General features: G+C 38.2%; 1 protein-coding gene and 3 long non-coding RNA genes across 4 annotated transcripts in view; all 4 read right to left on the bottom strand.

Moving 5' to 3' along the window:
• Positions 1-1018, bottom strand: part of LOC139733812 (uncharacterized) — a 5963-nt gene extending 4945 nt beyond the window's left edge. Inside the window, exon 1 of the long non-coding RNA XR_011711122.1 lies at positions 989-1018. This is a non-coding gene — a long non-coding RNA (uncharacterized lncRNA). The remainder of the gene's footprint in view (positions 1-988) is intronic.
• A 20-nt stretch (positions 1019-1038) lies between these two features.
• LOC139733811 (uncharacterized) lies at positions 1039-9725 on the bottom strand. The gene is made up of 3 exons (XR_011711121.1): positions 9657-9725; positions 4120-4317; positions 1039-1172 (listed from the first exon to the last, which is right to left on the bottom strand). It is a non-coding gene; the product is annotated as an uncharacterized lncRNA (long non-coding RNA).
• Positions 9726-24303: 14578 nt separating this feature from the next.
• LOC139733810 (uncharacterized) lies at positions 24304-31303 on the bottom strand. Its single transcript, XR_011711120.1, has 3 exons — positions 31189-31303; positions 26698-26910; positions 24304-24527 (listed from the first exon to the last, which is right to left on the bottom strand). It is a non-coding gene; the product is annotated as an uncharacterized lncRNA (long non-coding RNA).
• Positions 31304-41730: 10427 nt separating this feature from the next.
• Positions 41731-60566, bottom strand: LOC139733813 (complement factor H-related protein 2-like). Its single transcript, XM_071644617.1, has 6 exons — positions 60359-60566; positions 51336-51539; positions 46666-46872; positions 43418-43636; positions 42447-42665; positions 41731-41978 (listed from the first exon to the last, which is right to left on the bottom strand). The coding sequence occupies exons 1-6, from the start codon at positions 60426-60428 to the stop codon at positions 41731-41733; spliced, it is 1167 nt and encodes a 388-aa protein (XP_071500718.1). The 5' UTR covers positions 60429-60566.
• Between the last annotated feature and the right edge of the window lie 11523 nt (positions 60567-72089).

Below are 72089 nucleotides of genomic sequence, written 5' to 3'. Positions count from 1 at the left end.
CCTTCATTTAGGGTCAATCATCAGGCAATGATTGAATGAATCATTGCCTGATGATTGCCCCTAAATGAAGGTGGCATGAAACTCCGAGTAGCAATAAAATACGGATGAACCTGATGTCAACCGAGTGAACTTGTTGCAATACTTCTGTCTATATATATATATATATATATATATTAGTCAATGGGAGGATTGTGAAATGATAACGTCACAATATACAACGAACGACGAGGGGGGGGGGGGGGGTTTACTGCGGGGGCTCGCCCGCCCCCCCCCCCCACTTCTTTGTACCATACAAAGGAATATATAAGGTGTCCTGAAGAAACCTGTAAGTGGCAGCAGAAGTTGCGCTGAAGGCCATATGTATGTGATATATATATATATATATATATATATATATATATATATATGACAGCAAATCTTGCACATATAGACGTGGCTGGTGTTGGGTAGCACCCCTTTAATCATCAAGCTTTCGGGCGAAATGCCCTTCTTCAGGATCTACACAGTCAATGACATCAACGTATAAATAAAATCAACCTAGGCATAAAATCATACTAAACTTAACTAATCTTATATATCATACAATTCAAAATATACTCAACATAAAACATACCTCAATAGATTTACTGTCCGTGCACCGCCCCGCCATGTTGCGGTTAAGTCCTTTGATGTCAGTATATATATATATATATATATATATATATATATATATATATATATTATTTTTTGCTAGTTCATGAAATCCGGAAGTGGCCCCCCTTCCTTTTTGAAAACGCTCCGTCGACCCTGCAACGTGCATGGTAAATAGTGGAGCTACTGTGTTTAAAGTCCGATTTAAATCCGAAATAACAAGCTCTTCGGGCCATAGATTTTGTTGAGCAGGGTTATACGACAATTACAATTTACGTGAAATTGGCAGATTTCTCATGATATTCATGCAGCGATATCCTCTTTACTATTTTGATTTTGATTTTGATTTTGCACATACCTTCACAAATTGGAAAATCGTCCGACCACTGAGCGTTACTTTCATGCTCGCTCGTTGCTTAGGCCGACCAGATAGTAGCCCGAGTTGCAAAAGAATTCCAGTCGTGCGCCAATTAATCGTCTGCTGCTCGTCACCACGTGTATTCGTCCATTAGAGGGTACCACCGGCTCGGGACACATATAGGCTGTGATATGGAAAACGGAAACCAGCAATGCAGAATTCGTGCTTAATGATGGCAGAAAACATGTAACTACAACACTGCAAAAAGTCCGGTGTTGAATATGAAACACCGAGCTGGTGTTAAATTCCCGGTGCTCATTCATGGTGTTAGATTAACACCTCCGGGTGTCATTTCAAAATATAAAATTTTTGAATAGTTTCTTAGTTACTGCACTTATTTTTAATTTTGAACTTCAACAAGACGATAAAGAATTTTCCGATAAAGTACTTGATTTTTGAAAAAAAAAATGTGTAAACACATTTACACCACAGTAACACCAGTTGGTGTGGTCTCCTATTGAAGCTGGACGGGTTTTATACCATTGAAATTAACACCACCAATATCAAATCAACACCATGCGGTGTCATTATTGAATGAAATATAGCGCAGTGTCAAAAATATCACCAGCCAGTGTCAAATTAACACCACGAAGTGCCAGGTGAACGCTTTTTAACACCGTCACAATATATTTTCTACACCTGTGAGTGTGGTCCTCTATTGAAGCTTGATCGGTGTTAGATTTAACACCTACAAGTATGGTGTTAAATCTAACACCGATGTTTTTACAGTGAAGAAAGTGTCATTAAATGATAAAGAACGTATCCAACAAGGTTAATGTGTGCGCTTTTGAGTGGAGACATTAATATACAAATGGACAGCTTTCAAATTTCGAAGTCAGTTAAATCTTCTTCATTTACTGCCGGAGACATGAAATGGGAACAAATTTTTTCACTTCGTTTTGCATGTGTCAGATATATCATTTTATTATCTGTAAGTTTGGCTTTAATTGTTGAATTAAAGTAATGGACTGAGATGATGACATTGAGAGATTATTAGGCATTAGGTAAAACTGTCACTTTACAGTGCAGTGGTGTAGACCTAATTGACATTCAGAGAAACTGATACAAGAAATTTCTTCCAATAAGGAAGGGAACGAATGTCGCGATAAACTAAAGCAAGCTAAGGTACCGTGTTTTTTTTTTAACTTTCTTTTGTTCCGTTTTGTTTTTTTCTTAGAAAAGTAGGACGAGATGAAATTGATGTAGAAATTGCGTTCCTTTACGTCAATTGTAATACATTGATTGATTTTTTTTTTCTCTTCTGTCCTCTATCTGTGGTTTGATGAGGGCGGGGTTTATCACTCCAGGGGGGTGTTTCATCAACGCTTGTCAGCGCCGACAACTGTCGCCGCTGACCAATTTCAGCAAAATCCTTGGTTTTGATTGGCTGAGATGCTCTGGTCACTGACTGTTACTATGGTGATTCAAGTTGTCAGCACCGACAAAAGTTGATGAAACACTCCCCCTCCCCCCCCCCCGATTTGGGGTAAGGTGGTTACAATCTCATTTATCATGTATGCAATTTCCTGTAATTCCAATTCAAGGTCGTGTATTGGCTTTAGACTATGTCATCTCGGGCTACATGTTCCATCTTTACACCTGTTTATCTTGCATGACAGACTGTTCTCAATTCACCAATGCAAGAAGGCCTGCATCGCTCTTCATTACATTGTACAACTCTTAAAACAGCCGAGTCAGAACTGATCCGGAACTGGGTCCGTTGGGGTCACACACCGTTCCGGGTCAAAAATGACTTGGAATTTGGTCATGAAGACTCCGAATGGGGTCACCCTGACCCAATTCATTACTCTGAATGGGTCATATCTGACCCCATTCCTTGTCATTTCTGACCCGGAACGATGTGTGACCCCAACGGTCCCAGTTCCAGGTCAGTTCTGACTCGGATGTTTTAAGAGTGTATACTGATGTAACAATGAATGTGGCCAGACTTCTCTATCACCTTGCCTGAGTACATTGTTTTGGCTCCCTGAGATTTTCGGGATTAGTAGATAGGATATCGGCCACTCGACCCACATGACTTGTCTCGCTCTTCTCCCATCCCTGTGTCTCATCTCGCTTGTTTTCCTGTGTACATTCTCTTTAGATAAGGCCATTTAATATTAAACAGATGTCCAGTCATGTAAAGTCCTGAAGAATCAAACTTATTTTGTACGTGTTGACTGCCAGTCCTCAATAACACACATAAGTCGATGTATACTCCGTACACTATTCGTCTGCAGTTCTATTCACGTTATTATAAGATCCCTTATTTTGTCGTATATATTGCACTGAAGAATGGGTCATCCACCACATGCAACAACCATAATAATGTCTTATTGTTTTATTCAGCAACGCAGGTTTTCTCGGTTTATATTGAAAAATTGAGAAAACTTTATATACCTGTAATTTTTTTTCTGAAAGCGAATCAATTGACATAAATGATATCATATGATCTTAAATGACATCAGTGATATCAAATGAAATAAATAATATCAAATATCAAATGATTTTATGATATAAATGATATCAAATGATATGAACGTTATGAAATGATATCAAATGATATGAACGTTATGAAATGATATCAATTATATCAAATGGTATCAAATGATTTAAATATCAATATTGCAAGAAATCATTTCCCTTGATCTTATCTCTATAAAGCAGGACATACATGTATTCCTACTCTCCCTGTCCGCTTCTGGCGGAGAGAGGCGTGGTTAAAATCGTGGCAGGGTTAATAGGGACAAGACGGTTCGTTACACTATGCGTAAGATAACAAGAATTATACTATGTGCTAGTATTTGAATAGGTTTTGACTATTTGTTTGAATGTGCGTAAACATATGTTTATCTTTATAATATGTGTGCTGAATTACTTAGTAAAATACTCGCATGAGTGTGTGTGTGTGTGTCCCACTCCACCAACTTTGCCTTCATGGAGTACAGGGTTCACATCTCACCTAACCATAAACATGTGATAAAGACACCATGGAAATAAAAATGATGCTCCTAATGTAGTGAGTTAACAGATATCTCCCTACCACCCCAAATCAGGAACCAGATGCTCACGTTCGCATTGAGGTATCTCATCCGACCACCGGCCCAGGACACATGTATGATAAGGCGTGTAGACTCGAGATAGTGGTAAGCGGTATTCGTCGTCACACTCGAATGTGATTCGCTGTATGATAGGGTAGCGACCAGGAATCCACTCGAATGATTTCACTACACGGCCATGATTGATAACTGGTTCCGGACAGTACAGCTCTGTAGGAAGAAATGGAAGGAAAATAAGGAAATGTATTAACGTCTAGCAAAATGATAGTCAAGTTTCTCGTCATGACATTGTTTCCACTCAAATCATTACTCATACGTTTTAGATCAAAGTTGTTGATAACTTGCTATATATTTTATTATAAGGAGTGTTCACAAATGATTAAGATGACCCTGAGGTTAAAGGAAATCCGAACGAAAAGAGAAATGTGGATTGAGTGAAAGCAGCACTGAGCAACACTATAGTAGAACACATCCCTGAAAGTTTGAGGAAAATCGGACAATCGATGCAAACGTTATGAATTTTAAAGTTTTGACTAACCGCTTTCAGGAAGCAAGGGGGATATTGCTTTACCCTTAATATATTATGCCAATATCAAGTTGATGTAATGTGCAATTTTCATGAAAAAGGATTTTCTTGCGTGTGTGGAATTCCCTGTATCTTCTTTATATTGTTGTCCACACATGACGCCATAACCTCTAGTAGTCTCCTCATCAAGCAGTTCAAACACCAAAACTTCAAACATGTGTAAATCTGTAACTTTTGCATCGATTGTTCTATTTTCCTCAAACTTTCACTCATGTGTTATAGTGATGTTGCTGCTTTCATTAAATCCACATTTTTCTTTGGGTTTGGGTTTTCTTTAAAGTCATGATTTACCATTTACCATACAGATGAAACAAAAACCAAGCATTAGTGATTCAAAATAGTTCTGAAATGTGACTTAAGGATACAAACAACCAATGGTAAAATTTGAACCACACTGTAATCGACGTAAGTATTGTTGATTATACAAAATGTGAACAATAATTATAATTAAACTGTTTCCAGACTAAACCATCACATTTACGGTTTGATGAGAAAATAGAGATATTTCCTTACATCTTAGGCTTTATTGCAAAAAAAATGTATATAGGAGGATGTTTTGTGATATAATTGACCTACACATATGTATCAAAAGGGATATCTTGAATTTTTTTTTTTAATTACTGCTCCCAAATGTAAAGAGAACCTTTAAAGGTAGGGGATACCTTTTACAGACCTCCCAAAATGCAACAAAACATTCAATATGAACCTCAGGGGACTTGTTTAGGCCACTGCTGAGAAATTTGGAAGTCAACAGTTATCTACAATTTGAATAATGCACAAAACTCAACTACTCAGTAGTTCTGCGTGTCAGCCATACTTAAGCCTTTTTGTTGCAGTCTTCTGTATTTCTTTTAATCTATAAACACAAATCTAAAAGTATAAGAGCTGATGTAATAACATATAGAGTGTGTGGCAAGAATGTATATAGAAATGCTTGTAAGTTTTGATGAACTTTCTTCACAAAATATACATATGGACACACATGCAGTGGATGGGTCTGCAAAGCTAGCCTAGTAATGTACTGGAATTTACGGTGAGCCCCGAAAAAAATTCAATTCAAAATCTAACGGTCAATAAAAATGTACTAAATGTTACCTTCTACTTTCAATACTTTATGGGAGTTTCTAAAATGATACTCTCTTCAACATACCACTGTATTTATACAACTCTTCATTTAAGGCATGCAAATGGGATTCCCTACCTTTAAGGTTAACTTGTAAACTATAGTATGCCATATTTCATATCCCTGTTCCGTTTTTATAGATATTTTATGTAAAATATTCCCTTGTCCCTTTTTTCTTTGTATATTATAGGCTGCATATAAAAGTATACAAAATGTTCGTTCTCATTTTGAAGTTAAAACGTAACATTATCATTTTAGGTTGATCTTTCGTAAAATCATAATGAAACCCTTTGTGAACCTCGTCCCTCTTGGTTTGGTGGTCTTTTCAATGAAGTTATATGAGACAAAAAACATGCAGAATATGTCATGCAATAGATGTAATATCAGAATATCACATAAAAGCTGCACATCTCGTAAAACGTGCGAAACTCTTCCAGTCCTCACCAGGTACATACGAAAAGAGCATGTTCTTCCCCCTCTTAAATCTAAAGAAACGAACGAGCGAAATCATCTTGTTCACCCTCAGAAATATACTTCCGCCGAGACACCATTCGTTGATATCAGAAATGCCTTCGAATCCCAATAACTTAACTGATTGTCCAGGCGAACAGTTCTCTAAAGCATCCCTCTTGAAGAGAAATATGTCATTTTTGCGTTATCAATTCGGAAACAACATCATGGCGTATAGCAGATGCATTCTTTTTTAATTGTTATAATCAATACTTCCCGTAAAAGTACCCCAACATAAGACGTTACTTGCAAGTAGAGGGACTTCTCTTCATAATGTTCTTTACGTGTTTTGGTTTTATCATGACACCAAGCATTGCTATAATATGTTTTTCATCCAGCGACGACGTCCTATTCATGAAATTCACCTACACAAAGTATTAAAAATCCCCAACTTTTGCAAAGATTGTCCAAATTACGTCAAATTTCACTGTTTCCTAATACATATATATATATATATATATATATATATATATATATATTGCGCTTACCTATTCCATATTTACGCTAAGGGGGGGGGGGGGAGGGGGATAGTAATTTTATTGGAGATATTTCCTAATACACACTATCATCACAGTTTGTCTGCTACTACGATGTATATTTAAGCTCCTTGCACTCATCTTTCTGTTCTGCACTTTCTAGTGTGGCTACACATCCTGATTTCACTGTCTCATTGTTTTTACGACGGACAGCATTTTATTACGTGTTGAAACATCCACATGTGTTTTGACATGCATTTACAGTGGTACAAATGTATTGCTAACTTTCGTACACTTCACGGAAATAAAGCCCAGTCTTTCAGATGATTTTTCTTTTCTCACACTGGACATCAAGAAAGCACATATACGTTGAACTACATTACATTATTGCGGAGATTAAGAGGTACAAGTGAGAGAGTGATCTGATTTGGTAAGAAGGTGAATAAGTGAGTTTATGAGGCTGTACCAGTTAAGATTGAGAATGAAAATCAACCCCAAAAATTGAAGTCAGGAGTTAAAGGACAAGTCCACCTTCATATACATAAGGATTGAGAGAATGCAGCAATATTAGTAGAACACATCAGTGAAAGTTTGAGGAAAATTGGACAATCCGTTCAAAAGTTACGAATATTTTAAGTATCTGCGCAGTCACTGCTGGAAGAGGAGACTACTACAGTGTATGATGTCACATGCGTACAACTATACAAGGAAAATAAAAAGAGAATTTCACAAAACTTTACTTTTTGAATAAAGTGCACATTTCTTCGACTTGCTATTGACGTATGTTAAGGGTAATATTATTCCCCCTACCTTCTTAAAGAGAGAAGTCGAGTGTTCTTTTGTTATGCGAGAAAAATGGAAATATGTTGAATTTTCTTTATTCTTTCTTTATACCGTTGTACTCATGTGACATCACAAGCTATAGTAGTCTTTTCATCCAGCCGTGACTGAGCAGAAACTTCAAAAATTCATAACTTTTTAACGGATTGTCTGATTTTGCTCAAACTCTCACTGATGTGTTCTACTAATATTGCTGCATTCACTCAACCCACATGTCTATGAAGGTGAACTTGTCCTTTAATGAAGAAATATTGGTCAACCGCGTCAGTGCGCTTTGAGGGAAATTAGACGATAGGTTACTTTACTATTATTATTATTATTGTTATTATTATTACTATCACTATTATTATCATTATTATTATTATTATAACTATAATTATGATTATTATTATTATCAATATCATCATTATTGTTATTCTTTATTCTTTATTTCTCTCTTCTTCTTTTTTTAGGGAAGAGGTCTTAATAACCTCCTTCTGAAGGCAGGGGGAACAATAGCACTCTGAACATGATGCCACTACCAAGTCGAGGGAATGTGATGTTTTTATTTCAAAGTAATGAAACCTCAACATTTTGCGAGTACAAACAAGTTAATGGAATGTATTTCTTTTTATTCATATAGACTGAAATTCAATAAAGTTGTTGTAAAATGTTCCTTATATTGTGTGATTATCACGTCGCCATGTAGCAGCCTTCATATGCAGTGATTAATATACAACGCATGTATTTAACCTAAAGTTACCTTTAGGAGGGATACTCCAATATCCTCAACTTTACTGAGTATTTGTTCTACCATTATATTCGCATTTATCGAATACACACAAACACACACAAACATATAGTTCACACAGATACATGCATACAGTGTTTATTATATTAAATACAACTCAAGATAAGTCAAGCAATTAAAGTTGGATATATTTTTTCTATAAAGGCATTGTCTTCATTAAATATGACATCATCGGAAAGATTGGTTAATTATCTTTAAAATGCCACCGGACTTGTTACGATGGTGTGTTCCTGAAATGTGGGAAACAGCTGAAAATGGGAACGGATCTAAAGTGAAAAGTCGCAACAATTCTGCTATTGATGATGTACTGTATCGATAAGGAAAAACAAACAAACAAACAAACCCTGTAATAAGCAATGCTGAAATGTGAGAACTTTGAAGAGTTCCCACTTCCTAAACACTATAGATGATCGCTTGGTGAACCTTTATTATTAATCTTAAGATACTGTAGTTTTTGATCCATGGATAAAGCCTGGAATCTAATGAAAATCTCAATGTTTTCTTTTCAAGCACATGCCTTCCATGAAAAAACAAAACAAAACAAAAGCAAATTAGGATTATGCTTTTGGACAAAAACGTTTGTTCCATTTGTATTAACAATTCATATTTGACATTTCCTCATACGCAGTTGTACTGTGCATATCAGGAATGTGCATTTAAACAAGTGAGTTGTTTGGAGAACCACATATACATCAAACTAGAATTGCATGACTTATTTTGAGGGCTCTATTATAATACACACACAGGCACACATACACACACACACACACACACATAATTGCATACATTTGTGTTATCATAATTATGCGTGTTTTTTTTTCTGAGGGTGTTTCTTTTTCCTTTGAGTCACCTTTTCGTAACACGTTTAGACTTTAACAGAATTTGCATGAGTTGGCTAAAGACAAATGTACCTAAGTCAATGCGTTTTGATATTCATAAATTGAGCAAAAAAACGTGTACGTCTGGTCCGTATGATAGTTAGCCATCCCCATTCTTGGACAGAGGGGAAACTCTTTGTCGGTGCTCTGTTTCATTATGCACATGGTATACTCTTTGTCGTCATTTTCACGCGTTGCGGGATGATTTTTTTTTTTGCTTTTGTTTTTTGTCTTCATCAGCGTTTACTATCGTGTCAAAGCAAGCAGAAGAAATGCCACTACACACAGACACACACATGCTCTAACACACAGACAATCTGAAAGTAACCATGAAAGCTGCACATACCATTAAAGAGTACTTCGACTGTATGGCTACTGCCGTCAAGCGTACATGTGAAGTTTCCAGAATTCCTCCAAGTGGGCGAATTCAGAGTGATTTCTCCTCGATACTACACGTGGGGGATATTAGACAAAAACATTCAAAGCATACGTGACTGGAGAACAGCCATTCAGAAAAAAAAATGTACGGTACTTGTTAAATTGGTTTTATATATCAAAAAAATAATTGTTTTTTTAATTTAAAAAAAGACGAATCTTACGTTTTTTTTTTACAAATCGACATGTGAATATAGAACAAGCTTTTAAAACTTAAAGAAAAAACAGGCCGTCAGAATTGTATGTCGTGTTCACCCTATTGTGCACTTATAAGACCTTTGTTTTTAAGTTAAAGTTTTCATAATATTTGTGATACGTATAAATTTCAAGCTGCAATTTTTACGTATTTTTGCCAAAATAGCTTATTACCAAAGTCTCTTCTAGAGTGTTTTAAACTGAATAAAAGTTTATACAGTTTTAATACAAGAAATGTTTAAATAATTTTCATTTGCCACAAATAAGAACATTTGTGTACAAAAAATCTGTATTCTTCTCAGGACAGCACATTTGGAATCATTTGCCAGAAATCATTCTGAAAAGTCAAAGTTTAAACTGTTTTAAAAGGAGATATAAACAATATTTGTTGGATAATGTGCAATAACTCTCATGGAAAACTACATCATCTATATAATCAAAACAATGTTTGTGTGTATGATCAGGTATTCTGTACATTCTAATTCCAAACAGTTGTGTGTGAGTGTGTGTGTGTGGGTATGTGTATTGTGTTAAATGTATAATTGTTATGATTATCTCAGGGTCTCCACTTTTAAGGCCAAGGCCTTTCTGCTGATTTCTTCACTTGCATAATTTCTCTTTTTTTTGGTACATGAAGTGTCATGATATTTGTATTGTCTTATTTTGTATGATGTTTCTTTGTAGGTTGCCAAGTGCTAAATAAAAGAACTTGAACCTAAAAAAATAATAAACTTCTACTGTCAAAAAGAATTGTCTTCTCATTTCCCTTCAATAAACACACACACACACACACACACACACAAACACAAACAATATGATATTATATATATATATATATATATATATATATATATATATATATAGAGGGAGAGAGAGAGAGAGAAAGAGTTGTTAGAAGGTGGTGTTGAAGCGATGAGAGATGAAACAGTGAAAATCGAATGTGAAACTATTCTCATCTTTTGCTTGTTTTAACAACGTAGCCGCCCGCAGTGACTGGATAAAATTCTCATGTTAGTTGCAAGAATTATTTATAAGGGTGCGTTTGCATGCTTGGGTAGAAACGTGGTTTTAAAACCGTGTTTTGTGGTTTAGATTTTGCAATTTACGGTAGTCATGGTTACAAAGACGGTTTTGAAACATGGCTTTGAAGCACGTTGTGAATGAGTGGTTCAAAACCGCGTTTCACAAGAAACATGGACTTGAAAGTCCTGTAAAACGCAACCGTGGTATGACGTCATTATAAATGAGATTCGCGCGCTAGGGCCTGAGAATATAATGAAATGAACAATGTCATGATCCGAGTAACATGCCATATGTATAGCTTTTACCGTGTGTATACGTCGGGACAAGATAATGTCTTACACAGTTATTAAAAAAAAATCGTATATCAAATTTAAGGTATAATGTCATTATCATACTAAGGTTACACAAGTATATCATTCAATCAGATGTCCTTAACGTGGTGTAGGGGAAAGCAGTTTATATTCTGACCATGATTCCTCCGAAGTGTAATTTTTCAGCTCCTGCCATTTGTGTCTTTAATGGCCTTGAAATCTCTTACAATGACTCGTAGAATGGAAGTTTGATGGCAATTTACCAGCCATGGAGTCATTACCAGAAAGGTTCAATGGAGAGAAAGACTACACTGCCCAATTTCTTTTAAATCTTACCTGAGGAGTAGTACCATTTGGTGCTGTGATAACTGGTTGTGACCATGACAATATTTCCTTCCGGCAAAAGACCCTGAGTCTGTTACCCCAACTACTACGAGGCCTGTTGATAGGGAATACTACCACAGTCCCGTTTGATGCCACCTCGCGACGCAAACCGCGGAAAAGGACGGCGGCATCAACTCCCTCTGACAAGATTAACGAGTTGAGAAAATGAAAATTGCAACAAATTCCTTTTTCAATGATCAGGAAACAAAGGATTCGCAGGTGATGTGGTATACAAGTAAAGACCCAATATCGCGTATAGGTATTATGAAGCGCCACATTGGTTACAGGCGGCTTTACTTATCCTTGGTTTGGCGCCATTATCACAACTATTGTCATATAATATTAGTAACGTAGTTTTTTCACTGATGTTATCATCAAAGCCGATTTCAGACAGCTTCACAAATAAACATAAGACTTCTATTAATTACTTACATGGTGTCTTTGAGGTAGTTTGATTATCAAATTTGCCTATGTCGTCACGTGCACCAATGGATCAGCAACTCTTATTTTCACTACTGGATTATACATAACAGTGATGTCAAAGGGCCATTTCATTAAAACGATGTCTTATTGACGTTAGTCTTTCATCATAATTAGTATTAATAAAACAGTGGAAGATATGCTACTGAATGGCAGGATTGAAAATGGAGGAAAATATGTGGCGATTCAATGTAAAAAGCTATCCGCAGAAACAGAGCTTAAAGTTGATTAGTGGAGGGATGAGGAAACCCTGGGGAATATTTTTATGAATAAAGCAAAAATAGGGTACGTCATTACGAACACGGTGGCGTTATCCAAAAGGTTCCTCATTCGTAAAGTTTGTTAATCTGGCGATGAAAATATTATTATTGTTATTACCGTTAACCAGAAATCTTCGTTATTCCAAATATTCCTCAATGGGAACATGAAATAACGTTACTTTGTTACTCAAAGAGTGAAGAAAAGATGGTGAGCATATACAAACAAAACTTTGGAATTACAAACCTTATCGTCCTCGGATAAAAAAAAAAACAACAACCTTCGGAATAACGAACCTCATTTCATTTTTGGATAAACGAACCTTCGGAACAACGAACCTTTTTCATTTTTGGATTAACAAACCTTATTTCATTTAGTGAATAAACAACTGTCGGAATAACGAATCTTCGAAAGAATGAAGGTTCAGAATAACGAACCTTATTTCATTTTAGGATTCCAGAACCTTCGGAATAAAGAATCCTGGGAATGGCGAACCTCGGAATAAAACACCTTTCTTTAGAATAACGGCCTTTGGAATGAAGAACTCTAAATGAATCCAAAACAATCACGTATTATGTATTTTCAAATTAGGCATAAAATTAGAAACAAATTTATGCTCTCATAAATATAATGTTTAGACAAAATTAATGAGATAGCATCGCGTTTTATATGACTTTCCAGCATAATATGATGAGTATTCAACAAACAATATAGGCCTACAATATACGTATACTTAGTAGTTTGAGTGTTTTGATCATTATATTGCATTTATTCGGTCATGCCGAGATTCCGTATAACGAATGAAAACTGTCGGTTCCGAGGATTTCGTTTATAACGGGAGTGCACTCTATAATCTCTATACGCAGTAACTCGCATAGAACAAATTATTTGCTGCTATTAAGTTACCACATCTCGGTGCTTCCCCGAGCCACTCGCCAAAGTCGCATTGCCTGCGGGAGTCACCGAGCAGTCGAGCTTTTCCTGGGTCAGGGCACCGGGCCACCAGGAAGGATCCACCGGGGACCGAATCACCTTGTTGGAGCTCTCTGGTCTCTTCACCATTCAGGAAGAATCTCATTTGGATATCGCCTTCACTCTCCGGCACCGAGCAGGGTATCTGTTGTCTCACTGTTGGTGGAGAGAGAGAGAGAGAGAGAGAGTCTTACCTTTGATACAGAGATAACACTCGCCCACGCCTTCTCCCTGCTCGCCCCTCCCCCCCCCCCCCCCCCCCCCGCCATGCATAGAAGTAGACTGTGGCTATACCCAGATCGCTTTATTTCAATTCTAAAAACGCAAAAGCTCCACGAGCGGGAGGGGGAATCCCCCTTCCCCTACCTCACTAGACTTTATACATACACACAGATGGTGCACATTCGGAATAAGAGCTAAATTCCGTGATTTTAACACTTTGATGAAAAAGTATTGCACCAAAAATTTGCACCAGATCGCTGAATTTCAGGTCTGAAAACGCAAAATCACCTTCGTGTGGGAGGGGATATGCCCCTATCCGACACCCTCGTGTGCATGCTTTTTCTGTTTGATTGCTGAACAGACAGCGTTCATGATATTCAGTGTAAGAATTAGTGTATTTAAGTTATACCATTCTATAGGCAAATTGTTCAATAATAATCTACATTAAAATATACTGCAACCTTAAAAAAGTGGGACTGTTTCAACTCGTTAAAACACGCAAAAACATGCATCAAATTGCACCATTTGCAATATCAAAATGCAAAAAGTTCTTATCGTGGAAGGGGGGACACCCCCCTCCCACACCCTCTCCTTCCCCTTCGCTCGCTCCGCTCGCTCGGGTTCAGTCGCGTTCATGATATTCAGTGAAAAGAATTAATACAAGAAGTGTGTTTGAATTATACCATCTATAGGCAAATTGTTCAATAATAATCAACACTAAAATATACTGCTACCTTAAACAAGTGGGACTGTTTCACGTCGATAAAACGCGCAAAAACACGCATCAATTTGCACCATTTGCAATATCAAAATGCAAAAAGTTCTTACCGTGGAAGGGGGGACACCCCCCTCCCACACCCTCTCCTTCCCCTTCGCTCGCTCCGCTCGCTCGGGTTCAGTCGCGTTCATGATATTTAGTGAAAAGAATTAATACAAGAAGTGTGTTTGAATTATACCATCTATAGGCAAATTGTTCAATAATAATCAACACTAAAATATACTGCTACCTTAAACAAGTGGGACTGTTTCAACTCGTTAAAACACGCAAAAACATGCATCAAATTGCACCATTTGCAACATCAACATGCAAAAAGTTCTCACCGTGGGAGGGGGACACCCCCCCTCCCACACCCTCCGCTCCCCCCTCGCTCGCTCCACTCGCACGGGGTCAGTCGCGTTCATGATATTCAATGAAAAGAATTAATACAATAAGTGTATTTCAATTATATCATTTTATAGGCAAATTGTTCAATAATAATCTACACTAAAATATACTGCTATATACCTTAAACAAGTGGGACTGTTTCACGTCGATAAAACGCGCAAAAACATGCATCAAATTGCACCATTTGCAGTATCAAAATGCAAAAAGTTCTTATCGTGGAAGGGGGGACCACACCCTCCGCTCCCCCCTCGCTCGCTCCACTCGCACGGGGTCAGTCGCGTTCATGATATCCAATGAAAAGAATTAATACAATAAGTGTATTTCAATTATATCATTTTATAGGCAAATTGTTCAATAATAATCTATACTAAAATATACTGCTATATACCTTAAACAAGTGGGACTGTTTCACGTCGATAAAACGCGCAAAAACATGCATCAAATTGCACCATTTGCAATATCAAAATGCAAAAAGTTCTTATCGTGGAAGGGGGGACACCCCCCTCCCACACCCTCTCCTTCCCCTTCGCTCGCTCCGCTCGCTCGGGTTCAGTCGCGTTCATGATATTCAGTGAAAAGAATTAATACAAGAAGTGTGTTTGAATTATACCATCTATAGGCAAATTGTTCAATAATAATCAACACTAAAATATACTGCTACCTTAAACAAGTGGGACTATTTCACGTCGATAAAACGCGCAAAAACATGCATCAAATTGCACCATTGGAAAATGAAAATGCAAAAAGTTCTTACCGTGGGAGGGGGAAAATCCCCCTCCCACACCCTCCCCTCCCCCCTCGCTCGCTCCGCTCGCTAGGGTTCAGTCGCGTTCATGATATTCAATGAAAAGAATTAATATAAGAAGTGTATTCAAATTATACCATTTTATAGGCAAATTGTTCAATAATAATCAACACTAAAATATACTGCTACCTTAAACAAGTGGGACTATTTCACGTCGATAAAACGCGCAAAAACATGCATCAAATTGCACCATTGGAAAATGAAAATGCAAAAAGTTCTTACCGTGGGAGGGGGAAAATCCCCCTCCCACACCCTCCCCTCCCCCCTCGCTCGCTCCGCTCGCTAGGGTTCAGTCGCGTTCATGATATTCAATGAAAAGAATTAATATAAGAAGTGTATTCAAATTATACCATTTTATAGGCAAATTGTTCAATAATAATCAACACTAAAATATACTGCTACCTTAAACAAGTGGGACTGTTTCACGTCGATAAAACGCGCAAAAACATGCATCAAATTGCACCATTGGAAAATGAAAATGCAAAAAGTTCTTACCGTGGGAGGGGGAAAATCCCCCCCCCCCCACACCCTCCCCTACCCCCTCGCTCGCTCCGCTCGCTCGGTTTCAGTCGCGTTCATGATATTCAGTGAAAAGAATTAATACAAGAAGTGTATCTGAATTATACCCTTTTATAGGCAAATTGTTCAATGTGACAATCTACATCAAAATAAACTGCTACCATAAACAAGTGGGACTGTTTCACGTCGATAAAACGCGCAAAAACATGCATCAAATAGCACCATTTACAATATCAAAATGCAAAAAGTTCTTACCGTGGGAGGGGGGGGGGGGGAAACCCCCCTCCCACACCCCCCCCCCCCTAAGATGAAATCCTGCCTACGCCGTTGAACACAAGTTTGAAAACTTAATTTCATTGGATCTCAATGTCTTGCCGAGGGCGAAAAGAACAGAATCAAAGGATATTTCCTTCGTTTTCGTAGTCTCACCACACGCTGGCCATGGTTGGTTCCAATTGCCGTTCTCACACGTCGGCCTCACGAATGGTTCTGCAAGATAGTGGTCATTGCACGTGACGGACACTCTCAGCCTGGTGTTGTGCGCGTAGTTCCCGTCCCAGACGCCGCCAATAGTTCCCCGTAGAATATCAATGGAGTACTCCCCGTTCTCAGTAGTAACTGGAATACACCGTCTCACATCCACTACGGGAATAATTGTCAGCCAGTAAAAGAATGAGGTAACCTAATACCAAATCATGTTATTATAAATATTTAATGTTCTTGTCCCTGTTCTTCTTGTGTTTCCAGTATTCCATACTACTATGATATGACAATGCCACACTTAGTTTTGCCGATCACCGTATCAGGGCAGGTACCCCACCCACCCAGACAGTTACCTCCGGCTGTAATAATGGTTAGTGATGAGGTTAGAATAAAGATAGGGTTAGGTTTAGGTTTAGGGTTAGAGTTTGGGTTAGGGTTAGGATTCGGGGATCAGGATTAAGATAAGGGTTAGGGTTAGGGGACGGGTCTCAGGTAATTGCCCATGAGGGTAATTGCCCCAGGACTATGAATGACAATCAGATACGTTATAAGAACATCAATAACTTCTACGTTTTTCTTTCTTTCTTTCTTTCATTCTTTCATTCTTTCTTTCTTTCTTTTTTTTCTCTCTCTCAAATTTGAGTCCCCTGTGATAGTCTAGCATACCAACATGTAAGAGAGAGAGAGAGAGAGAGAGAGAGAGAGAGGAGAAAAAAAAATACCCAGGCCATCACTAGTGCTATCGGCTCATATAAGGGCTTATAAGGGGTCATAGAGAACCCCTATATAATGATCCATTACAGCTCTAGATACATATTCCTCAACGTACAAGATACAAGATTCGCTAGATTTTGCAAAACAGTTCTTGATCAATATAGATTTGAATATGAAAGCATAAAGTTTAATGAGCGAGCTACTGGTGATGTCATCACCTCACAATTCAACATTGATTATACGCTAAACAATATGAAATTCATTTTTTCCTGCTATAAAGATTTTAAACAATGTTATTCCTTCATGGTTGAATAACTTCAAAGTAAATATCAGCCAGATACTCTATCAGAATTTTTTGAGTGGGACATAATTGCTTTTGGAATTTAAAATGGTATATGCCAACTGTGTGGCAAGTTGTGAGGATATGATATCATCAGTTCACCACTTGCATATTCATATCGACTGTTCCAGATATGAAAATTAGCAAAAGTTGACAATTATATGACTTTCTAAGTTTCCTTCAATTTTGATCAACCTCTATGGTTTATATTGTTGAGCTCAGTGATTTTCACGCTTTCTTTAAGACTAAACTTACAACTGATTTACTAGTTTTCTTTTGAACAAATGGATGTTACTCATCCCCCTCCCCCTTAAAAAAAAATAAGAATCTATTAGATAACATCCATACCAAGACATCATGCAATGTTTTCTTCGATACAGGGGGAAGGTATTGACAGTGGCTTAGCACTTAAAACTTTTTATATAACAGCCTATATTAACCCTTTCTGTGCCGGGGAAAGAGTAAAATGTGCACAAATTCCACGCACAAACCTTTGGACATAAAGAAATAAATGTGGCGCAGAAAGGATTAAAAATTTATTCTACACGTTTACATTCGATTTGATTATTTCGAGCGTCATCTGAGTAAAACTGCAAAATGATCTAAGCTGCATTGCAGTTGAGCACGGAGCTAATTTTTGTCAGCTCTGAGGTTAAAGTTATCGTGTCATAGTTATCGTTCCACACCATGTACACAATGAAGTTTCTTTGCTTTCGAGTGCTCTATCACTGCAGAAAAAATAAAAACAACATCAAAACCCCATTTCGGGATTACCTATATATGAATGGCAGGTGACGGATTTTTCCTACCGTTTTTAATCGTTTTCCAAGACTTGTAAGTGTTAAGTTAATAAATTAGAATGTTCATGTTATTGTCGCAATCAACTTCTATCCAACGTTCTAAAGAACATCTCCAATTGCAAGCAGAAGCTTGCAAATCCCATTCTATGTTATCATACATCTAGGTGGTTTTTTTTTTCCCAATTATTTTGCGGATCTGTATAGTTCTGAAATTATCATTATTTTTTATTTCATGTTTACTGTGCCGTCTTTTCCATTTCCATATACTTGACAAGAAACGCTAACGATACTACCATAGACCTGAAATTGGAAATACATTTCATATGGTATACCTTTTTGTATACAGTTTCTACACAGGCAATCCTCATTGCACAATACAAATGTAAGAGAGATCAACAATTAACATTTTTTTTTTTCAGTTCTGTATATCGATAATTACCACATTGAGGCCAGGAAAGAGACCAGTCTCCATTTCTGCAAACTATGTTCACCGGCCGAGGAGGGTGTGGGCGATATCCATCGTCACATGTCACTAAAACGTTGACATTCGTTCCATGGGGGTAACCGTCCTCCGAAACCGGGTTCACCGTGTAGCTACCCCATCGAACGACTCGTGATGAACATGATCTAGCCTCAACTGTTGAAGGAGACAAATAAGAAAGTGAATTGGAAATACCTGCATAACAACTTAGCATGCAATCTGATAAGTAGTGACAGACACGCAAAATTTGATAACCATAATCACATAGTTATCTATCAAACCTTAATTCCTGTTCTTTTGATGAATTCATCTTCCCTCTTGTATTTATGAAATATTCTTCTTTTTTTTTACCCTTTGTTTTCTTTGAGTTTTGGTTACAAAAACAAAAACAACAACACCAACAACAACAACAACAACAACAACAACAACAACCCAAAAGGTTATCCAAAGTCCCCGGCACAGAAATGATTAAACTGAATTACCACAGGTTGGCCAGGACTCAGACCACTGCCCATCACTACACCTCGTCCTCAGAGGTTCTTCGGGAAGAAAGCCCGATGGGCAGGTGACTTCGATCTCGCTGTCGTGCCGATACTCCTCATCGGTACCAGAGCGATAAAAAGCTATATCATTCAGTGGCAGCACAGTGAAGCCACTTTGTCGCGAACATCGTGCCCGCTCAACTGAAAGAGAGAAAGAAAGATAGCATTAGTATGAACTAGAAATTATGATCATTTTTGTATCTACAATACTGTTCGAAGATGTGTGTTTCTGAACACCTTAATAGTGGTTTTGATGGTTGGGACCTGTGATGATCTCTGCTACCAGGGGTTCTATCGGAGCTCTCTTCATCCTTATACCCTTGATATTCTGACACTCTGCCTCAGCTAAAAGGATAACGGAAATCTCGTAGGATAGAGATAAATCTAGCTTAAAGGGGAAGGCTAGTAACTGATCAGTGGGAAATCAGTGGGAATGCCGGGGGATGATTGTTCCAATTCTTGTGGGATTCATTTAAGAGTACATTATAATTATATCTATTATTGTGTATTTTTTTTTTTGCTTCAGAATGGTCTCATATTCAAGTAATGTGTAGTTTAATGTTTCCAGGCTAGCATGCCTGTACAGTGACGGGGCATTATACTGCACATTACTTGAATATGAGACCGTTCTGAAGTAAATAATTTTCACACAACAATAGATATACAATGTACTCTTAAACGAATCCCAAAAGAATTGGAACAATCATCCCCCAGCATTCCCACTGATTCCCACTGATCAGTTACTAGCCATCCCCTTTTAGGGACAAGTTCAATCAGATATATGTTGCCTTTTGAATGTAGCTATGACTACCGATATGTAATTGGTGAGCTGTTGATGTCATCACCTTACAATTTTTCATTACAACATCGTGCACGAGAAAATGATGAAAATTCTTTTTTTTTTTTTTTTTTTTTTGGGGGGGGGGGGGGCTATAAAAGTGGAAAACGTAATGTTTTAATATAATTGATTAGTACCCGCCTCTTTCAGACAGCAGGGAGAACAAAATTACCATCAACGTATTATGTTAGTAACAAGTCGTGAGAATGTGTACCTTTCCTTACTATACAGGGCGTATCAAAAAAAAAATTGTCTGAATTACATTTCAAAATATTTGGAAGATTTTTTTTTTCATATTTATGGATGCCCAAAAGTCTCATCTATAAAGTGCAATCAACAAAACAAATTTTTGTTCACGCTTGGCTGAACACTGACGCTCTTTGTCCAGAGTGTGGAAAATGACTTGCGCCAAACTGAAAGAAAATGGAAAATTCAGCCAGCAGTACAAATAAGTGTTCTCATTCAAACAAATTGCTTTTTTTGTTCACAGTTTTGATTATGTCATGATTGTTTAGGAATTTTCTGGCGATTTTCTGTCACGTTTTAAATGATTCCATTGTGTTATGGAAGGTTGATTGACAACATCAAGATCTTTTAAGCACAGTTATCACAAATCATGCACAGACATATCAAAAACCACATTCATTCAATCAATTAATCAATCAATCAATCAATCAGTCAATCAATCAATCAATCAATCAATCAATCAATCAATCAATCAATCAATCAATCAGTCAATCAATCAATCAATCAATCACAATTGCATTCATGTTTAAAGTGGCATACTCCCCCCGTGATATTCCCTATGTCGATCTGCCACCTTAAACATGCATAGCCTACAATATGTGACTGACTGACTGATTGATTGATTGATTGAAAAAATGAATGAATAAATGAAAGAATGATTGATTGATTGACGGATAGATTGATTGATTGATTGGATTGATTATAATGATTGAATGAACTTAGGATGAATTAATTTTGTACTTTTCTTTTTGACTGAGCGACTGGCATGTGATTTTGATATGTCTGTGCATATTGGCTGAGTAATGGTTGTGTTAGAAGGCTTTGGCCCACCACGACGTTAGTTATATAACGTTACCAGTAGCGTATCTGGGGGGGGGGGGGGGGGTGGGGGAGGGGGGGGGGGGGCAAGGGGGCACGTGCCCCGGGCGCCACTCCTTGGGGCGCCAAAAACGAACATGATGATGACGCGGAAAAAAATGACAATGTTTATTGTGTTCACACAAGAATTCCATGTATTGTAAGCTGAAATACAACAATTTTCGGCTCGTTCGCTGCGCTCGCTCGCGAAAAAAAAATATATAAAAAGAAGATAACAACAAAACGTGATGATGACGCGGACAAAATGATACTGTCTCTTGTGTTCACACATGTCATTTTATATGTAGCAGGCATGATATTATATGGAGCAGCGGCTGCAATTTCTTTCGTTCTGAGGCGATCGCCGATTGGATCAAAAGAGGGCGCAAACGGTTTCGAACATGGGGGGGGGGGGCCCAAAAAACAAATCAAACAAGATAACAACAAAACGTAATGATATCGCGGAAATATAAAAATTTCGGCTCACTCGCTCGTACTAATTAAGAGTATTTTTTTTCAAGTCCTCATTTGTTGGTATAAGTCGTTATCTATAAGGCCGTCACGATATCTCGATTAGAATTGTAAGATTTAATAATCAAAACAAGACAAGAATTCCATGTTTTGTTAGCTGAAATACAAAAATTTTCGGCTCGCTCGCCAAAATTACCCCCCCCCCCAAAAAAAAAAGAGATAAAAACAAAACGTGATGATGACGCTGAAATATACAAATTTCGGCTCACTCGCCAGTACTAATTTAGAGTATTTTTTTTTTCAAGTCCCCAGTTTGTTGGTATAAATCGTTATCTTTAAAGGCCGTCACTCTATCTTGATTCAAACTGTAAGATTTAATAACCCAAAACTGACAAGCATTCCATGTTTTGTAAGCTAAAATACAAACATTTCCGACTCGCACGCCAAAATTTATTTAAAAAAATGAACAAAGATAAGAACAAAACATGATGATGACGCGGAAATATACAAATTTCGGCTCACTCGCACGTACTAATTCAGAGTATTTTTTCAAGTCCTCAGTTTGTTGGTAAAAGTCGTTATCTATACGGCCGTCACTCTATCTTCATTCGAACTGTAAGATTTAATAACCCCCAAATGACAAGAATTTGTCAGCTAAAATACAAACATTTCCGGCTCGCTCGCCAAAATTTATCTAAAAAAAGAAAAGAACAAAGATAAGAACAAAACATGATGATGACGCGGAAATATACAAATTTCGGCTCACTCGCACGTACTAATTCAGAGTATTTTTTAAGTCCTCAGTTTGTTGGTATAAGTCGTTATCTATAAGGCCGTCACTATATCTCGATTAGAATTGTAAGATTTAATAACCAAAACATGACAAGAATTCCATGTTTTGTTAGCTGAATTACAAAAATTTTCGGCTCGCTCGTTGCGCTCGCCAAAATTTATCAACAAAAGGAGATAAAAACAAAACGTGATGATGACGCTGAAATGTACAAATTTCGGGTCACTCGGGTGACCTGTTCTTTGGGAGTATAGCCCAATGAACACGTGACTTCGATCTCGCTGCCCGTTCTAATTAGAGTTTTTTTTTTTCAAGTCCCCAGTTTGTTGGCATAAATCGTTATCTATAAGGCCGTCACTCTATCTTCATTTGAACTGTGAGATTTGATAACCCCAAAATGACAAGAATTCCATGTTTTGTAAGCTAAAATACAAACATTTCCGGCTCGCTCGCCAAAAATTAAAGAACAAAGATAAGAACAAAACGTGATGATGACGCGGAAATATACAAATTTCGGCTCACTCGCATGTACTAATTCAGACATGTCAGAGTATTTTTTTTTTTCAAATCCTATAGTTTGTTGGTACAAATCGTTATCTATAAGGCCATCATTATATCTTGATTAAAATTGTAAGATTTATTCAGCAAAAAAATATCAAGAACTCCATGTTTTGTAACCTGAAAGACAAAAATTATCGGCACGCTCGCTGCGCTCGCTCGCCAAAATTTATCAAAATGTATTACATTTAAATCACCCTCAAAAGACCCCTTTTAAGTCCTTGATACAGCATATCATGAGGACTTTTTTTAAAGTTCCTACTTGGAAATGGGTTTTGGGTTGAACACTTTTTCAGAAATTAGTGGCGCAATTTTCGTTATTGCCCAGGGCAACGTTTCCCCTAGATACGCCACTGAACGTTACTTACGTTAATTCTCTGTGAAGACCGATCTAATGTTGCGACATAAGACCAAAAAAATGCAACTAAGTGATGGGGGAGAATATCATCCCGTTCTCTGCGAATGAAGTTATCAGTTCATCCTGCAATTTGGCCAATTCTTCTGCAATTGCTGCCTCCACTAGCCGTGTTATTATGAGTGATGTTCAAGGAAATGGATTCCTAATCATTTCAATTAAGAAAATACAACTACTATAACAACAAAAGAAAACTGAGTAATTATTTCTTTCTTGACTCTTTGTAAGGGGATCATTGAGAGGCAGCATTTAAAAAAAAAACGTACACACACTCTTTTACGACTATTGCTTTGAATTTCTTAGAAATTTTCCATTTTCTGTGAACACTCTACACGAAAACCTCACGTGATCTCTGTCACTTCCCGCGCTTGGCAACACACTGCTTCTCTTGAGTAAATTGAAAAAAAAAAGTATTGCACGCTGGTCCTTTTCCACTCAACTCTTGCATAAACCTGAAGTCACAAGACAAAATCATGAAACATCGTGTGTAAGGGCACGACGGAATGCCTGATTATTAAAGACAGGTTAATAACCGACTATAGTTAATGTGCCCATTATGGTCATTCATACAATTACAACCCTCTCTGCTACTTGAAGACAAGTGCGAGCACATTTCCATATCTCGGAAACATTTTATTAAGTCTGGCATTCGGTAAAACACAGTTAAGCATCTCTCTATAGTCTTACCGCACGTCGGCCACGGTCGCGACCAATTACCGTCTTGACATGACACCCACGTGTACTGACTTTGGGTGGATCGAGAGTGATAACCTGCGTTGCACTCGATGGTCACCCAGAAGTCTTCGCTATGTGTGTACCCTTGATCCGAAGGTGCACGTTGGTATGGATATGTCGAGAATGAAGCCCTGTAGTTTCCAGTGGGTGTTGTGGGAGGCATGCATTTCAAACTCTCTGCAAAACATACAGAAACAAAAGGTGTACTACAAATAACAAGAAATTACTGAAATGAACATGAAAGGATCCTTCCATAACATCAAACATGAATATTTGGAATTGATTTCTTTTTTTTTCTTGTTGCTTGCTTGCTTGTTTGTTTGCCAAACATTTTCGTTTTAAGTGCTTAAGAACCGAGTGGGAAAGAACAAAGGTGGAAGATTGAGAAAATCCAATCTTTTACTAGAAATTAGAAAAATAAATGCAAATGATGAAGAAGGTGGAGAGAGAGAGAGAGAGAGAGAGAGTGTGTGTGTGTGTGTGTGTGTGTATTTGAATGACAGCAATTATGCTCTGTAGATATTTCTTTCGAAAATTAATGTGTAGTTCAGAATTTGGTTCTCTACTTGTCGAGGTTATTCTAGATGACATTCTCCATGATAAATTATTGTTTGTAATTTGGTTTATGTTTTTGGACCATTCCTGTCACTATGAAAGAGCTGTAAATTCTCAAACGCAGTAAGTTTTAGAATTCATCCTATAGTTTTGTGAGCACATCAGAAGCATTGGTGATGAAAATGTGTAAAGAGGATTTTATAGTTGTGGTTGAGACCTAACTTTGGGTTTCTTTATATTTTTTTGTTAGATAATGAGAAAACTCGTATAAAATGTGAAAGAGCATGTAATTCCCAAGGAATTCAACGTTTATTTGATGAAAATATGTTTTGCAATGGCTGAGAAAAAAACAGAGCAATCCTAATTAAAGGTGGACGCATCTATTACTATACGATCGCTCTGTTTTACCATGGAAAGGTAAAAAACAAAGACAAGAACAACAGAAAAAAACAAAGTAAAATGCAAAGTAAAATACAAAGTAAAACCAAAGTAAAACCAAAGTAAAACAAACGATTACGTACACACACGCAAAAAGATTCTTGAGTTTCTGCTGTTGTACTTTATTTCTGGATATCTCAGTCATTAAAAAAAAAAAAGATTTTCGTCGAATAAACTTTGAATTCCTCTAAGAATAGTATGCTTTTCATAAGAAGTTTCTTGGTATCTCACAAAACTTAACTTTCCAATCCTCATCTCCATCAATACTATACAATCCTTTTAAGGGAATTTTAGATGGTTATAAATACCTTCAGTTGTAAGTGGGAAGAGACTGAAGTGAATTTGTCTGCCCGAGATCCACTCTAACCGAAACACGATTCCTTGGATAACCTTTTCTCTATAGGGATATCGGAAACATTTCCTCGTGCTATATATCGTTTTATTCTAAGGCCAGAAATCAAAATTAACTCACTTCTTATGATTTTTTTGTTCAGTCCCTGTAGACATGAATGATCTTATGTGGAGGATCCATTAGGTGACCGTTTACAGTGGACTCATACCAGACCATAAGACATGAGTATAGTATATACTCATCAGCGAGTCGCGTAAAGAATACGAAGTGCTGTCCTCTTGCAGGTAATGGAATTGCAGTTAAGACAGTAATGAGCTATAGTTGGAACTTCAGCTCATTAGTGTCGGAATGAATTTAGATACTCTGCTATATTCGATCACTTCCTGCAACACGTCATACAGTGTCATGAAGTGACACCTTTCTGTCTGAAGTACTTCCCGGATGCTCCTCTCTATATCGTTTTTCTTTTAGCTTCCTGTTACTGAATACATGTACGTCCAAATTAGTCTGGAGTGGAGGTGTGGGCTCTAGTGGTCTAGTGAATTTCGCTATGTGTTTTCAATAATAAGGTTCAGGGTTTAAGCCTTGAAATGTACCGCGCATTTATCACTAATAGAGAGACTTAACCCAAAACAATCTTCGATCCTCACCTAAATTTAGTATACTACGAGATTTATGGGTACTCGATGATAAAGCGAACATTAATATAATTCAATATCAACAACTACTGGACTTACACTTTTGATTTATAATATGAATCAAAGTAAGATAGGGCCTATGCATATTTGGAACATACAATTAACTTATGAACGTTACACTGAGATATATTTGCAATCAGCTGCTTTATAGAGAAGTAAATTGGGAATACCATATTAAAATTCACCAAATATTAATACAACCCATACGCATGACATCAGATACCATCTATATCCAGTGACTTGATGTTAAAACCCCAAAGAGTTGTCCAAAGTCCCTGACATAGAAAGGGTCAAACTGACTCACCACATCTTGGCCAGGATTCAGACCACTGCCCATCGTTACAGACCATCGTGACCCGGTCTTTGGGCGTATAGCCCAATGAGCAGGTGACTTCGATCTCGCTGCCGTGCCGATAATCCTCCCAGATACCAGACCGAGAAGAAGCAATGGCGTTTCGTGACTGCACAGCAATGCCACTTGTTAGTTCATTTTGTCGCGAACATCGTGCAAGCTCAACTGAAAGACAGAAAACGATTATAATCAATAGATTGTATTATAAAATGGGTTCAAGAATGTAGCCAATTGGAAACGCTGAAATGAGTCACGTGTGCGTGCATTAATTTCTCACTAACATGCACGGCCTGACGTCACAATGTTTACACTAGCAGTGCGCACTCAATCAGTTGTTACAAGTGCGTCGCGCGCTACTATACGCGCTGTCAATCCTGTAAACAACTTCTAATTCGGGCTGCCGGCCGGCCTTTCTTGTGTGCATAACATGTGTGGCGTACGTATACTCTTATACGTACAGCACTTATATGTGCGGGATTTCCGAGTGCGACGTGCGTAAATGTTTGGGACGAACATCTTCGGACATCTTGACTCTTAAGCGAGTGCTACACGTAGCTGACTGGTATTGACCCACAAAGGTACGTGAAAAATGCTGTTAGTTTTCGACCCATTTTATAAAACAAATGATGCACAGGATTATTTCGTGGCGTTAGTGGAGATGGAGCTCACTCTCGGGTATTTACAATGTAGTGCAACATGCACTCGGCTTCGCCTCATGCATGTTTCACAATTGTAAATACCCTCGAGTGCGCTACATCTCCACTAACGCACTCTATCCTGTGCATCATTTGTATAATATTGTATTGATAATATGTCTTGGTTTAGAGGGAATAATCCCACGAGCTTGATACCCACGAGTCATATGGTCCACGAGCTAGACGACCACGAGTCATACAGTCCACGAGCTAGACATTGAAAAAAAGTCCATGAGTCATATACCCACCAGTCATAACGCCCACGAACTACACACCAAGCAGGCTTACAACATTCCCACTATAGCTAGACACTAGGTAAAACAGGTTCATGATCTAGACACTATTTGTGGCAAGTAAGGCCAACGAGCTCATATAGGCAAAAAAAAAAGGTTCACGAGACACAACTTATGTTAAACCTCGTGATGTCATGTCAAGCTCGTATTTGTATAGTGTCGAATTCATGGACCCTATATTTGCATAGTGTCTGTTGCTCGTGGACATTACAGCTCGTCAACATCTTACTTGATGTCGAGCTCGTGGGCCTCGTTCTCTGCAGCCCCGTCTTAACCAATGCGTATAGAAGCTACGTCGTGCGCTTCTACCCATGGGGCGTTCTCTGGTGTAGCGGTACATAGCGTTCCGAGGCGGATTTTGCTTTAAAAAAAAATCGACAGAAACTTATCGTTCTGGGGCAGAACAATATCGGCCGCCATTAATAACGACAGATATAATACTGAGGCAGATTTTGTCCGAGCTGTACGTAGTACTTTAGTGTATTGCTGATTTTTTTTTCTCTGCCACACTCACGTGGTAATGGTCAGTGACTGTCAGACAGTGGTTCCGCGTGTTAGGTTCCAAGTTTAAATGGATGGTACAGTATTGGTGGAGAAGAGGATTGGGCTTTCAACTTTTTGCGAGATACCAAGAAAACACTTATGATGTAGTACAGAACATATCATTTTAAGAGGAATTCAAAGTTTATTTGATGAAAATCGGGTATGGAATGACTGAAACATCAAAAACAAAGTAAAACAAAGCGATCGTAATAAAGTGTGGGTCCAACATCTTATAGGAATCGCTCCTTTTTGGATATCTCAGCCATTTCAAAACCAATTTTCATCAAATAAGCGTTGAATTCGTCATAGAATTACATGCTTTTTCATATTTCATAAGAGGTTTCTCATTATAATTATTTAAAAAAGAATGTTAGAAACCTGAAATTAGGTCTCCACCAAAACTACACGGTCCCTTTAATACAAATATTTACGCTTTAGAACGATGCAACTACACTGTTAATGCAATGTTGCCGATGTTATCTAATCTATGCACGCTTTTTCTACGCTCTGAACGATCTATACGATCTTATCATGCTGTTCCCCCGTCCAGAGAGCTGAAAAGTGCCAGAGCCCCGAAATACCCCGATTTGACTGCCGATCATCAGTCTGTCAACTAGCATGCAATACCAGTGAGACCTCGGACCTCGGAGAGCCTCCGAAACTCACGGTTCTTCAGCAGCAGTTTATCATTAATCAAACCTGTGCTGAATTCCTTGCTTTTATAGTCGTCTTCTTCCTGTTGTACATTATTTCATATTCTTCAAAAGTATATCATGTCCTCTTCTTCATCTTTTGTTAGCACCATGTGCAGTTTCTCTTTCTTCACCCTGTGGGTAGCTGCTTTTCTGCTTTCTTTTCTCATTTGACTTCATCTCTCCTTCTTTGTGGAAAATTTGCGCTCCTTCTCCTTCATATTCTGCCTCGACAGGTGCAGCGACAACGTCCTCCTCCTCCTTAACAGTTTTCCCTCTCGATCTCTCTGATTTTCTTCTGGCAGACATTTTGACTGCAAATTTTCCAGCGTTTCAGCTGCGTCCCTTTGAAAGCGGCGAGAGTGGAAGACGTGCGTAAATAAATCTGGGAAAACGTAGGAACAGCGGAGCTAAAGCAGAAAAATTGTAATTAAAGCGGGAACGCAGCGTACTGAGAGCGTAATGGAAAAAGAGCCTTATATCTATTTCTTTTTTTTAAATGAAAGATGAGAACGTATTGAAAGCAGCGTTATAGAGCGGAAGGTTGTGCTCTGATCAGAGAAGAGCAGAGCAGTAGCCGGACCACATCGGTGTCTAGTTGTACTTCCTGATCTTTTACCAATGTTACTAAGCTCAGAGCGAATTTATTACGCTCATCCCCCGGTGTTTTCACAGTCACCATGATGTCCCCTCCACCATGATCTTGCTTCACGACTTAACCCTATAAAGCCCAAGGGGGGGGGGGGCACATTGTGCCCCCCTACCATATTTTCGTTTGCCACTCCCACACCCTTTCCTCGATTTCAACCAATTTTGGTGACTTTTCCTAGAATCTTATTGCAAACATTTTAATATATAATTTAGCTATGTCCAATATTGCTGGTTGCCATGGCAACCGTAAACTGACAACCATGTTCGTCAGATTTTGCTTGATTTTCTGTTCCAATTTCAGTTAACAGTATAATAATGGATGAAATGGGGGTTTTCTTGGCTGTAATTTGCTGAAGGACCAAAATGTGAAGTAATAATGGTTGTGAATTACCAGAAAATGCTCTTCTTATTATTTCCTTTATTTTTATACGACATAGGCATCAAACAATAGATATAATAGAAATAATCGAAAATACAGCATTTTTCAAAGACTATACCCTTTTATTTTGGGTTATTTTCACACAAGCTTTGCCTGTAATATCATTTGTTTATCACATTATCAATCTGCAAACGCAAAATTTTAATATTTTGGAAATATGAAATGTGATCCTAATATATGTACCCATTCCAAGCAATACATCATAGGTTTCATATATTTCTTTATATTGTAATGAATAGCGCCCCCACATGTTGACCTTGAGAAATGTCAACCATTACAAATAGTGAAGGTTGACTTGCTTTTCCTATATGGTACATGTGAAAATGATTGATATAAAATAGAAACATATATACTGGGGATAAAGAAATAAAAAGAAAAAACATGATTTTAGCATACTCCCTATTTATTTCTTTATATTTTGGTAAATAGCGCCCTCAGTGGATGACCTTGAGAAATTTCAAATGTCGGGTCATGTAGAGTATGAGTTGCTCTACCTATGTGCCAAATATGACGGTCATACATCATAATAAAGAAGTTATACAGGGGGGGCACAATGTGCCCTCCCCCCCCCCCCCCCCCCCGGGCCTGGAAGGGGTCAAAATAGCTTGGGCTTTATAGGGTTAAAATGGGGCAATTTTGGTTGGCAAGATCGGAAGAAATTTTGTTCAAAATTTGTTCCCGATCCAAAAGATGCCCACTTTAACCCCGATCTACAAAGGCTGCTGCTACGATGTTTCCGATTTAAACAGATTCCTGTACGTTTTTGCCGTGTGTGCGTGTGTGTGTGCGTCTGGGTGGGTGCTGGTGTACTGGTGTTGAGGTGAAAGTGTGTGTCAGTGTGTGTGTGTGTGTGTGTGTGTGTGTGTGTGTGTGTGTGTGTGTGTTTTATCTCTCCCGGACTTGATTGTAATACAGGGGTTTTTTTATTGGCTTGTGATTTACAACCGTTTCTCGTGTATTTATAAGATATGTTTCTCATCATCTCAAAAATAATCTTCACGTTACGCTAGAAAGCTGAAGTCTCATCCTATCCGAAGCCATCCCTAGAAACTACGATAGGATTTATTTGATTTAATGGTTTTACATGGATCAATTTCAAAGATTATGAAGAGCTATAGGGTCTGTCTTACCACATGTTGGCCATTGTTCCGACCAATCACCGTCTCGACAAGTTGATGACACCGTAGACTCCCTGGGTTGACTGCGGTATCCTACGCCACACTCGACGCGGACCTTAACGGTAACATTGTGCCTGTACCCGTCAGCTGAAGGGGTCTGAAATGCGCTGGTCTCATTGAGTGAAACTCTATAGCGTCCAGATGATGCGACATGTGGCAAGCTGCATTTCAGGACCTCTGCAGAAAATAAGAATTTGGGGAAGGAATGTTTCTTGTAGATATGAACCGAGTAGTTATCGTTGCGTAAAACAATGGAATTGATATCCCAGAAACTTAGAAAGGAATATCGTTTGCAACACCAGCTCTGCAATACGTTCAACATTGTTGTTAAGGTAACACTGAGGGATTCTAATTCTGTGAGAAAAAGTTGAAGAATGAAGATACAAAAATTGTAAATACGTGTGTGGGGGGGGGGGGGAACTGAATGAACGTGCCATCAACATCAAACCTCGTGAACCTTACGCGGAGAAACTTCAGGGTCCTCCACTCCATCACCCCCACCTCTCCACGACGCGAAAAAACAAACAAACAACGAAACAACAATTACATGTAGGAACGGTGTTACCCAAGGAATCAACTCAAGTGCTCTAATTCTACGTCTTGCTGAAAAAAAAATCCCAATACAAGGGATGAAAGAGTTTGATAGGTCATCGGAACAGTGAAGACTGCCTTGATGCTTAAGAGTTCTTTTTATGCCGGTGTAAAAGAACAGAGAAATGTGGGGAGGTTGGGCCAGAGGAATTGCCCTGATGTGGGCCTTGGTATACTGTCCTATATACTCTCTAAAAAGAATCGAGTGAAAATTTTACAACCTTGAAGGAGTGAATACAAATAAGAGTGAATTCAAAATAGAATTGGAGTGAATTGTGAGTGAAAATCAAAATCTTCGAGTGATCCCTGAGGTCACTCCAAAATGAGTGAAAATGAGTATTTCTCTATATTCATTATTTTGTATATATTTTTGAGTAGGCCCACCTCTTTATAACGTGTGTGTGTGTGTGTGTGTGTGTGTGAGTGTGTCATGGGCGTATATCCGGGGGGGGGGGATATATCCCCCCCCCCCCGAAATGGTGGAGGGGGATGGCCTGTACAATCGTCCCCCCTGAAATTTGAGAAAAAAATGGACGAAGCAGTAATGTGATTGTATCAATTTTGGCATATTGCATGACGTATTACGCCCGCCTTCAGGTAACAGAGCTGAACAGTATTCTATCTTGTAGGATAATGTATACATAATTTTCTCGAGCGCTCGCTCGCTTTGCTCGCTCGCGAAGAAAGTAACATCGACATAAGGTATGTTGTTGTTGTTTTATAGAAAGAAGGAAGAAAGAGAAAAAGAAAGAAGGAAGAAAGAGAAAAAGAAAAAACGTCTGGGCCATAAGGTATGGCCCAGACGTTGACAACGTCAAATAGCATAGGCTTACATGTAAACATGCTATGACGCGAGCAACTCGGGACCATCTGCAAATTATGTACGAAAACAAACAAACAATAACACAAACCATACAGCCATAATTGAACCCCCTCCATTTTCCTGAATCATTCCTGAAACGATGATGACTCTGATACATCTATAATGGGCATATCCAGGGATGATCAGGGACGTCGAATCTATCTCGGGGAGGGGGGGGGGGGGGGCAAAGAGGCACGGGGAGCGCGGACGGGGGAAGAGGGAAGGGGCAAACATATGATTATGATCCCCAATGATTCCCGAAATGAGTAAATTTTCTTGCGTTTTTTGATAGAAAACTGGAAGGGTGGTGTTAGCACTCACCCACGCTTTCTCCCTGCTCGCCCTGCTACCTTAAACAAGTGGGACTGTTCCAATCATGGTAGTAAATCCCGGGGGGATGGGGGGATATATCCCCCCCTGAAATGGAGGAGGGGGGATGGCCTGTACAATCATCCCCCCCCCCCCTGAAATTTGAGGGTAAAAATGGAGGAAGCAGAAATATGATAGATAGTATCAATTTTGGCATATTGCATGACGTTCGTACGCCCGCCTCGAGACAGGTAACAGAGCTGAACAGTCTTGTAGGATAATGTACACATAATTTTCTCAAGCGCTCGCTCGCTTCGCTCGCTCGCAAAGACAGTAATATCGACATAAGGTATGCCCCAGACGTTGACAACGTCAAATGTGACCCTGCACCTCAAAACTAACAAAAAGTCGTCAGACATGAATTTTTAGTTAAAGCCATATTCTGAAAGAGCAGACTTTAAGCTTTAAAAAGATGTATAACTCAAATCAAATGGACTCTCCTAACCTATCTAAATATTGGAAAGAAAGCACAAACTCAGGAAAAGTGTGAACAGAGAAAAGAGGCTCTGAAGTACAGTGTCTATTCAAGCGCTTAATCTTTACCAAACCTCGCTGGCTGCGCGATGAATGGGACAAAAAACAGGAAGTAAACCACCAGAGTAACAACAATGAAGGGATTATCAGATTAAACTGAAATCCAGCATGCCTTATTAACACATTCTGTCCATAATTAACGCCAACTTCCAAAGCAGTAGCACTTTCCTTTCAAAAGTTATTAGAGTTGAAAGTGAAGAGTGTGGACAAGGTTTTCAGAAATGAAAAAGGGATTCTAAAGACACACCTAATCACACTATTCTACCAAAAATGTTCGAGATAAACTGCTAAAAAAACACACTTTCCTGCCCGTTTTATGATACCAAATTTTAGCATAATGTAAAAGAAGATCTGCTCTTTCAGAAAATATGAAAAAGTCAAGTTCGGCTAGGTTGACCCATTTCACTTATTTTCAGTCCTCACGCAATTTCAGCGTGTGCGACTTTATGTTCGTTTTGAGGTGCACGGTCACAAATAGTATAAGCCTACATGTAAACATGTAAATCCAAAATTTCACCAAAAGTGTGCACCAGGTCGCTTAATTTCAGGTCTGAAAATGCAAAATCTTCCTCGTCTGAGACGGGGGTATCCCCCCTCCCACACCCTCCCCCACTCGGTCGCTCCGCTCCCTCGCACAGATATTCCAACTCCAAGTCCCCCCACACCATCATTAAAACAGAATGATGCCCCTGGGATGATTGCTTTATTGACTTAAATCAAGAAAATAGAAAAATACAATACCTACAGGAAGATATTACCCGTACGTAATTACATACAAAGAAATGGAGATCCATGTTACCATTTTATTGAATATATTTGGGCATTATTCAGGGCTATGCTGCGTTTTTAAAGGGGGGGGGGGGGGGGTCAAAATCACCTGTCAGTCAAGAAGAAAGAAAATCAAAAGATAAGAGAAACAACAACAAAAATTCTTCGTTCTTTCAAGGTCTGATTTTCCGCCAAAAGTCGGCTGACAAGCAAAAGAAAAACCAAAAACCAAAAACCCAAACAAACAAAAACAAAAACAAAAACAAAAAGTCTTCATATTTTTGCTGCCACTTCCCTCATACTTTATATTTCATGCAAAAGAGTGGTACATTCAATACCTGTTAAGTGTGTGTGTGTGTGGGATGGGGGGGCGCCAAGCCCCCCCCCCCCCCATCCGCTGGTAAAAAAAAATAAAAAACTTACCAAAATGGTAATTCAAGAGTTAGTAAACTGCTTTTGAAATCGACATAAAAGGGGGATCAAGAAATAAGATATTTTTCTAAGATTTCTTTTAACCATAATGAAAGAGGTATAGCGTGAAACATTGTTCAAAAAGTCCGGAGACGACAAAATATTGCGATTCAGCGTGATTCCTGGTGGGCATTCTGAATATGAGCAGGATGTGCGCAGTGTACTCAGAACATCCGAACGGCAAAACGAGTCTCTGCAATGTTGCGCAATGTGATGTAGAATGTACACCTTTGTACCTTACGCTTCGTTACATCAAAGCTAGATCATTAATGATTTTGCAGTGTTGCTTTACATACTAGTCTATATCAAAATGCCATGCATTGCCAATAATAAGACTTGACCTGGGCTATTTCCTAACTTTTTCATGTGTATAAAACACACACACACACACAAACACAAACAATAATATTAGAGGATGTTCTAAAGTGCAGATTTTGGATATCCTTCCCCCATTTGGTCACTTCGACGCCCCCTCGCTGGTCATACCTCCCCAAATCATGAACATAAACCGACACCCTTGACTACCAGTGGCGGATCCGCCCCCCTCCCTCTTAATTTCCAAAGCGAAAAAGTATAGCTACAAAAGGCATTTTTGGACTGCAAAATGTCAAAATTTTCAAGCTCGCTCGCTCCGCTCGATCGCATTCAATCGCTATGCAATTCTCCTGATGTTGCTGCCAGTAATTGCCAGCAGTTGCGCCCGGTGCGCCCCCCTCATTCCAAAGTATAGCTACAAACGGCAGTTTTGAGACTGGAAAATGTCAAAATTTTCAAGCTCACTCGCACGTAATCGCTATGCCATTCTCCTGATGTTGGTACCAGTAATTGCCAGCAGTTGCGCCCGGTGCGCCCCCCCTTAATTTCCAAAGTGAAAAATACAGCTACACAAACGGCAGTTTTTTTTACTGTAAAATGTCAAAATTTTCAAGCTCACTCGCTGCGCTCGCTCGCATATGTCATTCTCCTAATGTTGCTGCCAGTAATTGCCAGGAGTTGCACCCGGTGCGCCCCCCCTTAATTTTCAAAGCGAAAAAATATAGCTACAGCCGGCAGTTTGGGGTCTGTAAAATGTCAAAATTTTCAAGCTCGCTCGCTTAGCTCGCTCGCATATAATCGTTATGTCATTCTCCTGATGTCGCTGCCAGTAATTGCCAGCAGTTGCGTCCGGTGCGCCCCCTTAATTTCCAAAGCGAAGAAATATATCTACAAAAGGCAGTTTTGGGACTGTAAAATGTCAAAATTTGGAAGCTCGCTCGCATTTAATCGTTATGCAATTCTCCTGATGTTGCTGCCAGTAGTTGTCAGCAGCAGTTGCGCCCGGTGCCTCTCCCCCCCCCCCTTCATTTCCAAAGCGAAGAAATATAGCTACAAACGGCAGTTTTGGAATTGTAAAATGTCAAAATTTTCAAGCTCGCTCGCTTCGCTCGCTCGCATTTAATCGTTATGCCATTCTACTATAGGATGTTGCTGCCAGTAATTGCCAGCAGTTGCGCCCGGTGCGCCCCCTTAATTTCCAAAGCGAAAAAATATAGCTACAACCGGCAGTTTGGGGACTGTAAAAAGTCAAAATTTTCAAGCTCGCTCGCATGTAATCGCTATGTCATTCTCCTGATGTCGCTGCCAGTAATTGCAAGCAGTTGCGTCCGGTGCGCCCCCTTAATTTCCAAAGCGAAAAAATATAGCTACAAACGGCAGTTTGGGGACTGAAAATGTCAAAATTTTCATGCTCGCTCGCTCCTCTCTCTCGCATTTAATTGTTAGGCAATTCTCCTGATGCTGCTGCCAGTAATTTGCTGTTTCACACCGTCATTCCATAATCCATAAGGAAAAAATGACTGCGCAGTGCAATGTATCACATTCCGTTATGTATTACAGTTTCCAGACTGACAGCACACGCACATACGCGCACACACACATACACACGCACAAGCATGCATACACACCCTCAAAATTACTTTTCCACGAGGTGCCCCCCCCCCCCATGTCTTGACCAACCCGCCACGGTACGCCACTGGCTGCACCCGTCCGGTTATGGGCTTGCAATAGTGGTGATGGTGACTATCGCCGATCATCCCCCACTCCTCAGCACGGATTTACGCCGTTTTTTCCAAGTCGATATAAAACACGCAAAAACATACATCGAATTGCACCATTGACAACATCAAAATGCAACCCCCCCCCCCAAATCAAATAAAAGAACAAAATGTAATGATGACGCGGAAATATACAAATTTCAGCTCACTCACTCGTACTAAATTAGGGTATTTTTTCAAGTCCGTAGTTTGTTGGTATAAATCGTTATCTATATTGCCGTCACTATTATTATCTTGATTAGAATAAATGTAAGATTTAGCAAGCAAAAAGATGACAAGAAATTAATGTTTTGTAAGCTGTAATACAAAATTTTTCGACTCGCTCGCTGCGCTCTTCCGCCAAAATTTATATTAACAAAAAGTATAAGAACAAAACGCGATGATTACGAGGAAATATACAAATTTCGGCTCACTCGCGCGTACTTATTTTGAGTATAGCTACGTTATCTATTATCACTTATATCTTCATTAGAATTTTAAGTTTAAATGAGCAAACAATGACAAGAATTCCACGTTTTATAAGCTGAAATACAAGAATTTTCGGCTCGCTCGCTGCGCTCGATCGTCAAAATTTATCAAAAAAAAAAAGAAGATAAGAATAAAACGTCATAATGACGCGGACAAAATGGCAATGTCTATCGCGTTCATACATATTTTTATATTTAGCAAGTAAAATGTTACACGGATTATGCAGCGGCTGCAATTTCTCGCCGATTGGATCAAAAGAGGGCACCCACGGTTTCGAACATACGGGGGGGGGGGGGGAGCGCAAAAAACCAAATCAAACAATTAGATAAGAACAAAGCGTAGTGATGACGCAGAAATATACAAATTTCGGCTCACTCTCTCGTACTAATTAAGAGTATTTTTTTCAATCCCTGTGTTTGTTGTTATAAATCGTTATCTATAGGGCCGTCACTATATCTTTATTAGAATTGTAAGATTTAGTAAGCAAAAATAGACAAGAATTCCATGTTTTGTGGGATGAAATACAATAATTTACTACATTTAAATCACCCTCAATAAGACCCCTTTTAAGTGCTTGGAAAAGCATATCATGTGGACTTTTCTTTAAAGTCCCTACTGGGATGGGGCTGGGGTTGAACACTTTTTCAGAAATTAGGGGCGCAATTTTCACGGTTGCCCCGGGCGCCGTTTTCCCTAGATACGCCATTGCTGCTACCTTAAACATGTGTGACTCTTTCAAGTCGATGCAAAAAAATGCATCAAATTGCACCATTTACAACATCAATATGCAAAAAGCTTTCACTGTGGAAGGGGGAAACCCCCTCCCACATCTCACCCCCCCCCCCCCTCAATCGCTTTGCTCCCCCGCATCTAACCGCTCCCCCTAAGATCAAATGCTGGCTACGCCGTTGATAGGCCCCACTATTTTGTGGGCCTTCACAGTAGGCGGGGCAAGAGCTGAAATACCACGATGTAGTCATTCAATTATTTATGAATATTTCTTTTTAGGTGATCCGAGTATCCTCTCGGATCACCTTCTGTATCTGTACGGATTCTCTCTTCTTTCTCCTCAAAAGTTGTGCAGAGGTTAGCTCAGAAAGTCCCATCGCGCGCCTATCACTTTCAAACTTATACCATATATGTATCATGTCCAAAAGATGACAGATCAAATAAAATCATAGTGATCAGTCGACCGTGACGTCACTATGACGTCATTATATGAAAACACATTTTCATTCATATCTCATTAATGGAATAGAATTTTTCAATGAAATTTACGTCAAATATATATCAAGTTAAGTTAAATTAACTCATATTCTCAAAATTCATCTCAACCCTTCGTTCGCGTACGCGCGGGTTGAAATATTTACATGCTCCAATCGAGCTCAATTTTTTTTTTTGCACACGTTTCAGACCATTTGAAGCATTTTTTGAAATATTGAAAAAATTGGACAGACGCGTACGCGCGCGCGCATATACGCACGCACACCTCATATGCAACAGAAATTTCCCGTTTTTTCAGACGGATCGGATGTCTGAAATGTCAAGGAATGATTCTACCAAGTTTCAAGTCAATCCGACACTATATGACGTCATACGGGCCCGTCAAAGTTGAAATTCCGCGTCAATGGCGATATACAGTGCAACTATGCCAAAAAAAAACTGCTAATTTAAAATCCGATTTTACTCGTCAGGATGGACAGTGACCCCCCATTTTATTTGCATATTCTAAAAGCTGATGAGTTGTACATATCCTTTCATGGGTTAGCGATGCTGGAAAAATGATTAAAAGATATCAAATTTCTTAATAAAATAAAAAAAGGTAAATTTTCAAAATGACGTCATCAAATTTAAAGTTCACTCGAGCGTATTTCACTTATCCTTTTCCAATTTTCACCCAGGTTTCAGTATGTTGTAGCTTATTACATGTTCTTTCATGTTGTCTTACAACATTTTGATTGGACAACGGTATTACCTCTCAAAAATGGATTGAAAGTAATCTTGTCAAATTTGACCAGTTTACGTGTTATCTCTATGGGAGTGCAGTTTTTCTGGAAATGAAAATTAACATGACTATCTTTATCGAGCACTAGCTCACTAACCCTTCGATGTTGTAGCTGAGACTTTGCGCTATCGCCAGTGTGTCATTTGTTTTTTCATACGACGTCGGAATTACGTCAAAAACTTGGTTGAAATTAAAGCTTATCTTCGATGTATTGAGGTATTTCTTTCTTTCTGCAACTTTCTTTGCAATAACTCAGGAAAAAAAGCCCCTATCACCCCCATATTTTGCACATGTTTAGTTCATGTCACGTACATTATTTCATAAAATAAAAAAAATTACTTGATCGGACACCATCTTGGGTATGTAAATTAGGGTCAAAGGTTAAAAAATGTTTCATCCTGTATCTTGGTGAATACATGTCCGATCTTTCCCATATTTTGCACACGCAAAGACCATGTTACAAGAATCATTTCACAAAATAACCACTTTTTGCTCAGACGCCATCTTGTCTGTGCAAAGTGGGGTCATAGGTCATATGTACTTCTTTCTGTATCTTCGTTATGACGTGTTATCTCTAAGGGAGGAAATTTTTCTAGATGTGAAAATTGACTCGATTGTCTGTATCGAGCACTAGCTCACTTACCCTTCGGTGAATTTCTCCCAGATTTTAATATGTTGTAGCTGAGACTTTTTGCTATCGTTATGTGTCCTTCGTTTTTTCATACGGCGTCGAAATCACGTCGAAAAACTTGGCTAAAATTAAAGCTTAGCTTCGATGTATTTTCATATTACTTTCTTTTTGCAACTTTCTTTGCAATAACTCAAGAAAAACAGGCCGTATCAGCCCCATATTTTGCACATGTTTAGTTCATGTCACGTACATTATTTCATAAAATAACAACTACTTGATCGGACACCATCTTTTGGGTATATAAATTAGGGTCAAAGGTCATTTATATTTCATCCTGTATCTTGGTGAATACATGTCTTATCTTTCCCATATTTTGCACAAGCAAAGACCATGTTATAAGAATCATTTCGCAAAATAACCACTTTTTGCTCAGATGCCATCTTGGGTGTGGAAAGTGAGGTCTAAGGTCAGATATATTTCATTTTGTATTTTCTTTAGTGTATGCGGAATTCGGTACCAAAGATGGCAGGTCTGACTCCCTTTTCTAAATGAGAATCCAAACATCACACGGCCAATGTCCCCTCGACACAAATGAAACCAGTATGGTCATGCCTATTGGGATCAGGACTCAAATCATTGATTTCCAAATAGATCGTATCACCTAACTTGTCAGTGTTGACAAATTCCAATCTCTAGTTCTTACTTGTTTTTGATAGGAGAAAAATCCCAAATTTCACCAAAAGTGTGCACCAGATCGCTGAATTTCAGGTCTGAAAATGCAAAATCTTCTTCGTGTGGGAGGGAGGGATACCCCCGTCCCACACCCTCCCCCCGTTAGGTCGCTCCACTCCCTCGCACAGATATTCCAACTACAAGTCCCTCCCCCACCCACCATCCTTAAAACGGAACGATGCCCCTGGGATGATTGCTTTATTGACTTAAATAAAAAAAATTGAAGAATACAATTAATAGCTACAGGAAAAAAAATCACTATACGTTATGACATACAAAGAAATGGATATCCATATTATCATTTTATTGAATTCATTTTGGCATTATTCAGGGCTGCGCTACGTTTTTGAAAGGGGGGGGGGTGTCAAAATCGCCTGTCAGTTGATGAGAAAGAACATCAAAAGACAAGGGAAACACCCCAAAAATGTCGTCATACTTTTAAGGTGTGATTTTTCGCCGAAAGTCGGCTGGCAAGCAAAAAAAACAACCAACAAAACAAACAAAAACAAGAACAAAAAGTCTTTATATCTTTGCTGCCAGAGTGCCAGAGTGCTGCAAGAGTGGGACATTCGATCCCTGTAAAGTGTGTGCGTGTGCGTGTGTGTGTGTGGGGGGGGGGGGGAACCAAACTTCTCTCCCCCTCCCCCCCCCCCCCCCCCCCCCCCCCGAGCTGCGCCTGTCTGGTTATGGGCTTGTAATCGTGGTGATGGTGACTATCGCCGATCACCCCCCCCCCCCCTCCTCATTACGGATTTACACCGTTGGTGTGTGTGTGTCTTCTTGTAAAATTTGAGTCATGCACTAAATGTTGCAAGTGAATTTGTGAAATTATGTTTGATATTTAGAAATTGTTGCGATTTATATTTGTTCTTCTTAAGTTGTAATCCAAATGTAAAAATGTTTTTAAAAAATCCAAACTGTACATGTTAATGGCATTTTTTTTTTTTTTTATTTGTGCATGACAACAACATTAAATCCGAATCTGAAAGGCGCCTACATCTGTCTTACCACATGTCGGCCACTGTCGCGACCATTCACCGTTGTTACATCGCGACCACACACTTGGCTGACTTGAGTGAATTTGATAACCTGGATTACACTCGATGTCGACGACGTATGTGACCCCGTGTGTGTACTCGTTAACCTGTTCGCTGGAACGAAATAGAGAAATACTGTAGCGTCCTGATGGTGTGGTAGGTGGTGTGCACTTACGAATCTCTGCATCAGAGTAAAAAACAAAACAAAAACAAAAATAATTGTGGTTTTAGAGTCGTGTCAATTCAGTTCTATTCGTTTCAGTTCACCTTACTTCAATTTAATCAAATTCAAAGACGTTTTCCAACAAATGATTAGACATACACAAAGTATACATTTCACAATTCATTGTTAACAATCTGAAAAAAAAAATATTGCTCAAAGAAAAGCTACAAAAAACTACGTGGAAGTCTTTGCTGTATGTCTCATTAGTAGGTTGGGTTGTAATGTTGTTATCAAATTGAAAGCGATCGACGAAGAATAAACAAATTAACAACAAAGGCAATCAGATTAAATGATAGAAGTGCCAGATATCACTTCAAACAAAGTAATATCTACATAAATATAAGATACACGACACAAAGTGAAAACAAATTACGCTTCAATAAACAATTGCTGAAGGGGTGATAATGTCGGAGATTCATGTCTCACCGCATGATGGCCATGGAACCATCCAGTTACCATTTTGACAAGACGTAGAAACTGTGGCCTGATTAGGTTGGATGTGATAACCGTTGTTGCACGAGATACTGACATTGAGGGCGTCCCCATGTCTGTACCCGTCAGTCGGAGGGGTCCGCATGTTGCTACCAATGGTGGAAACATCATAGCTTCCAGCTGGGTTAGCAGGTGGCCGGCATTTCAGAACCTCTGCAAAGGCAATGTGTGAGCATGAGTGAGAATGTTGAGAAAATGGACTGATGGAGGGAAATCTGTAAATTGGTAACAAAAATATACGTAATATAGTGATATCAGTATCAAAACTACTGTGCTTCTATCGTATTATTTAACCATGCATTTTTTTTCTCTTTTTTCTTCTTCTTAGTCCGAGATCTCGTCTTCTCCACTACTCGTTCCGAGAAAACGAGATTGCGCGATATGCCTATAATATACGAGATAACCAAAATGGTACAGAGAATCAATTACTCTATCTCCTTATACCTACCAGCTCCCCTATATCCAGCTAGTGCAAAGTCAATTTATCTTCTTAAGGAAATAAAAGACTAAGTGAGCTTTCTTGCTACTTTTGTAGAGTTTTGCTTGTTTGGTGTTTCGTGTATTTCGTTGTTTGTTGTTGCATTTGCTTTTCTGTCATCGAACCCAGCATCTAAGTCGGACATGAAGCTGCCTAGGCCTTCATTGTTATTCAGTGTATCTAGTATAGACACATTGGTATAGAGTCGTTCAATTTAATTTCTACAAAGTACGTAGGCCTTTAACTATAGTCCTTTTGCAGTGTAAAAATTTGATTTCGTTTTGCCGTTTTTGTCAGTTGTTCATGCTCGCAGGATGACAAACAGCCCCTAAATAGGATACTACCTTCTACGTATGCTAATATTACTTCATGGACTTTGTACGGAGGGTAAGTATGAATAGCCCAGATGGCGCAAGTTACTTCTTACCACACGTCGGCCACGGTGGAGACCAATTCCCGTTTTGGCAAGTTGTCCGGAGACGTGACTGACCTCGGTAACCCGCAACACACGTGACTCGAACCCTGAGACTACTTCCGTCAGTGTATCCTTCATCCGGGGCAGTCGAAAATTGGTCAGACTGCCCTCTCACCGTCACGGTGTACCATCCTACCGTCGTATTCTGTGGCATGCATTTCGGACTGGGACCTGAAAAGAAAATGGAAATATAAAACGCATTAAAGGGACATTTCAGACGATTTTCATAATTTCACATCATGTAGTACATAAATCGACAACTCCATGTATATATTTCTGGAACTTATTGTCGTTCTTGAGCAGAGAAACAATACTTTGAAAAAACTTAAACAAATTACACTGAACAAGGATGATGACATAGGAGGTTCACATATAGTTCAGAAATGTAGCAGAGTAATTTCATATACCGCTTGCTTGCGAGTTCACCTGTATATTATCTATGCATGCCTTCTTCTTTTGTTCTGCTTCCTTGAGCCCCAACTCATACATTCGTATGGTGACACTGCCATGTCATCATTCTTGTTCACTGCAATGTATTCTAAATGTTGAAAATATTCATATTCTTCTTTCCAATTATCACAAATTCTGAAACTCTGTCCTCAACATAGATAATTTATAGTTGTTCAAATGTAAAAATCTGAAAATCACCCGGAGCTCTAGCTCCTTTAAGCAGCAGAGATTGCAGAGATTTCGTCAGCATCTAAGTCATAATAACCGTTGCTTAGAACCTATGGTGTAAAGAATTCTCTGCGCGCCTTTCCTACAGAATATTTGTATGGCCACGAAACTCCATCAAAAGTTTGAGTGGATCCAATGCAGCACGAGTCAGTAACCGGAACTCAAATTACCTCGGGATGAAGCTAAAATCTATAAAATGACACAGTCTCAATGAATGTTTTTTTCAGTCCCCCACAAGTCTCACGGCTAATATTGAGAACATATTGTGAGTCATCAATTCATAGTATAAAACAGAACATTAATATGTGAATTCTCCGTTGAAAACCACAACACAGTGTGAAATCATCGTCACACTGTAGAAATTCGAACCTTTTTACATTGTCGAATATGTGAACACACTGTGAACACATTGTGGGATACTGTGTTCTTTCCCGCAGGACTATTACCTCACTTAAGCAGGCACAGAAGGGTCGTTAAATTTGATTTTGAAATTGAGTGTGTAATAGTAGAGTCACACCCGGTCGGATTTCGTACCGGGTCCATTTAAGGGGGTATCTCACTGAGCGGCGAACGTTTGCGAACGTAGCGAATTTTGGATTTCGCCAGGGTTCGTAAATGGTTGCAAAAGGTTCGTTAACAGTTGCAAGATAGTTCGTAAACGATTTTTATTGTCGCAAGCAGTTTTTCTTGTCGCAAAGAAATTTTGAACATGTTCAAAATTTCTTTGCGAATTTGTATTTTCGCCAACAGTTGCAAACATTCGCAATGCACTCGTAAGAATTCGCAACGGTCGTAATACGGTGTCGCTAACATTTTTATTTGATTCGCCACTGCTGGCGAACAAGAATTATGGTTCCTATATAAAAGCTCCTGAAACAGGCAAGGTTCCACTCGAAGAAAGATCTTGAAGCTCTTGACATCTCCATCATAACTGTAATTGCTGCAAAAGCTTTTCATATTGACCAAAGTCTGTCCTCTGCAACAACCACTCCCTGACCCAAACAGTATTTCTTTTCTTCTTCCTTTTTTTTTTCTTCATCTTCTTTCTCTTAAGCTGCACGAAAGCTGTAGCAACAGCCAGAAAGCAGCTCTTCAAGGACAGCAGCACGTTGATCCTCTCCTTGGCAGAAATTCATTTCCATATTCTGGAAATCAATGTTGAAAGGTGGCAACAAGAGATCTGAATGCAGTGGAAGGTTGTACGTTCGTTTAATGGGTCTGACTATACATAATCGCCTGGTACTTTTCCAGGTCCCAAAACATTCGCAAATTGTTGCATGTGATTTGCAAACAGTTGCTAATATTTGCAAAAGTGTCGCTAACATTTGCTAACAGTCGCTAATAGTCGTCGCCTGTGTTTCGCAAACACTTTCGCAAACAATCGCTCAAGTGTTGCTAATTGTCGCTAAACAACGCTAAAAGTCGTTAACTGTCGCTAATGGCAGAAACAAACCTTGATTTTTCGCAACGATTCGTCAGAAAAGTTGGCGAATCTCAAATTCGCCACATTCTTAAACGTTCGCCGCTCAGTGAGATACCAGCTTAACGAATTAAAACCGTGTCGACCCAAACTTAATCACCGAGGCTCGAGGCCTTCCTCCCCGACCAGTGCATGCACCCAGAATCAACTATCAAGGTAAAACTGTTACAAGCAATAGCAAACAGTGCATTATTACACAAAAGAAATGTGCACTTTAAATGCCATAAATACAAAGGTAACTATAACTATCACTAAGTGTGATTGATACCCCCACCTAAACCTGAGGGTGTTAGCTCATAACCAAAACTGGAATTTGAATTTTCTTTAAAAAAAGTTAGCATGACAATGCATTGTCATGTTTGATTAAAGGTGTGTTCTGCTCATTCAAAATTGACCACATTTTGCCAAAAGCTTTATTTAGATGCTCAAAGACTAATGGAGTGAGCAAAAATCCACTGCTTATTGATATTTTTCTCCTAAAGAATGCAGTTTCCGTGGTAACACATTGTTTGATAATGACAAAATATGAAGTCACATGTATCAACTTTCAAATCATAAGCTGAAAAACTGAGGAAGTTGCTCAATCCACATTTATTTGCATTTTTTGATGTTAAGAAATATGATGACCATGGCAACGCATTGTTTAACACTGAAGAGTGAAAAAGTTCACACATCTATACGTTACAAACTGTTCTGGTCATACATACCAAACCTTAAGTCAAATGTATAAAGCTGAGCTAACTCAATCCACAATAACTGTACTTCGTTAGGCTCTACATAAAAAAAAAAAATACTGATTTCATGACAAACGTTGTTCAGCGTTGATGTTACCGCATTATGAGTAATGCCGGAGAGAGCTAGAGAGAAAAAAATAGGGGGAAAGAGAAGATAAAAAGTATAGAAGATAAGAACATAATCTCAAAATATTTGTGTTTCAGCATGTTCAGGGAAAGGAGACGGGGGAGGGGGAGGGATCCCTTTAATTCCCATCTTCCTGACGATATCTTCCCTCCCCACTCACCTGGGAGCAAAGTTAACTTACGACATGTTGGCCACTGTAAGGACCAAGCCTCATTCACACACGTGGTATATCGTTCACTCCCTGGGCGGAAACCGGTATCACACTCCACTCGGACGGCAATCTCGCTTCCATTGGTGTAGCCCATTGATGACGTATTCTGGAATTCCTCGTCCTTTGGGAAAGCTATCTGGTAATATCCATTTGTCGTGGAGTTTGGCATACAGCCACCTGTAGAGATCATTTTTGATTGAAGCAGCATTTTAACATGACCATATTGTTATCATTGCTAAAATATTAGAAAAAATGACTTACGTAAAACATGTGTGTACAAGATATATCTATATATATATATCTATATGTATATATATATATATATATATATATATATATATACATAAAGAAAAAAACTAGTAAAAATGCATTTCCAGTTTTTTTTCTTCGTAAAGTCAATGAGTGAAATATATATATGTGTATGGACATATATGAATGTATATGACATCGAGAGCCTACTTAACAACCACACACGCACTCCTCACGACCTCCTCCGCAACATCCCACAGCATCCAATCCACCTTTGTATGTCCCCCGCCAGATAAGCTCTAGGACTAGAAAAATACATCCCTAACAGCTTAGAAATCGTTTTATGCATCTTATCCTCAAGATCTGGGAAAACAAGATCCTTTCAGAACGACTTCCATGATGTCACTGCTATCACCATCTTCATGAAGGGAGACTTCCAGGAAAGTTTGTCGTCAACAATAATTCCAAGGAATTTAAAATGTGAAACTCGTTCTAAATGAAAATCATTCAAAACTATAGCTGTACTCAAAGTGTCAACAGTATTACTAAAAATCATATATTTCGTTTTTTGGGTATTCAATGATAATCTATTGGCTCTTACCCAATTATTCACTTTTTGTAATTCAGTATTGACTTTTTGAACAAGAAAATTAACATCATTGTGGGCAAAAAATACACTGGTATCGTCAGCAAAATGGATAAAGGACAGTACATCGGATGCCTGACAAAAATCATTGATATAAACAATAAATAATAGTGGCCCTAATAAACTTCCTTGTGGAACGCCAAAATTCATTTGATTGTAACAAATTGCCTTCTATTTCCTAAATAACTGCTGAACCACTCCAAGGCCTTCCCACGTATTCCGTGATGTGATAACTTGTGGAGTAGAATATCAAGATCAACTGTGTCGAAGGCCTTGGAGAAGTCCAAGAAAATAGTAATTAAATGAGAGTGATTATCAATTGCGTGAGCCACTTGATCAACAAAATATAAAAGAGCTTTGGGATGTAGGTGAACACATCGCAGACCAAGACCCTGTTCCAGAAGTTAGTCAGAATGACTACCCACCCCCCCCCTCCCAAAAAAAAGTCTGCATCAACAACCAAGCCCTTGAAGAAGTTGAACATACGATTATCTCATATCTTCAGAGCATCCTTTTAAAGACAGCCACATGTGAAAAGATGAGAACCAGATCAAGGCAGCCCACTCCGCCTTCTGTAGATTGAGTATAGGTAATTTCCTCAATCACGCACTGATCATCCGGACAAAGATAATGATATTCCATGCAATTGTCCTGCTTTACTCTTTTCTAAACGCTCATGACGCTTGAGACCTGGACGCTGAGACAGCAATTATCTCGAAAGCTAAGAACAATGTAAACTACGACAGGTCGGTAATATTTGATGGGAAGATCACACTGTAAAAACATCGGTGTTAGATTTAACACCATGGGTGTTAAATCTAACACCGATCAAACTTCAATAAAGGACCACACCCACAGGTGTTGAAAATGCACTGTGATGGTGTTGAAAAGTGTTCACCTGACACTTCGTGGTGTTAATTTGACACCGCACCTGGTGTTATTTTGACACTGTACTGGTGTTAATTCAAAAATGACACCACATGGTGTTGATTTGATATTTGTTGGTGTTAATATCAATGGTTTAACACCCGGCCAGCTTCAATAAGAGACCACACAAGCTGGTGTTACTTTGGTGTAAATTCATTTTCAAATTTTTTTCAAAAATCTAGTATTTTAATGTAAAATTCTTGATCGTCTTGTTTAAATTAAAAATCAACAAAAAGTGCAGTTACTAAGAAACTCTTCAAAAAACAGTTTAAAATTTGGAAATGACACCCGGAGGTGTTAATTTAACACCATAAATGAGCACCGAAAATTTAACACCAGCTCGGTGTTCACTATTTAACACCGGACTTTTGCAGTGCACATTGCCAACAATGAGGTTGTCGCCGCCCCTCACTACCAAGCGTGGAAGCCACCATTCTTCGCCATCGTCTTCACTGTAGAGGACGCGTCGAACAACCTCGAACTCCCGTGCAAATTCTGCAGGGACCTCTTCCATAACCGGCTTGGACTAAGCCACCACATCCGACATAAATATCAGCCGGGGAGACAGTCTATAGAAATTGACGAAACCCAATGCTTGGATACTGATTGGAGAAGGCTGCACTCGTAACAGTATTCTGACGAACGTGAGTCTATAATGATCATGTCATCAATGAATTCGTAGTTATATGACAAAATACAATAATAGTATACATGATTAATTTCATATTCTTGCGTGCGTTTCATCAAAATGTAATCATATCCAACTGAGCATTCAAGTGTTATTGGTTATTTTGGGGTGTACAGCAATAGCACCAATTTAATATCCTCGTGTTGTGTGCTGTATAACATAAGACTATAATAATATAAAACTAAACATTTTTATGTTGCCGACAATAATACAGAGCATATCTATGTATCCATTTATTATACCAAGTATCCGGAAATCTTACCCATGTGAAGAGTTGGTCTACTCTATAACCGACATAATAGCCATTCTTGATTATCCCTACTCTAAGTTCTATTTTGTGGGCTGTCTTTGTCACTGGCTGCGGGGCGTGTTTAGTTTGGGATGGGGGGAGGAGTGGCTGCTTCGGGACGGGGAAGGGGTCTACGGCCAGCTCCCCGGAATAACCTCCACAAGGAACTCTCTGAAAGACATGGGTTTTGTCGATGTTCTTCAATTATTTTCGTTTTTGTTTTGTTTTGTGCGTTGTTATTGTTTTTGTTTGTTTGTTTGTTTGTTTGTTTGTTGTTGTTGTTTTTTGGGGGGGCATTTTTTTCTATTCAATTCAATTCAATTCAAAATGATTTTACTTCCATATAGAGTAATACAAATAATATACATAACGCTTACATGAATACATAACATCAAAAATTACTTTCAATCCCGTAATTTTCAACAAAACATGAATACAAGTATCATACTGATATTAACGCTGGTTTGGATAAATAAACAAGTAAGCAATACAATCTCAATTTATAACTTTATATGGAAAAGAGGAATTCAAAAGAAAAGCATTGCTTGTAAAATGTGTGAATTACTCTAGAAGGTGGGGGCATCTCAAGATCCGTTAATGACTCCATGTATAAGATTTTGATATCCTGATGTTAGGCGAAATAATCAGAAAAAAAGACTATGACAAGCACAAGAACAAAAGCATGGACGGGATAGACAGAAAATAAAACTAAAGATAGGCATGACAAAGAAAGGGAGGGAAACAAAAACAAGACAAGGTCTACATTCAGTTATCTGAAGAGGTCACCAGGGCATGAAGAAGAACTTAAAATTCTTGACGAATTTAGCTTAAAACACAAACTCTTAAATTGTTTAAAAATATACTCATTATTAATTTATTTGTTAGGTGTTTTTAATGAAAATAACAATAAAAAATTATTTCATCTGTTTGTTCGTTTACGTGAGGATGACAAAAGAATTTTTTTTTTCAGTTCTGATTTAAAAGAAGGTAAAGTAAGAGCATCTTTTAGCGTATTATCAAGGCTGTTCCAGAACCTCGGGCCAGTGAAAACGAATGTATTTTGGGCAAGATTGAAGGTAGTAATGGTAAATGATATTCACTGGAGCGTAGTGGAGGACTGGAGGATAATTGTGTACAGATTTGATCAAATATTATAAAAAAGCAGTTGAGCAACAGTTGAGCAACAAAATAGTAGACATATAGGCTGTGCCAAATGAACAGCAAGTCTGGAAAATGTTTATCACGAGCTAAAAGCGTGCTTGGACCCTATCAAATCATCTGTTAATCGATGCTTTATTGCGAACATTTACAGGGATCATGAATACTCCGTCTTTCTATTTCTCTTTTACACACACACACACACACACACACACACACACACACACACACATATACAACACACACACTATTCACACTATACTTATCTGCGATCTATTCAGCTGTTTATCTATTAATCTATACATGTACGTGCGTCGGTCTTTGTGATATCACAATACATTCCTAATACTATACTCAAGCCTACGAAATAAAACTCATATATCTTATCAGGGTGTTTGGAAACTTACGTCGGTCATAAACCTACAATTACATGAGTGACTCTTCATCCAAATTGTGCAATATAATGCTCTCATGATTTATACAACTTGCCCCTCTCAGCGTTATCTACCATCAACAATAACGGGGTTTTTTTTTAATCTGAAGATAGTGGTTAAAAGGAACATACGTACATACACTGTATAAAGTATATATATATATATATATATATATATATATATATATATATATATACACACACAGTATATTTTCATTGTTGCAGAGAAGGGAGACAGTGCTTTATTTACCACATGTTGGCCACGGTCGAGACCACGTTCCATTTAGGCAGGTAGTTGCTATCCACGGTAGAAATTGTCGATAAATGACCTTGATGTCGGTGCCATGACTGTATTGTTGGGTGCTGCTTGGCGTGTAAACCGGATTCCTGCCGTCAGAGACGTAGTAAGACCCTGATGACAAGCCTTCGGCAGAACATTGGTTGGTTGCACGGGCTGGAGAAATTAAAAATCAGAAACATTTTCCAGTCTTGCTATTCATTTAGCACAGCCTATATGTCTACTAGTTTGTTGCTCAACTGCTTTCTTATAATAAAAACGTGTTCTTGCAATTCAGTCCCTTGTGAGCATTATACATAACAAAAAAAAAACCCCACAAACATAATTAACTTGCATCACTAACACCCCCCATTTGTTGCAAAGAACTTTGATAATTTCAACAGTGTTGCAGTCTTGAAGTCTATATTAATGAGGAAATTGAAATATCTTTAAATGTAAAAAGGCAATGCCTAAAAAAAAACAGAAATTGAAGAAACAATGAGTACGTCAACTCGGCGTTGAAATTCCCTAACTTCAGCAAAACCACAGTAAGTGTTGCGAGAATAATTCAACAACATTGCATTGTACTTGTGATAATAACAACAATACTTAAAACAGAAATCATGTTTAGCTTGAGAGAGTTGTAGCCACCTACGCAGATGTTCACGTTCGAAAGACAATGAAGACGTCCATTATCACATTATTTAGTTCCATTACTATTGTTCAATTAAATTAAATTCAGTTCAATTCATTTCAATTCAATTATTTATGTCAATCCAACAAAAGGTTAGAACAAAATACAAAGCAACTGTTACACAAATCATGTATTGATTAATCAATTTGCATGAAATGTAATTACAGAGTGAATCATAACAAACATAAAGCGAGTTATAAAGTATCATCATGTGAATATTCGAACGGCAATACATACATTGCAAGGTTTACAGAAAAGTTACTGTATCGATGGAAAAGAATGATGTAATAAAAAGCAGAGATTGCAATACGGGGATAACTCGAAATGTCGTGTGTAAGTACTATATCATGCAGAGTGTATTTTTATACAGTAAGAATATAACTGTTAGATGTAATGCAGGTATTAAAAACATAATTATTGTAAAAAGTACTCGTAATCATCTTAAAAAAGTACAGAGAAAATTGAAATTGAGACCAAGCTATCATTGTTACAACCTGTAGACACAATGCATTGAAACATATGTACCCAGAAAATGACAAAACAATGATACAAACATACACACACACACACACATACATACATCCACTCGTATTCCACATCGTCACTAATGTATATCACACGCCCGTAGCCAGGATTTTTCAAGGGGGGGTGCGGTCACTAAAAAAATGGACCTTCGGTACCAATACCAATGATGACACACACATACACACACACACACACACACACACACACAATTATATATATATATATATATATATATATATATATATATATATATTCTTTGGACGACCGAACTACAAAAGTTGTATAAGAATTTGCGCGCGAAGCGCGCCGCAAATTGTGAATTTTGACTGTTTTAATGACGTTTTAAAGTCTCGAGGAAACTTGTATTTTTGTCTGTTGCATGCAATCGCGTTACGGTATTTCATCTAGGAAATAGTAAAAACTCATTTTGCCAGGAAGTTGCAAAGTTTAATTGTGTTCGAGACTCTGCGCGCGTAGCGCGCCGCAAAATTGAGAATAGTGATTTTCCTGGTGTTGTTTTAACTTTTATTTTTTCTATTGTATACCCGCGTTAGCAGGCCTGAAGCCAGGATTTTTAAAGGAAGGGGGGATTGCGTTAATTAACAAAACGGTCCTTTGATACTGTCCCGGGAGGGGTAGCGACAATTAAAAGGTGGACACCATGCTCATACATGGACTTTCAAAATGGCCCCTAAACGAGTAATGATCATATGATTTTTTTTTGGGCCTTAAAAACAAGTATTCCTTAAATGTTTCCTGCACCCTAAAGAAGTACTTCATCATGATTGAACAATATACCATTTTCCCAAATTTCGGCCTTTTTGATACCCTTTGATTATATACGCTCGTACATCACACTTTCCATCTAATCCGTGAGAAAAAACGACCCCTATTACGCGTTTTCTTTAGCGAGTATGGTCACGGTGTCCACCTTTCAGTTGGAGTTTTCCATCCATACTGTTTGGAAGATGAAACATTCACTTTACTATACAGTATATCAGCCGTTGGTGTGCGAGTTTGTCAAAAACGAAAATAAATAAGAAAATTTTTAAAACAAAATGAATTGTAAATGTGAACCATTTATATTTTGCCTCCTTGAGGTAGGATATTTCCAGCATTTCCGAACTTTCAAATAATCATTTTAGATTTAATAATATTAAAGGTAGTAGATCCGATTCGCAAACATCTCCAATATCAGTCAAATGTCATATTAACCATCATGCTAAGAAGGTTTTCTTTGTGAAATTTGGAGGTCAGTGAAATTCAAAAATCAAACATCCGTTAGCCATTGGAAGAAGTTGAGTGCAAATTCAGACCTCAGGCTTAGTGCTCAGATGTTATCCTATTTGATTTGATCTGTCTTACTGTGCACACTAAGATACATACTGGAATGGTTATTTCTTATTTATTAAAATAATTATAGTACATATATATATTTGGTTACTAGCTGTCTCTAAGCATTTTCGAATTTGGGCTGCAAAGAGATCCACTACCTTTAAGTTAGAAGAGAAATAATTAAATAATGATTAAATAAACAAACAAAAAAGAATGAGTTTCTTTCGTAATACTATCTGACAAACTTTTTACTTTACCATTTTACTTCATAGCTCAGCACTTTCCATTCTCTCTCATACCCTCTTACCCATTACATTTAAATGAAATACAACTAAAATGAGTTTGCGTGCCTGCATAATACTCTTTGGAAATTATAAGTGAGAATGTTCCTAGGTTTTGGCTCACTTTAAAATGAGAACCAATAGAACTGTCACAACATGAGAAAATGTATAAGTAATAATCAACAGTACATTTCCGAATTTGGCCTGCAAAGAGATCCGCTACCTGTAAGTTAGAAAAGAGATTAGTAAATAATGATAAAATAAACAACAAAAAAGAATGAGTTTCTACCGCCGTATCCAGAACAGAGCCTGAAACGGTGCAGGCTCAAGAAATCGTTTGTACTAATACGTCTTGAAGTACTGTGTGATACTGTTGACTCAGACTTCTACAAAGCTGTAAGTAAGAATTTTAACCCAATCCGGCTCATTACCTGTGTTTTTTATGAAAAAGATGAATAAAGAATGTAAATCAAATAACGACGCGTCACAATGCAGTCTAACGCTCTCACAATGTTATCATACATAGGGTTTTTCCCTGACTGTTTTTACTCCGGAGCTCTTGCAATATTCAGGCTTTTGTAATACTATCTGACAAACTTTTTACTTTACCATTTTACTTCATAGCTCAGCATTCTCTATCATACCCTCTTACCCATTACATTTAAATGAAATACAACTAAATTGAGTTTGCGTGCCTGCATAATACTCTTTGGAAATTATAAGTGAGAATGTTCTTAGGTTTTGGCTCACTTCAAAATGAGAACCAATCGAACTGTCACAACATGAGAAAATGTATAACTAATAGAGAACTGGAGTAAGACAGGCCTTTCATTTTGTTTTGTCTCTCGTGATCGTTCGTAAGAAATGCTAATTCATGACCACCTTTTCACAATTTGATTGGAGCATGCATTCATAATGGAAAATAGTTGACATAATAATCTATCCCCAGGCATTATCATGCCAACATGTACTTATATGTACATGTACTATATCTTTGTGAGACATAGATATAAAATGTCTCAGGTTTTCGATTATAGTAATTTCGAGGAAATTTCTTTAATTTTTATCATAATGTAAACTTGAGGCTATTAGATTTTCATCCACTTACCTCTGTTCCTGTGAAAAAATGCAAGTGTCAACCTCAATGTCATCCACGAATCGCACGTACTCGGGCGGCCAGTGGAAAAAAAAAAAAAAAAACACCGGTCACACGCGCCAAGGGCCATGGCATGCAGTGCCAATATAATAATAGCTCGCACAAATTGATACATAACATTTGTGTTTGTGTGCATGGGGACGATCCGATGGTTCATACAACAAAAGGGTTTCGTACAATTATTTTTAACATTGTTGAACGTACTCTTCCACATTTACGTAGCATATAATGTGCCTTTATATTTATTTGGATTGTTATCTTGAGAATTGCTAAAAACCGTTATTATGAAAAAGTGGACCTTTCAGAATTTGGGGGGGGGGGGGGGTGCGTACGCACCCGACGCACCCCCCCTGGCTACGGGCCTGTATCATTTCCTTCTGTAAACCTGCCTGGGAGCGGACAAGACGCTAAAAGCAAATTAGTAATTCCGCGTTCATTCCGCAGCCCCTCTTCACATGTTCTTAAGGCCCCAGTCACATAATGCTCTGCGTCCGGCGTTACGTCCAAAATAGTCATTTTTTCTGCGGACTCCCGCGGATCCCTCGCCGTCCATAGAAAATGTTACAAAACATAAGGGAAAAAATGCGGGCGATACGGACAGATACGACCAGATGCGGATACTTACGTCCACTTGCGGATAATCTTACGAATTGACACGTAATTCGTTCCTTCGATTTGCGGTACCTTCCGAATACTTCTGAACACTTGCGGAGAGTTGCGAATATTTACGGAGAGTTGCGGATATTTTCGGATAGTTACAGATTGTTATGAATAATTATGGACACCGAGGATTTCTCTGAAGATCCTTGCTAATTCAGTGTATTTATGTCAGCAAGGTTATCACATTTCGGACTGACTTATATTGTACACTGGGGAAAAACTGAAATTCTGTCACGTTCAAGTTGTGAAGAATTTTCGTATCCCTTTTAATTTGTTTTATAGCAATAAAAGAAAATGATATTTTGAACTAGAAGTTTTGATCTTATTTGTGCAACTCAAATATGAATGCACATCATAGAGTATTTCATTTTATTTTATTCTATTTCTGCATTTTTCACAAAGTATAATACAATGTAACAAACAATTTTCAAATATTCATTATACTATATCCAACACAAAATGAATATAAATGTCATCATTTTAATGTACCAATTATGAAATATTGTATGGGTGAGTTATAATCATACAAAAACAATTGAAAAGTCATTGATATTTCAATCGAATTAATACATACAAATTGCAGGAATTTGTTGACGGCCTCTGGAAAAGCATATTAGGGCTTATGCTTCATTACAGATCATTAAATACACATTAAATTGTATAACGGAGTATTGCATATAGGGTACGTACAAATGCATCAGTGCAAAGGTTGTATAAGGTGAGTTACATGTAGGGTGCAAGTGCGTATGTGCAGTTATTTTGTTTTATTGTTGTTAATGCTATTTAGAAAAAATATGTTGATATTTATTTTCATATAAAAGATAATATACATAGCCTTATTTTATGCATATGATATGTGCGGATACGAGTCATGTAATGTAGCAATGTGGTGAGAAGAATAAAGTGTATCTTGGCAAGTGTGAACTGTGTCTGCACTCTGTGTGTTTTATCAGACATGGGACCCTTCAGAAAGTGTAAGATTTCAGTTCAAAACTAATTTATGAAGAAATTTCAAATCAAAATGATATAACATATCAGAAAATAAATATAAAAAACCCCCAGAAAACTGTAAGACTAAATGCATAGAATACATAACATAATCATACCACAAGTAAAATACAATATCGTTCAATAAGTTAAACAATAGAGTAAGGAAATCTTGCTGTCACCCCATCCCCTGCCCAAAACATTGAACTCATTCGAATAATATCCATTCAAATGTGCAAGAAAAACAAGTTCAGCACCAGGGGTCAGCCGATGTCATCTGTGATGGGTTCCATCTTAATTTGACCATTTATGGGAGAAATTTCATAACTCGACCATGCGGTTGTACCGCTTCACCGCTCCGACTGTGTTTCAGTATTCCTTCAGGTACATGCGCTGTGGTGGTTTCCCGCGAGTCTCTACTCCCATGGGAGTGGAAAACGGAAAACGTCAAAAGACGCAATTGTCCGCAGCATCCTTAACTGTCCGTAGATGTCCGTAAGCGGACGTAAGTGTTGTGATACGTTAACTTGCGGTTAATTTCGGATACTTACGGTGGACGCAAATGGACGGGAGGTAAAACTTTTGCGGATGGTCTGCGTCCAAGCTACGGATAACTACGTTCAGCTACGGATAGTTAAGTTTAGTTACGGTTACTTGCGTAAGTCTGCATCCGTGGAGTCCCTCTGCGAAATTTTGAACATTTGAAAATTTCGCAGGCTTGGCACCGTCATTTTGCGTTTCTTTACGGATTAGTTACGGACAGTTACGTCTACATACGACCCTGCGGATGCCTGTGTCCAGGCTGCGTCCCCCTGCGTCCACTCATCCGTATCTATCCGCGGCGGACGTAACCCATCGTAAAGCACTGTGTGACCGGGACATGAAAGAGTCCCATTACTCTCTTTATCATTCCTTAACAATGTCCGGGCGCTTCCGCACCTTTGGGAGAGAGAGAAATTTCCGCGTCCGAATTTTGATCGAGTCCCAAATCTGACGCGGACATCCTGCCTTTCCGTGACACTTCCGCCATTTCCGCAAACGCTCCTCATAGAATCCTGCGGTTTGGCCAGCTTCGCGAATGAAAGGAGAAAACACCCGGAATGTTTTCAGCGCGATGACGATGCAGATAGAATGCACGTACGCGAAGCCGCTGCGGACATGTGGTCAAGACACGGCAGAATCGACAAGTTTCAACTAGCGAAAGGATTTTGAAAGTAAAAAATGAATGCAGTATTATGCCTTTGAATCACAGGAAGTCAAAAAAGAGGGCAAGGTCCCTTACCGTAGTTCACAGTACTGACCTCTAAGCTTGAATGTTTTTTTTTTTTTTTTTACTTATCTGAATTGGACACTCCAATCTCATTCAACATCAATTAAAATATTGAGAGAGTAAGGAGATGCAGTTTCATAGAGTAAAAAAAAAAAAGAGAGAAAGATTGGGATCGCTTAGGCATGATCTACAGAAGCGTCAAAGAAAACATATATTATTTCACGGCAAAGGAAGCACATCTCTGAAAAAATATATGGTTCAAGAATTGTGCTACTATCTCAATTTTGATTTTGTTTCGATTTTAAAAGTATAGGTAGAGAAAAGACTACTCTCCCAGATGAGACAAACCTCAAAAATTTGAAATGAGTGCTAGTTGAGCATTTCTTTCAGCTTGTATTTGAAGCAAAGGCAATGAGAAAACTCGAATGTCATCGCCAAATTTATGACCTTGAATATTTCCTTATATTGTCCGCATGTCTAACTCACGTTATGGAAACGTCACCCTGATTGTAATAATTATAAGGACTCTACCACTCTTGTGTGATCATTGTGTCTGCGCTGTCCGACCACGATCACCATATTCCTATAGCATTGATCTCGCGCCCTTCCAGAGTGATTCCTAGAACACTCCCAGGAAAGTCTGCAGTCACGTTGCAGAAATTCCTAGGAGTCTCCCAGGACAAGCCGATTCGCACACTTTTTTTTTTCTGCATCTGTCGCGGAAAGAATGCCGAAATGACAGAATTTGCTTCTGCAACCCTGCCTGGTCTTGTCGGGGCCCTAGAAAGTGAACGTCATCCCTAATTATTATCTACACTCTTGCTTTGTATTCTTTTTTTTTTTTGCTGGTACTCGTTACACTTTACTCGCCCCTTGTATAGGCTTAAGTGTTAGAGGATCCATATGTGGGTGAACGGTAAAAATTGTTCGAATTTGAATTTTAATTTTCAATTCATATGAATTTATTGGGTATTTTCTGCATTGAACATATATTACAAATGAAATAAAGTCATTTTTTTTTTGGTATTTTCGAGACAATAAAGCATACAGTGTGTACATCCGGACATAAATGAGACATGCGTGTACAGATTGAAACAAAAATGAATGTTGAACTTGAACAATTTTTTATGATCGAATATTTTTTGATTGCAAAACAGCAACAAAGCAAAAATGCACCAAATTCGAAAAAAACCCCCACAGAAGTTAGATAAAGGCATGCACCAATTATTCAAGTCTAATCCTGCTACAAATTTTAGGTCCCAGATTAATTCTTCATCTTCTTTCAGAGAATATGTTTTGATGGAAAACAGGAACAAAGCAAAAATGCATCCAATTTTTAAAAAAGGAAGTTATATAGATAAAGTATACACCAAGTATTCAAGTATTCAAGTCTAAACCTAGTACAAATTTCAGGTCGCAGAGTAATTTTTTCTCTTATTTCAGCGAATATGTGTTGATGGAAAACAGCAACAAAATAAAAATGCACCCCATCAATAGACATAATAAGTTACACAAAGTCATGCACCAAGTTTTCAAGTCTTTCATATCCTGCTGGAAATATCACTTCGCAGATTGATCTTCCTCTTCTTTCAATCTTAAACAAATCATGCTCATCAAGCATGCATCATCAAGTTCATGCGTCCAGATAATATGTTGGTAATAAGGGGACGTGATGAGTGGAAAAAATACATATGTATCCCAGCAAACATATAACGTTTTTTAACGTTTCCTAAACTATTTTTTTTTGTTCAGGTTCCATAAGTCTTCGTGGAAAATGGACGTTTTTACAATGTACATATACATATGTAATGTCAACGTGGAGACTTAGAATTTACGGCATATCACAGGCTTTTTTGTTTTGTTTTGGAAAACGTTTTAAAAACGTCAATGGACCTTACAAAACGTTTTTATTATGTCTGCTACGTCTTCGTCGTTTGTAAAGGTTCACAAGACGACCTTAAAAAAACCTTTAAAAATATTGTATCTACGTTATAGGGCCTTATGCACAAGAAGTGTCAAACACTGCTTAAGTCGATATGACAGTAATATTATTCACATTATTTTTTATTAAGTCTAAGCCACACTTACCGGCATCAAAAACCATGAACCAGACGACGGAAAGACCGCACAGCACTGTAAGACTGAGATGCCTTGCCATAGTGGCAGCTAAATGCCGCAGAGTTGATAGTTGTCCAATACCAAGGAAAGTGATTTCACGAAAGCGGCCAAGAATATGTCAGCTACCAGAGACAAATAAGCATGAACTGTATAGTTGCCGAAAGAAAATTGCCAAGTGGTGGGGTGGGAAGGTAGTCAAATGTTCTTGAACAGCAGCCCCCGTCCAGGATTTCCGTCTTCATTTAAAGGCAAAAGCCCTTGTGGCCAGATGTATCCAATTACAAATATCACGAATCGTCAGGAATCAGTGCTATGATATTCTAAGCTGTAATAATGATAATGATAATATGATAATCAATATCATTATTATTATTGGTATTATTATTATTGTTAACATTATTATTATTAAGTGTCATTATTATCACAACTATTATTGTTAAAGCATTATAATTGTTATCATTATGATTATGATAATGATTATCATTATTGTTAGTAGTAGTAATAATAGTAGTAGTAGTAGTAGTAGTAGTAGTAGTAGTAGTAGTAGTAGTATCATTGTAATTCTAAGCTTTTATCATGAAGACTAGGATTCAAAAGGAGTTAACTTGATCATTGAATGGTTTTGATAAATGCTACATTTCTATTAAGGCATAATGCATTATAATCATACTGTCATCTATTTTAACGTAATTTCATTTATTTCAAACAGTCAAGACCTAGAAACAACAATTCAGTGCGTTATTAACAGTATCCTGCTTTTTTTTTCTCTTACCCTGATTGTCTGATTATTATCATTCATCTTATGTACTTCAGAAATGAACTTCTGTATATTTGGGTCCAGGTTTGGTCATAAATAAATGTTGCTATTTCTTTATATATATTGCCGCAGAATTATCAAAAGACCTTTAATTCCTAAGGTTTACTAATTCCGAAAATAACGAAGCGAGAGTTAACCGAATGCTCCACTCTCAAAATGACGAATGTTGGCATCTATCTGAATTTTTGCATATATTATTGAAGTCCAGCCAGCTTAATATGTAATCTGTCAGTGATATAGAAAGCACTCTAAAATCAATGATTGTCTGTCAAAAAAAAAGTGACAGTTACTTCTGTAGCAGAATCATGCAAAAACTTGAATGGTTAAATGAGAAAAAGAAGGATACGTTTTAACATTCATTTTCGTTTAATACAGTACAACTACTTTAACCTAAGTGCAAAATACTGGGGCCCTAAAATCAGGTAAAACTGAAAGTAACTTCAATGTAGTCTTTTCAATTTAATTGAAGAGGAAACGTCCGCGAAGTATCAGTAGAAAAAAACTGACCTCATTTTGAAATTTAAAGACACAGAGAGAGATATGAGTAACGAAGGCAATAAAATATAGCAAGTGTGCAAAGATATAAGCTTCTTTTAACCAACAATCTTATCCTTTTCTTCACTACGCAAACCCGCCTACAACTTTACCATAAACGATACACTTTCGTCTGTACATTGTTAAGAACTGATTTATCACTTTCTTTTAATAGCATATCGAACATTTGTATATTTCTCGGTATAAATGCAGAACACAACGAATAGAACATATATTTGTTAACGGTTTTTAGAGGGTAAATAGAACTATACAGAAATACAATGATACAAACATTGACTTTTAACGGACTTAGAACGTTTGGACGGTCAATTTTGATATGAAAGATATTTCATTCCTTTGAATATAGATGCTTAAATAAAGCAGGAACGTTATAAAATGTCTTACGTTGTGAAAGAAGATCAGGAGGATGGCAATGCACAGGGTAAGAAGCCGAAGCAGAAGCATATTTGATACACATTCGACAAAGAAGAGAAAACTTAACCCTATAAAGCCCAAGGGGGGGGGGGGGGCACATTGTGCCCCCTACCGTATTTTATTTGCCCCTCCTACACCCTTTACCCGATTTCAACGAAATTTGGTGACTTTTCCTTAAATCTTATTGCAAACATTTTGATATATAATTTAGCTATGTCCGATATTGCTGGTTGCCATGGCAATCGTAAACTGACAACCATGTTCATCAGATTTTGCTTGATTTTCTGTTCCAATTTCAGTTAACAATATAATATTGGATGAAAGGGCGGTTTCCTTGGCTGTAATTTGCTGAAGGACAAAAATACGAAGTGATTATGGTTGTGAATTACCCCGAAATGGTCTTCTTTGTATTTCCTTTATTTTTTATATAATATAGGCATCAAACAATAGATATAATAGAAATAATCGAAAATACAGCATTTTCCAAAGACTTCCCTTTTATTTTGTATTATCTTCACACAAGCTTTGCCGGGGATATCATTTGTTTATCATATTATCAATCTACAAACTAAAAATTTTAATATTGTGGAAATATGACATATGATACCAATATATGTACCCATTCCAAGCAATACATCATAGGTTTCATATATTTCTTTATATTGCAATGAATAGCGCCCCCACATGTTGACCTTGAGAAAGTTCAACCGTAACAAACAGTGAAGGTTGACTTGCTTTTCCTTTTTGGTAAATATGAAAATGATTGATATAAAAAAACCCATATATACTGGGGATAAAGAAATATAAAGAAAAACCCTGATTTTAGCGTATTTTCTATGTATTTCTTTATATTCTGGTGAATAGCGCCCTCAATGGATGACCCCTAGAAATTTCAAATATCGGGTCATGTATTGACCGATTCGGGTTCGTTGAGGGCAGCAGACATTTTACGGCACAGGGCGCAGCCATGGTGTGTATCAGCCGACCCCCCCTGCTCTCCCCCACCCCCGGGCAACATGTTTATCACGCACTTGTAACAAAGGTTCGCGCACTAGCAAGCATTCGCGCACTCCAGTACGAGACGCCCATTGGCTAAAGCAGTTTTTCATTCTGCGCGCGTGCTAATGTAGGGAGAGGGGTGGGGGAGTGTGGAGGGGGGGGGGGTCGGATGATACACCCAGTATGGCTGCGCGCATGCCAAAAATACACATAGCGCGTCACAGAATCGGTCAATAGAATATGAGTTGCTCTACTCATGTACCAAATATGACGGTCATACATCATGTAATAAAAAAGTTATATACGGGGCACAATGTGCCCCCCCCCCCCCCTTGGGCCTGGAAGGGGTCGAAAAAGCTTTGGCTTTATCGGATTAATGCAAGACTTACAAAAAAAGACAAACAAACGCTTGATGTGTAATTTGAAAAGGCTATGAGCTCGGGTATCCCAGGATAAAATTCAGGCATATCAAAGTGCATTTTCTAAGCGCTTTTGTTCCTTCGCTTGTGTTTTGAAAGCACATGTGGAATGTTTCCTTTAGAAATCTCTATGCGATTGTGCTTTTGCTGTCTATATGTGATTTAGCGAAATCTTGTTATGTTATTATTTCTCTTGGGATAAAGGAAGACAAATGACAGCACATGCACAATTCAAACTAAGGAAGGTGAGATGACATCAGTATCTAAAATTCTCAGGGTCGAAATGCTTTCTCATGTTCTTCTACAAAATCACATCGCATCTGACAGTACAGTTGAAGTCGAACGTTGGTGGTATACATTCGCAAGGGAGTATTGATCTGTATGACAAAATACTACGATATACACTGGTTGTATTAGCACATCAATATCAGAGGAAATTCACTTTAATCCCGAGGGTGAGATGGCCCAAGGTTCTACGGGCACTCTTCAGCAAAAGGGATTTTCCCTTTTTGAACTCTTGGCAGCGGATCCGTGTATGGTGACCCGACTCTTTTCCGACAACAGGAATTCAGCAAGCGGAACATTATACAATGGTGGGAAGACTTCGACTTTTGGTAGTTTACAAAAACAGATATCAAATTATTAGTAAATCTATGTAGTCGATTAGAAATCATTGCTACATTGCGAAAGAAGAGTACTGCATATAGAACAGGTGATAGCAGTATCAGCAGGAACATTAGATCTGTTGTTCTTTATCTATCTAAAATTGTACCAGTGAATATGTACTTCGTATATATTATGATGCCAATATTGTTAATGTCCGACTTCAAGCAAAATATGAGTTGTCGGATTCTCTTTTCCGTCAAAGGACTGTACAGTACTGGTTGAGGTGGGGATTCATCTTCTGAACATTCTTAAGGGAGATAATGAGAAACCTCTTCTGAAATATGAATGAGCATGTAATTTCAAGAAGGATTCAACGTTTTGATTTGATGAAAATTGGTTGTCAAATGGCTGAGATATCCGAAAAAGTGATAATAATAAAAGGCGACAGGCCACAACTTTATTAGGATCTCTTTGTTTCACCTTGTTTTTGGATATCTCAGCCATTTCAAAACCGATTTTCATCAAATAAACTTTTGATACCCCTTACCTGCATGCTCTTTGACATCTCATAGAATGGTTTCTGAATATCTCGCAAAACGTTAAAAGCTAAATCCTCACTCGACCCGAACTGTACACACCCTTTAACCTGAATAGAAGTGTAAGCACATAAATTGAACGGTGATTTTTTTCATTGATATTTTATTGATTTCATTCAAATCATTCATAAATCAACCCATTCTGGGTGTAACATGAACATAAAAACGGTAGAAATGCAATTCAAAAGACAAATTCATTACCAACTTATACTGCCAATCATCTCCCTTCAACATAACAACTCGATTATAAATCAATCCTACTGACCATTTCTTCACAAGAAAGTATTGACATGTACAAAATATATATATTTATATATATCTTTGACTATGGTATACCTATACTGCCAATCATCTCTCTTCAACATAACAACTCGATTATAAATCGAGTATATAAGGTTATATATATTATACACAATATACAATGATTTTCCTCAAAACACTCTAAAACACCCCCACCCCCCCAAAAAAGAAAACAAATCAGCACTGCGCTTTCTTCTGACTCTTTGGATGGTTGTGATATTCTTTAATCTAAAAATGAAATAAGTTTCGTCGTACGAAGATTCGTAAATCCGAATATAAAACAGGTTCCGAAACACACAACTTTCGTATACCTAGAGGTTTGTCAATCTGCAAATGAAAAAGAATAAAATTAGATTTTGAAAAAAAAATGGAAAAAGAATAAAAAAAAAACAAGTTGTGGCGTTATTCCATCAGTTCGTTTTCCGAAGGTTCGTTAATCCAAAAAATGACTTAAATTTCGTGATTCATAAGATTCGTTAATCCGAAAATGTAAAGAGGGTGACGAACGTTCGAAATTACGAACCTTCGGGTTAGCGAAACTTATTTCATTTTCGGACTGAATAACCTCCGGTATTCGAACTTTATTTTTTCATGTCAAAAGCAATGCGTTGGGTGTGCGATACATGCTTCAGGCATAATATATATATATATATATATATATATATGTATATATATATATATATATATATATATATATATATGTATATATATATATATATATATATATATATATATATATATTTATATGTATATAAATAATTTATTGGGGTGGGGGTGGGGAGAGGGGAGGACAGAAACATGTACTTGTATATATAGGATAACTTCAAGATGGCCTATGACCTATTAAGGAAGGATGTTATTACGCTGAATCTCTTGTTCGTTATGTCTCCAGGGTTGCTGTTTATTCCTGATTCCTGAAGCCATGTTATTTGCCCGGAAGGAAAGTAAGCTTATACGCTATGCCGAAGTTTTGAATTGATATCTCTAAAGACGGATTTCATTTCAGGACATGATACTCCTACATCCTAAACCAAAAGGACCAAAATATTGCAGTTTAAGAGGTCAAGCTATGAGAAACCTCGCACACAAAATGATGGATATAGCAGCGATCACTGTACTGCCGAGGAGTTTGAAGGGATGGAGTTCCAACTTGCTGTAATTATTCAAACAATTGTCAGTTTTCTATTGATGAACATAATGAATTCCACAGGTGAATTTGTCCCTTTGATGATCGATGTTCGATGCCGCCGTCTTGCTTAGTAATCTGAAGATTCAGTTTGAAATTTGTGCAAGAATGTGAATCGGAGCTTTATCATGTGAAACTGTTTAAAAATGTACCATCCTGGGAAGCCAGTTTTATCACATTTCCACTTAATTTCTACAATCAATACTGATCTGGGATAATTGTCGAGTACAATTCTTTATTGATATATACTGTATATGAGATTAGTGTTCGGGCATGCCAAGTCGAGTAATTTCCTTTTTCATTTCATCGCTTTTGTGTGTGTGTGTGGGGGGGGGGGGGGGCGCAATTCTATTCGTACAAATTGGTTATCCTTGTCTCTATACAATTATACACCACTTACATCTTATAGATGGCGAAAAGGAATTGCTATCAGAAAGACATAATCTTCCCTAGAAAGTGGCTGGTAAAGCCCTGGTCACAACTCGCCGTGCGTGCTTTTCGTCCGTACGTTCTTGGCGGACGCCACGGCGTTCACGTTTTTTCTAAAAACGTGGGGAGGAAGTGACTAGCGCAGGGAGGAAGTACGTCAACGCACGACACTCGCACGGTTGCGCAGGATGTAAGTACGTGGCCCGCACGCCACGCCTGGCAATGAGGGGTTACGTGCATCGTACGTTGTGCACGTGGTAAGTGAGTTGTACGTGAATACAACTTACAATCTTCGTGAGATTGCTACGTTCTCTTGCGGAGGCTGTAATTACACGTGCTTGTCACGTAAGGTATCCCTACTCTGTCGCATGTTGTAAGTGCGTGCAAGTGCGATGATTTTTTTTCCTCCCCGTCAGATGCTACCTAGGGGTAGGCCTAATTATAGGATCACCTTCCAAGGTTCTTCAGATGTATAATCATACTTCTTCTGCATGGATGTATATGGTAGTTTAACCTTCTGTGTGTCATATTCATTTCATGTCTATAGGTTTTTATATATTCTGTTGAAAGAAATGAGATTGAAATAAATAAACTAAGTGAAATATGTGAAATGTGTGGATATTTGACTCATTGACAGAGAAAGGGTTAATAGGCTATATCAGGTATAGGACCATAGAGCTGTACAGCTCTATGTATAGGACCTAGGTTACATCACGTATAAAATGGCATTGTATGCCTGATGTAGGCTAATGTCAATATCAGGTATACAATGATATTGTATAACATTATTTGGATTAAAACATCCTAAAACACATTGGCACTTGAGGTGAGATGCGTATAATTTGCTGTTATTAAGTCTGCCATCTTTATACCCAGTTTCAGAGGTGGTGGCATTTCAGACATGGAGGCATTTTTTAGCTAGATTTATCAGCATATTAATAGAACAATGAATGTAGGTCTATGAGTTTGCAGTTTCATCTGAGACTAAAGGTGTCACGTTCGCAATTAAGGCCCTATATAAGGTAATACTGACATAGAAAATTCTTCCTTGCTTAATTTCAAAATATACACATTCTCAATTTCAGAGAATGGTACTGACTTTATCACTGTTCTGCATATACAATGATGATCAATGCCTTTTAACCACGCTTGTGCAGATCTTAAATGTAACATTTTTTTTTAACTCCAAAAATCCTGTCACTTCATGCATTGACCATTCAGTGCTCAAGATTTCTATATGTTTTGCTTCTTCAAGAAGTTTTTTACTTTGTCTTATGTGCCACAAAATATGGTACAAGTGTATACAAGTGTGTGTATATACATATATATAGATATATTACCAATCGCCTACCAGGCAGAAGGGTCCTATAACATAATAATTTCGATTTGTGACACAATTCGAAAGAGTTTTGAAAGCCCTTTCAAGTGATATAACAATCATTTTACTGTGTATGCGATTTTTTCGATCCTATAATCCTTACAGGAAATTTCTACCCGGTAGGTGAAATAGAACAGTATGAATATATAATTGCCATCATCATGACATCTTGGAGACGAAAATGATGATACTCGTCCTTCGGCTCGGTTCGTGTACCTTGCAAAGATCACTGCGCACAACTTACGTTTTAAGTGCGGAGCAGGTGCTTATTCGGCAAGTTCGGTACAGTCTGCGTGCTCTATTGAACAGTTGAACTCAGGGAAGTGTCGAATAAGCACGGGCTGCGCACTTATTACGTGCTCAACACGTACGTGCTACGTGTGCCGTCAGCCGAGCAAGTGACGGTGGGAAAATTTTAAAAAACGCACGGAGTCAGTGCGTTGTACGCACGTTCGCTGTAGAGTGCACGTACGTTGCCCGCACTTAGGGTGAATCCGTAGCCCGAACGCAGCGAAAGTTCCTCGGGTCCTAAAAGTGCTACGGCGTGTCTGCGTGCTCCAAAATCCGTACTGAGGCGGTACTTACTACGTACGGATCCCCAAATTTTGCCCACGTTTTTGTAAGTAGACAGCACGTACTTGCAAGTACGGCGAGTTGTGACCACGGCTTTATGAAACACAAAATTAATTTTCTTCCTATTTGCGCGGCAGATCCAGTTTTGGCACATGCTTCAAATATTTTCGAGTCGCGGTATCGAACATGTAGCAAAGGAAATAAAACTGTTGTGACTCGATTCTCTTGAACCTCCTTAGTACCAAGTTACTAACTATCCGTAATGTTCGAAATACAGGTCATTCCTATCCAAAGGGCACATCAAAGTGACTTTGCATATAAAGAAAAAAATGTTAGTTTGCCAGATCAGATCAAGTTCTGCAAGAAAACATCATCTTTTTCAAAGTGGTGTATGAAACTGTGATCGTAATTACAGTAGGTCCCCAACCGACTGAAATATATATAAATGATTAAAAATCAACGTGGAGGGAAGCTATCGTTGAGAAGTGGTGTTTCGAAGTGGTTACGAGTTTACTGAGTATTCAACTCAATTTAGACTGCATGCGTGTAGATCGAAACGTGGACGTCCATTAAAGTAAAAGAACGTTTGATATTGATTTCAAACGCTTTGTTATATTTTTGGAGCCCACATCCTACAAGCTTTGCTTTTTAGTGGGTTCCTCATATTACACGTCAATTATAAATGTCCTAAAACATTTGTGCATTATTGGTTCAAACTGACCATTGTGTGAAAAACATTTCTGTTTCAAATCAAATGGAATATAAAACTTGCATTAATGTGGAATATGGAACATGAATTAAAAAAAAAACGTGGTATAATCGTTAGCAACGTTCTCTTCAAAGTTATATGCAGACTGTGCCTGATGGATTTCATTTGCACCTTCGCATGACTAAAGGAGGGGGCGGGAGGACACAAGATTAGAAAAACTGTTGACAATATACAACGTTTATGACTATAAAGCACATGCTCCTAAAACTTCGATTTCGGTGGCACAAATAAGTCTGCAAGAAAACACCGGATATCCGAAAACAGCTACACTGACCTATAGAGATGTAGTTTCAGCTTATTTATAAAACTCATCAATCCACACGTCTTTTTTTTTTGTCTTTTTTTTTGAGGGGGGGGGGGGTTCTGATGCAGGACCTCAAACACTGCAGTGAAGCAGGAAAGAAATCTTGATTCCGTGCAAGTACAAAGTCATCAGAAAACAGAGAATCGGTATACTGGATTCGGGAAGATTCGCCGGCAAAAGCTACTACCTATTAACTCGTCCATGACATTGCTGCATGTTGCAATTGTACCCAAATTCCCTGGTTTAGTGCGTTCTCTTTCCTAATCTTCACACGTCTTCATTTTTGCCCTTGGTGATTCATAATTCCTCATTCTATACAACCCTCACATTATATGACATCCGCGCCAAAATGGCAAACCACCTGGGTCTCGCTGTACTGTATTCTCTTTTCGTTTGGCTCTCTACTGTTACTTCTGGTAAGTGTACTATGAGTAGATCCCTGTTTACACATTTTACGTGCGTGCATGTGTGTGTGTGTGTGTGTTTGTGTGTGCGTGTTTGTGTGTGTGTGTGTGTGTGTGTGTGTGTGTGTGTGTGTGTGTGTGTGGGGGGGGGGTGGTAACTCTTAACAAATCCTTACATAATTTATCTCCTTACAACCAATATGTTACAATCTCTATTGTGGAGGACTCTGACTTGAACCAACCACATTCACCTCACCATACTCACGGTAAAGTACATTGAAAGGGACGTATCAATGTTGAAGATTTAACTACTATTTACTGTTAGACGTTGCATTATATAGTGACCCCTTTTCACTTTGAAGCTACCAGTTGTTTGAGAGGGGGGACAGCAAGAGCGCTGTGATCTTTTCTTTTTCACGAAGATAAAAAAAAAAAAAGCTTGTCATAATTAAAAGCTATGACATGACATGATAGTTGGACAAAGTGACACAACTTTGTACGTCCCTCTGAAAAAAAAAATATCCATAATTGTTTTCAATGGTTACATGCGATCCATATTTCCATATTTTCGAAAATTTTTTTTTCCATATTATACAAACATAGAAAATAATGAGTTTGGTTGGATGCATACTTGATTTTATTTTTCCTTTTTATATTGATTGCCACTGATTTTGATGTTAAAATCAACCAGTGTATACTCGAGATAATTAATCGTAAATATTATTAGTTTGACGTTATCGAGAAGGGTAACACGCCAAACTTGGACGAAATCAATCTGTTTAAATGGAACGTGGTCCCCATCGTGACCCACATGCGCTTGATATACATTTGTTATTATTACTATTGGGTTTATTTAGGGGGTGTTGCTGTTTCTCTCCTTCTGGGAATGAGATATCTTTACGTGCCCGCATGTTTGCCAACTCAGTAAAACAACACTGTTTGATGACATCGGTTTAAGGCAGTGACACGATGAACCCGGAACAACAGCTGAAAGAGATTTCTTTTTTGTAATAATACTCTCTTCCCATTTCTCTCTCTCTCTCTCTCTCTCTCTCTCTCTCTCTCTTCCTCTCCAAACTCAGATGATTCCTCTCTTGTTTACCTATAGACTGCCTTCCGAGACACCCATGAATTTGATAAGGTCAAAGGAAAAGAAGAAGACAGTGATATTTGTTCGTATTCTCCTCAGTCATTACCAAGGGAAATTTCCCCCTCCGTCAATATGAAATTTCATCGCATATTCCGAATCTCCTTTTTTTAAACAGATGCAGAGGCTTGTCAGACAAGGTGTCAGACAAGAGACTATATTGTGATGAATTCAAACTGAAAAAAGTGTTGAGTGTGAGAGATTAAAAAAAAAAAGAAGTCACGATATGAGGGAAGTCGTCATGTTCACTCGTTTGACAAGCTTTCATCTATGTCTACCACTCAAAAAGTTGAAGCAATGTCGGAAACATGAGAACCGCTAACTGTCTGAACCAGAGTATTCATCACCACTGCGATTGTTAAAGGCATCTGAAATGAGAAAAAAAATATGACTAAAAGAATATAACAGAATGTGTCTGCACATATCTTTTTCTTTATCTCTGTTTATCTGTTTGCCTGTTTGTCTGTCCATCTGTCTCTTTTGCTCTGTCTTTCTATGCATATGCATGTTCTTTATGAATGGTATATTTTTAAGCTTTATATCGAAAGGATGACAGTGTTCAGAGTCAATGTCAGTTACAACAGTCAAAGGTGCGTCAGTTTTTAGCATGAACGAGTTTTACGTTGTCATGGTGTAACAAAGATATTGCACTTTAGTATCGTGATCCAAAGACAGGAAAAGAAAAGTTCATTTAGGTTTTTCCTCTTTTTCTCCGGGGCAGCTGCTAGACAGTAAAAGTTTCTGATTCTGACCAAGGCGACTGTTTTGCGAATTACTGGAAAAATGACTTAGCAAATCCATGTTT

Source organism: Diadema antillarum, unplaced genomic scaffold (genome assembly GCF_040938485.1).
Source record: "Diadema antillarum isolate AM-2024a unplaced genomic scaffold, OU_Dant_1.0 seq00000493_RagTag, whole genome shotgun sequence".
Taxonomy (NCBI): Eukaryota; Metazoa; Echinodermata; class Echinoidea; order Diadematoida; family Diadematidae; genus Diadema; species Diadema antillarum.
This window is presented reverse-complemented; position numbering and strand designations above follow the sequence as displayed.

Bases quoted from the DNA above. Each gene is read 5' to 3' on its own strand.
- LOC139733813 (XM_071644617.1), bottom strand. From the start codon at position 60,428: ATGGCAAGGCATCTCAGTCTTACAGTGCTGTGCGGTCTTTCCGTCGTC. The intron at 46,873-51,335 runs GTAAATAAAGCA...TGATCTCTACAG, and splicing joins TCGACCGTGGCCAACATGTG to GTGGCTGTATGCCAAACTCC. The intron at 43,637-46,665 runs GTAAGTTAACTT...TTTTCTTTTCAG, and splicing joins CTTACAGTGGCCAACATGTC to GTCCCAGTCCGAAATGCATG.